The sequence below is a fragment of the Podarcis melisellensis genome (genome assembly GCF_964234715.1).
Source record: "Podarcis melisellensis genome assembly, chromosome: 17".
NCBI classification, from domain to species: domain Eukaryota; kingdom Metazoa; phylum Chordata; class Lepidosauria; order Squamata; family Lacertidae; genus Podarcis; species Podarcis melisellensis.
This window is the reverse complement of record NC_138534.1, coordinates 34,407,620-34,477,454: the sequence shown is the minus strand read 5'-3', so window position 1 is coordinate 34,477,454 and position 69,835 is coordinate 34,407,620. Positions and strand designations below refer to the sequence as shown.

Genomic DNA, 69,835 nt, shown 5'->3' with positions numbered 1-69,835 from the left:
GGGGGACCTACTGCCTGTCATGCAGCTGTTAAAAGCAAAGTCACATCCCCAGGAAACAAGGCGACAACTTCAGGAATGGTGAGAAAACAGCAGTGATCCCTGAGTTGCAGTTCCACTAGGAGCAGGTGGACCTAATTGCTTTTATAACCAATTAAGGTACACTTGTAAAGGTCTCCTTCAGCTCCGGAGGTTATTTATGGCTAGCAAACTCTAGAGAGATAGATGAATTACTTTGGGTATTTTTTTTCCAGCCAGAAACAGGTCAGCTCTGCAAAGGGACCAGTGATTAGCTAAAAGAAACTCTCCTTATAATTGGAAGCTGTGGAGTAGAATATTTCTGTGACTGTTTGCTTGTCTGAGGTTTCATATTATACCCTTAACACACATTTGAAGCATATTATTTCCTTCAGATAACTCTGGGTCCTGTAGTTAGTTAAAGGTTTGTGGGAATTGTAACTCATTGAGGGTGAACTACGGTTCCCAGGGGTTTTGAGGGGGGGGGAATATGCTTTAAAGTACATTGTGTATATCAGTTACACAAGAAAGCTCACATGGATGAACTGCAGTCAGTTTGTGAGTCAGGAAACTGAGAAAGCTCCCATACAATCAGGTACATCACAGTGCTGAAGCAACTGAAAAATAAATCTATAAATCCCAAGATACTTCCCTCCCCTATTTCTATTAAACTCTTAAAACCACAGGACCTCTGCTGTGGGTCTGAAGCTAGCAATCCATTATCCTTCAAAATAAATGAAGGCGGTTTATGTGGCTTTGTAATTCTGAAAACATATTCTACAAGTGCCATGGAAACATTAGCTTGTATAAGTGATTTTACATTATGCTGTGGTACCATAAGCTTTACAGAAGCAAGAATCACTAAGCTCAATCTGATTTTCTCTCAGTCAAGTAAGTGCAGAAGTGCAGACGGAAACCTTTCTCTTATAGCCTCAGGGGGCATCAACATCTGATAAGTCTGTAGGTGTTTCTTGGGCTGCTCGTGTGTGTGTGTTTTTAATAAGCATTTTCAGGCTTGTATACTTTACTGCAGGCATAGGCAAACTCGGCCCTCCAGATGTTTCGAGACTACAATTCCCATCATCCTTGACCACCGGTCCTGTTAGCTAGGGATAATGGGAGTTGTAGTCCCAAAACATCTGGAGGGCTGAGTTTGCCGATGCCGGCTTTAGTGTAACTAGGGAGACCCTGAGTATGCAGAAATCTCTCCGCTGTTTTTTGGTAGTCCCATTTCGCTTCCAAGCTCTGGATGGGGAACTTTTGGCACTCCAGATTTCGCTGAACTACAACTCCCATGACATCAGCTATGCTTCTGGGAAGAGTTGCTGTTCAGCAACACCTGGAGAGCCACAGGTTCCCCACACCTGTAATGTGCAATTAACCATGCAGTTGTGCCATTAGTGGAAAGTAGTGGGGCCTGTAACAAAATGTTGCAGTGTGGGGTGCTGCTGTCAAGGTCCAGGAGTCTGTATTTGTCCGTCCCTGACAGTCATCAACACAGTCCACCGGGCTCCCTTGGCATGCATTTACCTCCCTGGGCAGTTTGGAGCATGGTGTGCCTTCCCCTTAGGGTTTTCCTCCTGAATAATTGTACTTCTGCAAATCCTGGAGTTCACCCCAAGCCTGCTGATATTGTCCTCTTCTAGCTACATAAGGGCTGGAACTCAGAGATCACTTACAGTACCCATTTGTTTATTTCATAACATTTATTACCACTTGATTGTAAAAACAAAAAAACCACACACCCTCAAAGCAAATTAGATATGATGACAATTCTTTTGTAAGAATAAAATGTGTCTTCCTCAGATTTGAAACACAGGGCAAAGTAAGAAGTGGCCTCAAAATTTATTTGCATTTTATTATATAGCGTCCCTTCCTTATATTAACCTGCTGTTGCCTGGGAGTTGAAATTTCCTTCCGGTTGATTGTTGCTCTCAGAGTTCACACTTCACTTGCAATTCCCTTGCAGATCACTTTGCATCTGGGCCATTTCAACTTGGCCCCACATTCTCCCCCCACTAGCTGCCTCAGGAAGATTTTTAAAAAATGCTCCCATGATGCTTTGTCCATCTCCCAACATTTCACAGATGACAGTAGGGGTGTTCTTATGCATTTGTAAAATCTTATTCTCACACCACCTGTGAGATACCCCTTGTGGGATTGGGGTATGGGTTTGTTTTGTTCTTGTTCTTCTTATATATTTTGTGTTCTTATTTTGTATTTTGATGCTGCGAACCTTCCCGAGATCTTCAGATGAAGGGCAGTACAGTAGTACCTCAGGTTAAGTATTTACTTCATTCCAGAGGTCCGTTCTTAACCTGAAACTGTTCTTAACCTGAAGCACCACTTTAGCTAATGGGGCCTCCCGCTGCAGCCACACGATTTCTGTTCTCATCCTGAAGCAAAGTTCTTAACCTGAAGCACTATTTCTGGGTTAGCAGAGTCTGTAACCTGAAGCGTATGTAACCTGAGGTACCACTGTATACAAATTTAATAACAACAACAGTAACAACAGCAGCAACAATAATAATTACACTCACACATACATGATACGTTCCTTAATGGTTTCTTGCCTACTGTACTCATTTGTTGTGAAATAGGTAAAGGGACCCCTGACCGTTAGGTCCAGTCGTGGCCGACTCTGGGGTTGTGGCGCTCATCTTGCTTTATTGGTCGAGGGAGCTGGCGTACAGCTTCTGGGTCATGTGGCCAGCATGACTAAGCCGCTTCTGGGGAACCAGAGCAGCACACAGAAACGCCGTTTACCTTCCCGCTGGAGTGGTACCTATTTATCTACTTGCACTTTGACGTGCTTTCGAACTGCTAGGTTGGCAGGAGCAGGGACTGAGCAATGGGAGCTCACCCCATCGCGGGGATTCGAACCGCCAACCTTCTGATCGGCAAGCCCTAGGCTCTGTGCCTTAACCCACAGCGCCACCCGCATCCCTGTTGTGAAATAGGCATCATCTTCTAGCGAACACTCCAATAGCCCCCACTCACAGACTCAATTCCTAGAGGCCACAGGAAGGAGACCACAATCTGGAGAACTTCGCTGTGTGAGAGTGCGCGTGCACACACTAACGACAATTTTATAAAAAGATATTCCCCAAAGGCAAAACAGAGTCTGTGATTCATTAGAATCAAGATAATACAGACTCGGCTTAAGAGACAATACTTTCGTGATTGAATCTGTCAGATTGTGTACAAAGATGATTGTACCGTGTCATTGCAATGGACACATATATAATTAGTTCGGGAAGCGCTGCTAGCCTTTGTCTGCAGAGTCTATGGAATTAGGTACACGGTCATACTTCATGGATGACTTCTGCCAGCCATCTGCTAACCTGGTGGCCAGCCCAGCTGTGCTTGATGGGACAGATGAGAGCTGCACCCCAGAACATTTGCAGGCCAGCTGGCTGGGCAAAGGCTGCCTTATGTTCTGCTGGGTTGCATGGATGCTTGTTTTTATTATCTTTATGCATAAGTGAGGTATATAATAATAAATAATAATAATAACTTTTTATTTTAATAATAATAATAATAATAATAATAATAATAATAATAATAATAATCTTTATTGTCATTGTCCCCTTCGGGGACAACGAAATTATTTGGCTGCTCCATCCACCCAGGTAGGGCACTCCACACAAAATCAAAACAACTATAAAAACACTAATTAAAATAATATAGTATAATACAGCAAGGAAGATTAGATGACTTCAAAGTCCCGCCCTCCCCAGCCGAAGCCGGGCTCAGGGCAGCTAACAACAATAAAATAATACAACATTCTAAAATAATTGCATTATAAAATCAATTCAAATCAAATTGATGGCAACCATTGGGCTAGAGTTCTGTGAAGATTGCCAAAGGAGGGAGTCAGGCTGTGCCCTGGTCAAAGGCCTGGTGGAACAGCTCTGTGGAAAGATGTCAAGTCCCACAGGGCCCTAATCTCTTGTGACAGAGCGTTCCACCAGATCGGAGCCACAGCTGAAAAACCCTGGCTCTGGTTAAGGCCAGCCTAAACCCTCTGGCAGCTTAAACCTGATCCTGTACTCCACCGGGAGTCAGTGCAGCAATAATAATGGAGTAGTATGGAATGTTACAGGACATGTTGTGGTCTTTATGGGGTAGTTTGTCCACCGTTGGTCCCCATCCTGCACCCAGCTCTCATCCATGGCTCCTAGAAACTGTCAGCATATGACAGTCCACACCCTAGGAAATGGTTTTGACTGGACAGCTAAACCAGGTGAGGGAAGCCAATGGATCTCAAACCCTCCATGAGTTAGGGACTTGGCCTGCATTCGAAGACAAGCACTGATGTATTGAGCGGACATGACCAATAGTGGGTCCAGCGGTCAAGAAGGCAGTTTCTGCACGTGCCACAGAGGGAAGTGAGAGGCAGGTGGGGATTGTCAACCTGGAAAGGTAGCCCACCTAGGAGAAGGAAAACTCTGATCTTAAACGTCCATTGCCTTTGGAGATATCTTCGGGAGAAGCCAAGGCTAAGGAGTAAACCCTACACAAATCCTGAGTGGAGTCCCTAAGATGGTTGGATGGCACCTTGTACATCTCCTTCCAGCAATATATTGCTCTGCTTTCCTTTGGACCATATCAGTGAAGCCCGGGACCTCCATACACACTGCTCAGGCTTGCACCCCAGAGAGGTCACTTTGGTGCCGCTAACACAACAGTTTGACTTCACCCCTGGAGGCATACTCCATTGTCCCCAGAGACAAACCAGCAACAGATGTGGCTAAAATCCCGGTGGCTGAGCCCACGAGCCTGCCCCTTTATATACACCTAGAGTAGGCTAGAAGTAAGCAGCTTTCTCTCCAGGCTGCTTCAACAAGCCGTGTCCCTATGTGGTCCTTGGCCACCAAATGCTTCATTCTTCCTCTGGCCTGGCCTGCACAATATAATCCCTGCTTAAAATGATTTTTTTAATTACCGTATTTTTTGCTCTATAAGACTCGCTTTCTCCCTCCTAAAAAGTAAGGGGAAATGTGTGTGCATCTTATGGAGAGAATGCAGGATGCGCAGCTATCCCAGAAGCCAGAACAGCAAGAGGGATTGCTGCTTTCACTGCACAGTGATCCCTCTTGCTGTTCTGGCTTCTGAGATTCAGAATATTTTTTTTTCTTGTTTTCCTCCTCCAAAAACTAGGTGCGTCTTGTGGTCTGGTGCGTCTTATAGAGCGAAAAATACGGTATTCAGGAAGCTCACCTGTGTGTAGTGTTCCTGCACCATATGTCAGTTTAAATCATTAATTTGGGGCACTTCCAGTTTGCTGCTATTCTGGAGTAGGATTCAATTTAGATTGTGCCACAAACCTACTTTGCCTCCCTCCCACACAAAAAACCTCCAGACTTTATTTTTGCAAGAAGGAAAGTGACTAGAAAGGATGGAGGGGGGGATTGTTTTGATGCAACATTATCTAACTTATTTGCAAACAAATTAGGATGAACTCTCAATAAACAGGTCATCTGGAAATGCCATTAGTTCAATAGGGTGTGAACTGAGCTTTCTTTCATTTTATGCCATTCAAAGGTGCAATTCCCCACCCATCTCACATTCTCTGCAGAAAATGAAGAACCCGGGAGAATCTGGGCGGGCTGGTCAATCAACTCCTGTGCATTAATTACACCTAATTTCTAAAGTTACCCCAGAAAATAAGGTGTGACTGATTAAAATACCTGAGCTTAGACCACAGTCTTTGTTTGTTGGAACACTTTGCCATGCATAATCTTGTTTTTCAAAGTTCAGCTGCAACCCAGACCCTGCTGCTTTAAAAGCAGATGTATTTGGAACGGAACTCACAATCTGCATAGCCGTCTTCTAAGAAAAATGAGTTGCAGCTGAATTTATCCTCTGCGTCACTCACCGCTGCAAATACTTGGGCTTGAACCGACATTTTCAGTCTGAAAAGGAGTCTGAAGAACTTAGGAAAATAGTATTGACAAGAGATGAAGCTCCAGGACTTCTTGACAAGTTAAAAATTAACAAATCTCTGGCTCTGAATCTCTGGACAAGTGGTCTTTAAAAGCTTAAACATGAACTTGCTGATCCAACAAATATAGGGGCTACTCTCTGCGATAAACCCAAATGCTTTGCTCCCGTTACCCTGGACACATAACTTCCTCCTCCTAGAATGGTGTGTGTGTGTGTGTGTGTGTGTCAGTTCAGTGTCAGCTGCTTGCCAATTTATTTTAGGAGGAGGTCAAACAGACTGCGTAAGAGCTTCGGCACTGTGCCTCTGGTACAATGGCCTCGCTACATTAGTGTCACCGTGATCCGCTGGCACAGGGAGATTTTGGTTCTGATCAGGGGTGGACTTTGTTCATCTTTCGTAATATGGCACCATGTACAAGGCCGAAATTCGGCGTCCCCAAATGCACCTTCTCGATTATGGCTGTTCTCAATTTTGAGCCCCCTCAGCTCAGTGCCCTGTGCAGGGGAGCTGCCCACACCGCCCTAAACCCGACACTGTTCTGATCCTATGCTGCAACAAGACAGTTCACCCAGAGGATAGGATTGCACCATGAGTCATCTTAAAACTCTCTAATGGTGGGCAAGGGTGACTGGAACTGGAACTGGAAGCAAAAGAGGGTTATATTTAAAAAAACAAAATTCTGAAGGTACCCAGACATATATGGTTGTAAATAAAAATAAAATCAAGAAATGGACTGACAAGGGCCTGTGAGCTTCCAGGATGCTCAGAATGTTGACTCATAGAATGTTAGGTTTTTTTTTAAAAGGTGACTTTTCATTCCTTGCACTAGAATCTCAGGGCTCAGCAAACTTTTTCAGCAGGGAGCCAGTCCACTGTCCTTCAGACCTTGTGGGGGGCCAGACTAGATTTTGAAAAATAATAATAATAATGAACGAATTCCTATGCCCCACAAATAACTCAGAGGTGGATTTTAAATAAAAGGACACATTCTACCCGTGTAAAAACAGGCTGATTCCCGGACCATCCGTGAGCTGGATTTAGAAGGTGTTTGGGCCTGATCTGGCCCCCAGGCCTTAGTTTGCCTACCCATGCACTAGATGAAGAGGGATCCAGGAAGGAGTGGGGATACACTGCAACTTTCCATTTAAAGTCTTAGAATTCATAGAATCAAAGTGTTGGAAGGGACCCCAAAGATCACTTAAGTCTCTGCAATGAAGGAATGCGCAGTTGTCCCATAAGGGGATCGAACCTGCAACCTTGTCGTTATCAGCACCCCGCTCTAACCAACTGAGCTTTTGTCTCTCCTGTACTTCTGAATACCAGCCAGAGCCTAGAATGCTGGACTACATAAGCCTTTGGCCTGAACTCATGGGAGGGTGGGCAGGCAGGCAGACAGGTGGGAGAACAGCAACAACATGAGATAATAAAGAAGCACTTGGGAGTTTTTGTTACAAGAAATTAGCAAATAAAACTAACAAGGTATCTATGTAAGTGAATGCAAAGATACTAAGAAACACAAGTTTAGGAAAGAAAAAGGCCCGTTCAATAATGACATGCAGAAATATTGTGCAATTTCCAGGAATTGAGAGATTACAGGAAGAAGAAGAAGAGTTTGGATTTGATATCCTGCTTTATCACTACCCGAAGGAGTCTCAAAGCGGCTAACATTCTCCTTTCCCTTCCTCCCCCACAACAAACACTCTGTGAGGTGAGTGGGGCTGAGAGACTTCAAATAAGTGGGACTAGCCCAAGGTCACCCAGCAGCTGCATCTGGAGGAGCAGGGAAGCGAACCCGGTTCACCAGATTACAAGTCCACCGCTCTTAACCACTACATCACACTGGCTTCCTTTCCACTGAAAAGCACTAGTTTGTCATAGGACAGCTATGAAATTCTTAAAATTGTAATGACTGGAGGTGCAGGAAACAATGGCAGATTTGAGGTGTTTCTACTCATTTTCTGACACCTGGGTGCCAGCCATCTCTCTGAGGGCCTTGCCCTTAAAAAACTAAAGTCCTTCTTGCTAGAAAACTAAGGCACCAACGTGAAAGGTTTAGCACAGTCCCCTCCCTGATATGCTGGCTTACTGTGTGCATGGAGCTTGAATGCTCATTACTTAACCGGGGACAACATTCAAAAAGATGCCCTCCGCCCTACAGTTGACAGTACTAAAACCGAGAACACGACTGCCTCGGTCTACCCACCTCGTTCAGAGCAATGTGCACATTTGCACGTGCTTGTCTCGAACCCAGAACAAGCAGCCAGCAACCCATACACACGAGAGGATTTAGCGCCAGATCTGCCTGACACTCTGATACTCAAAGTCACCGCCAGGGGGCGCGCCAGATAAGCCGGGCGAACGCGTGTACATGAAGAGCGCATGAATAGGTTGTGTGAACGCAGCCTTCCCTGCACCAAATCCTCCAAAGTCTGTCCAAGAAAGGTGTTAAATTATTTTTGTATGCCACAACTGCTGCTAGTATTTTGGTAGCTAAAAAGTGGAAAACCCAAGAATTTCCAACGATAGAAGAATGGCAGATGAAGATGATGGATTTTTCGGAGCTAGCCAACCTAACCGCAAGAGTCCGTGTTCAGAAGGAGGAGGAATATCAGGAAGAGTGGATTAAATTTAATGATTATTTAGTTAAATATGTTAAGTTAAATTAACTGAAAACAGCTTGCAGATACTTAATTGCCTGAGGATTTTATTTCAGTTAAGTGATGAATTAATATGTTTAATTTCATAATGTGAAGATCTAAGGATGTTAATGTTTAAGTTAAATTTTATAAGAACTGTGATTTGGAAAACCGTTAAAAGGACATGTAATGAAATTCAACCGAGGGGAAGCGAGGAAGTCACTTAACAATGATAATAAGTGTAATTTTTAATAAGGCTATGATTTGTGTGTGTTTGTCTTATGTATTTATTTGTTTGTTTATAATGTTGTGAAAACTAATAAAAAAATGGGGGGGGGAATCCTCCAAAGTCAGCCATCCGGCTTAGGGAGGTTCAAGGTGGGTTTGCTTTCAGGGTGAGCGAGGCGGAGGGGTCTCCTCGCAGCCTCCAGGAGACGTAGCAAAGCAAGGGCTCCAAGTCGGGGGTTGCCCGCCGCCACATTACCTCCGGGGGGAGGAGGAGGAGCTCCCCAACGGGAGCCACCGCCCCTCCGCCGCGGGGAAAGGCGGAGTCCCAGCCTGACATCACAATTCCCCTCCCCTCCGCGCCGGGCAGGACAGCAGGCAGGCAGGCAGGCGGCTGCGGAGCGCCTGGGCGCCTTTGTAGCGGTGCCGTCGCTTCCCCGGCCTGCCGAGCGCGCCGCGATGCTGCGCCCTCGGATGCCGCGCTCGGAGCAGCACTGACGGCGCGCACCATGAAGGAGCTGCCCGGCGCCTCGCTGCAGAAGGCTTGCCGCCTGCTGGTCATCTTCTGCGTCCTCCACCTCCTGGCCGTCGTCTTCTACTGCTTGGCCGGCAGCACGCTCAGCTTCCAGTGGAGCCTGGAAGCGGCGGCGCCCCGCGGCCCGGCGCCCTCTCGGAAGGACCCCGCGGCCCCGGCGCCCAATGCCTCCAAGCCGGACGCCTCTTGCCCCGAGACTTCTCCGCATCTGGGTAAGTCCCGGGCTCGGCCGGCCTCTCGCTCTCCAGCTGGCGTCCTCGTGTTCCCCCCACCCACCCTCTCCATCGCCAGCCCCGACGGCCCTTTGCACACCACGCTGCCGTCGCGGGTCCCCCCTCCATCTCCTTCGCCTCTCTCCTCCTGAACCCCACGCGCTTCCCCGGCTCTTCCTCCCAGCCCCCCGTTTTCTCCCCCCACCCTTTCCTGTTCCTGCTTCCTCGACGGCCCGTCCTTCTTTCCGAAACCTCTTCTCAACCCGGGCGCGGATTCGCGTGCACCTCTCCTTTCCCTTTTATACTATCCCTTTTTTCTTTCCTTTGGATTAAACGTAGCGGAACTTTCCCCAGGATAATAGACAGCTAGCGCGTTGGGTTCGCAAGATTCTTCCCTAGTATGACTTGGTACGCAAACTGGGCAATGGCTTGGTCTCAACCGTCTGAAAACGGCGAGCAAGCTTTTGAGTTCTCCAGAGTTCTTCCTCGGGCTAAATAGTACATGAAACGCGGTGTGTGGGTGTGCCGAGGAACACAATGCCCCATAGCTTTGGTATCCCTTGTAAAATGGGTGAAGAGCGGCATCTTTTACCCCATAAAGTCTGTCTGTGCTCTTATTTGGAAGGGGGGCCCAGCGGAGCTAAGCGGGAGCTCTGCGTAAATACGCACAGGATCGGACTGCGTGGCTGCTTAGCGCCATTGCTCACTTGCGCGCAGGGAACTTCCTTTGAGTTCAGTGGGACTTGGGCTGAAGTAAGCGTGCTTCGAAATGATCATAACTTCCTCTTCTGCTACAGCCACCCCTTTCCTCCCTCAAAGCTCCCCCCCACCTTTCCGGAGTCGCTCTTTGATAGCTCTAAATCTGTCTTGCTGAAGTGCAACTTTACAGCTCCACAGTGCAACTTCTGACAATGTTTGTGAGAGGAATATAAGTGGATGAATCACATGTGCCACGTTGCTGAAGTCAAACATGTTCTCTCCCCTTATTGAAGGAGAGGTGTCGCTGGTTTAACTTTTTTAATTTTATGTGTGGACAGCTTTCTGGACCCGCCACAGAACCCTGTGAGCAACCTCCATTTCTGTATTGTTCTGGATCTTTCCCGCTGGAAAGAGAGCGAACCTCTTTAGCAAGTGTGCCAAAAGTGGTCCAGCGTATGGCATATTGCCACGCTAGTGTGCGCTGCTATAATATCCCCCTGCCTTTCGTCTGCTGAACCAGGAACCAGCAGAAATGCAGGCCTCAGTCTGCTCCGTAGCTGGGCCAGTGGGCATGGCAATACCTCCATGTTAATGCAGTTTGCTTTGTTCATTATTAATTTTGCAGATTTATAAACTGCCTCCCTGAAGTTGTGTACAGTAATTTTATAACCTAGTCATATTTTCTTTCTACCATTGTAGCCTCCTCCTCCTCGGAATAGTTTGTTAGACATCATTTAGGAGCCAAACAACTCAGGGGACATGCTAGCCCAGTGGATATGTTTCCTTTGAATAAATGATCCCTACGCAGCAGCAACAGGAACTATGATTCTGTAATGTTCTTGCTCTCACCTACCTACATTTCTGCATTCAGTTTTAATCTTAAGTGTGATTGCCACACCCTAGCATCACTATGCATGCCATGGGTGAGCATGCTGGTGTCTCAGGAAAAACAAGTCAGAAGCTTCTCGGAATTGCCAGAGTTAGGTTTGCAGTTTTGGGGGTACGTGTCCAAATGGTATTTGTTCCAGTTCTAATATCAAGGGCTGTCTTAAGCATACGTGGCACCGGGGTGCAAAGATCCACCCTGCACCTCCCCCCAGGTTGCCCAGTCCCAGGCGCGCAGGAGGGCGGAGCCAGCCAGCTGCCTCAGTGTCTGACTGGCTCAGTTGCCCCCAAACTCATGACACAGAGCCGCCCGCTGTGGCGCTCCGACCGAGGGGCAGGCTCTTCCCCAGACTCAACTCTTGGGCCCTGGACTCTCAGCCTGGCACCCCTGAGAGCCCGGCGCCTGGGTGCCCTGCACCCCTAGCGCCTATGGGTAAGACGGCCCTGCTAATATCTTTAACATCCACGTTGCTGTTTCTACTTATATTCACTTCTGTGGAATATTTCCCTAATCATCATGCATGTGCCCTGGATGTTCCTTTAGCTCAAGGGTGGCAAACCAGTTTTGGTTTGGGTCCTGCATTCACCCTCCTCAGCTGAGCTGTACAGATCAGCTTAAAAGGAGCTATTACAGCTCCCTGCTCATCAAATGAATGATCTGATTGCTAGAGGGCGGAAGATTTGCTTTCTTATCAGGTCACTGAGCTAGGCCATGGGCATGGGTAAAGGGTAAAGGGACCCCTGAACTTTAGGTCCAATCGTGACTGACTCTGGGGTTGCGGCGCTCATCTCGCTTTACTGGCCGAGGGAGCGGGCGTACAGCTTCCAGGTCATGTGGCCAGCATGGCTAAGCCGCTTCTGGAGAACCAGAGCAGCGCATGGAAACGCCGTTTACCTCCCCGCCGGAGCAGTACCTATCTATCTACTTGCACTTTGATGTGCTTTCGAACTGCTAGGTTGGCAGGGACTGAGCAACGGGAGCTCACCCCATCGTGGGGATTCAAATCGCCGACCTTCTGATCAGCAAGTCCTAGGCTCTGTGGTTTAACCCGCAGCACCACCCATGTCCCAGCCATGGGCATAGCCAGGATTTATTGGGGGGCAAGCTTTATGTTGGGTGGGGCAGAACTGTGTTATCTGTGATGCAATTGGTCAGTTAAGTATTTTTATTGATTTGCTTGATTTGGGGGGGGCAGCTGCCCCCTGGCTTCACCCATGACCTTGGCTGATACGTTTGAACTTTTCTGCTCAACCTACTTAATCCCCCCCCCTTTTGCTGCTACAAAAACCAGTGGAGTCCCAGAGCAGGCTTCCTCAACCTCGGCCCTCCAGATGTTTGGAGACTACAGTTCCCATCATCCCTTCCCACTGGTCCTGCTAGCTAGGGATCATGGGAGTTGTAGGCCAGAAACATCTGGTGGGCCAAGGTTAAGGAAGCCTGTCCTAGAGGGTCTGGGGGGGGGAATGGATTGCTCTCTCTGTGGGGCTCATTGGGCCCCCTGGCTATTTAAGCAGTCATTTTGTAAGTTTTTCAGATATTGTCCATGCTGAATATTTGTCCCCGTACCCCAACCCCAGAAACTGTGTTTTTCCTTAGCAAGTGCTTGAATTTGTTTCCTCGCCTTTCTTAGAGTTACTTTTTTTCTTAATGTCCCATGTACAGTTACAATATGAATAGGATAGATACTGTGTGAGAAAATGTATATAATACAAATAGGATAGAAACACTGTTTTAAAAAGAGAGAGAGAGGAGGAAATGTATACAGTGGTACCTCAGGTTACATATGCTTCAGGTTACATATGCTTCAGGTTACAGACTCCGCTAACCCAGAAATAGTACCTCGGGTTAAGAACTTTGCTTCAGGATGAGAACAGAAATTGAGCTCCAGTGGCGCAGCAGCAGGAAGCCCCATTAGCTAAAGTGGTGCTTCAGGTTAAGAACAGTTTCAGGTTAAGAACGGACCTCCGGAATGAATTAAGTTATTAACCCGAGGTACCACTGTACATTAAAAGAAACAAGAGCCCCATGCCAGATTCTAGATTTTCTCAACCCATTTCAAATAGGTTTTAGGCCTGGTTTTGGCACAGAAACTGCTTTCGCCGCCTGTATATGATCTCTATCAGGAGAGGGACTGGGGAAATGTGTCTCTGTTAATTCTCCTTGACCTCTCGGCAGCTTTCAATACCATCGACCATGGCATTCCTCTGGAGCAGCTGTCCGAGTTAGCGGTGGGTGACCCCCAGAGGATGTTGCCTGGGGAGTCTTCAGTGGGGTTCCTCAGGGTTCAGTTTTATCCCCTGTGCTATTTAACATCTATACGAAACTGCTGAGTGGGGTTATCTGGAGGTTTGGAGTACGTTGTCAGCAATATGCCGATGACACACAGCTCTGCTTCTCCTTTATGTCTGGAGAAGTGCTGGACCAGTGTCTTGCCTCAATAGTGGATTGGATGAGAGCCGACAAACTGAAGCTCAGTCCGGATAAAACTGAGGCACTGTTAGTGGGTGGATCGCTAGACCAGATGGCTGGGAGTTGGCCTGCTCCTGATGGGGTTACACTTCCTCTGAAGGAGCAGATACATCGCTTGGGGGATACTCCTTTGCTGTCACTTGATGCTCAGATGGCCTCAGTGGCGCTGAGCACCTTCCATCAGGTTGGCTGGTAGCCCAGCCATGCCCCTATCTGGACAGAGATAGCCCAACTACTGTTGTCTATGCTCTGGTAACCTCTAGGTTAGATTACTGCAGTGCGTTCTACATAGGGCTGCCTCTGAATATGGTTCGGAAACTCCAGCCAGCGGCCAGGTTTATCGCTGGAGCAAAAAGTTTTGAGCATAGTTTTGTTCTGACACTTTTGCAGGTCTTTTCATGGCTCAAGATGCAGCAGCTGTGACTTTGTAAGCCTTGGCTGAACCTGATTCGCCCTAAAGGAATATTCTTTTCTCTCACCCTCTTTTGAAAATGTGTTGGGAGGATTCCAAAGAACCCAAGTTGTTTGTTTAGACACTGCATGGAGCTCAAGTGCAATCTATGAAGTTTGGCATGCCTTCCGTCTTCCCATCGCAGCCAACGTCCTGAATTATCAACAGTCTGGGTTACTTAAAGGACTGCTGTTATCGAGCCTGCCCAGACTCTGAAGATCTACACTGGAGATCAACACCTTGGCATTACCAGCACTATGCTCTGTTAGGCTTTTGATAGTGCTATAAAATGGCTGTTTAAATGGTTCTGCGCAGTATCTGTACTTACATCTATTTTGAGCTTCTTTGTGGAGCAGGGTTCTTTAAAAAAGCAGATTATAAGTCCTTTAAATAAATACAATGCATCTGGAAGCTCTAAATGAATGTTTTGGAGTTTGTTGACAAGATTGGCAATATTCTCTTTTCATTTTCTCTCTTACATAGTGTGTTAATAGTTGATAGGTTTTATCACTCTCCCGCTTAGGTAGAAGTACTGTTGTTTATTGTAGCTCATGGCCATTAGCGTTTCTTTTATATAAATTAAGTCCAACCAAGCTCTAGTTCTCTCTAACTTAGCTTATATTTCAAAATCTAAATTAGTTTTATATGTGAACTCAAATATTTTATTCATTTTGGTCAGTTTTAAAAAAATCTTTATCTCCCCCCCCCCAATAATTGGGAGAATAGCTATATAATTAAACCACAAATATACATGCTCTAACGTGTCCAGTCAAATTCACCTATGAAACTGATTGCAGATCTTTTTTATTGTTTTACTTTCCTTGTTTTATATTAGTATTTTAGAATATAAAAGTGTTCCGTTTACATTGGAGGAGACCAGTTTTTATTGTATTTGCATATTCTGCTATTACTTGGGGCCTTATCTCTGTGTTGTGCATCATAGCAACAGTAAATGAAACCACTCAGACCTTATCTACTGTAGTAACCCTGAGGGAATATGCACTAAAAGTGCAACTCTTTACCTTGAGATTGTAAAAACGCAACTTGTTTGAGAAACGTAAGTAGCAGTTCCCATTTATTGGGAACAGATCAATGTTAATCCATTCATGGAAAGTTCAAGGGAACAAGGCTTTCCTAACACGGTGACTAAACATGCAACACTGTTGGCATCAGACACAGGGCCCTAGCTCAGTGGTAAAACCACTGGCTGGGATGCAGAATGTCTCCTGAAACTCTGGAAAGCTGATGTCAGTCAGTGTAAACAATATTGAAGCAGACCTAACTTCCTAATTTTCAAAGATTAGAAACACTGCCATTAATTTGGCATTTATTGATGTGGAAAGTGGGGTGGGGCAGTGTTAGAAACTGGAATATATGAGCTAGGCAAGGTTGCAGCCACCAAAACGGAATGTATACTTGCCATTTTGGGGCAAGACGGCTCTAAAATCTTATTTTTCAAATGATGGACTGACTGTGATTGATTATCAGTTAAACATCTGGCTAGTTCAAGTGAGAACCTTGAGCTAGGTTAAGAACTTGGGAGAACTTTGAGAAGAAAAGTCACTTGATCCAGGGACAGTCCACATATATATATTGACCTATTATGCCTACCTCTTTCTCCTAATGGTGACACGGACCATTCATGATGTAAGAATATTCTGCACAATTTGTGAGCTGGGCAGTGGGATGGGGTGTGTGAACACAAGATACAATAATTAGGTATAACGTTGTCCACTGCTTCTGCTCAGGCCATGCGAAAAAGCATTTTGTTTCCAGAAATTCATTCCAGTACGCTGGCTGAGACCCTGCCTGCCTGCACACTGTCTCACCAGGGTGGTACATGCATAGTAGAGCGTTCCATTTATTGGTAGTTAATGCCACATGCTTCATCTACATGGGCTTGTCCTGGTTTTTCTTCATGCTAAGAATGCAACAGAATGCGGAAAATAACTACAAACTAGAAGAACAAATTACAGTCATAGCTTGGAAGTTGCACGGAATCTGTTCCGGAAGTCCGTTCGACTTCCAAAACATTCAAAACCAAAGCACAGCTTATGATTGGCTACAGAAAGCTCCTGCAGCCAATCGGAAGCCCTGTCAGACGTTTGGCTTCCAAAAATAGTTCGCAAATCGAAACAGTCACCCCCAGGTTTGCGACGTTTGGGAGCCAAAACGTTTGGAAACTAAGCTGTTTGACTTCCAAGGTACGACTGTACTGCAATGCATCCCTCTCACTTGGGCAGACTTGCTTCTGTTCAGGGTGCCAGCCAGACTGACATGCTGTCCTCCAGAAAAGTATAAAGTAGGGTGGAGGGTTAAACAAAGTAAGTTGCTTTTTCCCTCCCCAAGATTTCCCAGTTCCCATACCCAGTGGACACTCCAACATTCTGCAGTTTCTGGAGTCTATGGAGCACACTTAATCCTTGCTGGTGATGTAAACAAAATATGCTCCTTTTTCCTTATGGGGTATCCAAGAGCCTGTATAGAGTCCTTAAGTGGGTTCCCTATCAATAAGAGAAAATAACCAGAGATTAGGGACGCTGGTGGCGCTGTGGGTTAAACCACAGAGCCTAGGACTTGCCCATCAGAAGGTCGGCAGTTCGAATCCCCACAACGGAGTGAGCTCCCGTTGCTCAGTCCCTGCTCCTGCCAACCTAGCAGTTCGAAAGCACATCAAAGTGCAAGTAGATAAATAGGTACCGCTCCGGCGGGAAGGTAAACGGTGTTTCCGTGCGCTGCTCTGGTTCACCAGAAGTGGCTTAGTCATGCTGGCCACATGACCCGGAAGCTGTACACTGGCTCCCTCGGCCAGTAAAGCGAGATGAGTGCCGCAACCCCAGAGTCATCCGCGACCGGACCTAATGGTCAGGGGTCCCTTTACCTTTTTAACCAGAGAATATTGAGAAGCAAAGCAGCTAGTAAGCCTGATCTTTATTAAACTGTTGCAACAGGGTGCTCACTGCCCCCCTCCCCACACAGGAGGGAGGAGGAACCCAGAACAAAGGTGTGCAAGCCCTTATATAGACTTTTGAAATTGCCCACCCTGTAGCTCAAGACCTCCCCCAAAAGCACCATACATACATCACAGAAGGAGGCGGTCTACAACAGAAATCCTGTCTGCCAGAATACCTGATAATGGCCAGTGATTGCTTACTTGGGCAGCCTGGCCATTCTTTGGTGATGGTAAATACTTTAATTCCTGAACCCAGATCACAGGCTCCCCCTATTCATACACAAAGATGCCCTAAAGACAGGTAAGCAAAAGACAATGGAGAGGTTTTTCCATTTCCTTCCTCCTTGCAGAGAAACATTTGAGGTCAATTTCGAAGAGTCAAAATGGTTTCAGGATTGTTCTCCTGTACTATTTCAGACACCTGGTTTACATACTTTGTAAATTTATGGACATTTAATTTATATATTTGAGACCATAAATTCTTATAACACTGGGCTCTCAGGTTCCCCTCTCTCCATTAAACCATTTTTTATTTTAAAAACACAAGCATACCTTTGGAGACCCTGGAGTATGTAGAAGCAGCTTGTCTTATTTGTAACCGCTTTTTTGCCTCCAAACGGTAAGCATTTGACTGTCTGAGCTTGCTGTAAGTTACAGTATGCAATCCCCGTTCCTATCCTCCCTGTTATTATAAGCTTTGTGTGTTTGCCTGTGTGTCTGTATTTATGTGTGCTTGTTTATACTTGCATTAAACATGTATGATGATAGATGGATGCCCAATGTGTACCGTATTTTTCGCTCTATAAGACGCACCAGACCACAAGACGCACCTAGTTTTGGGAGGAGGAAAACAAGAAAAAAAATATTCTGAATCTCAGAAGCCAGAACAGCAAGAGGGATCGTTGCACAGTGAAAGCAGCAATCCCTCTTGCTGTTCTGGCTTCTGGGATAGCTGCGCAGCCTGCATTCGCTCCATAAGATGCACACACATTTCCCCTTACTTTTTAGGAGGGGAAAAGTGAGTCTTATAGAGCAAAAAATACGGTATATCTTTTCCACTACTTTAAGTTGCACACAATGAGAACCATTGTTTAGCCCATTTTTTAATGCAATAATGGTCTGGTTTTGCTACATGTCTTGCTGGAAGGGGTTAATATGGGTGAAGTTACTAGGTCCAGAGCTAAAGATGCAGCCACAGTGATCTTGGCTTTGCCTTTTGTGTGTTCATGTGGAGATTAGTGCCTTTGCTGTTAGCTGTCTTCTTGGAAGGAGGCCAGAGAGAAGGTCTTTGTTTTCTTTCACGTCACATTTATGTAGATTGTGTTTCTGTTCCTGTTGTACATTTACTTTGAGCTTGATGATGCTGGTTTTCTACTGTTTTTGTGTGTCCCCAACGGTGGTTTATCCATAATCCGTTTATGCAATAACGAAGGTAATCATTAGCAATTCCCCTTGTCCTTTCCAGTATTGCTTCCTTTCAGTCTAGAAATGCAAAAAAAAATACTGAAATGTATTCCTGAAATGGCACCTCCGTCCAAAGAAAGGAGTGCCTTCTAAACCCGGCTCACAGACGCCGTCCAGGAATCAGCGGGTTTTTACATGAGTAGAATGTGTCCTTTTATTTAAAATGCATCTCTGGGTTATTTGTGCGGCATAGGAATTCGTTCATTCCCCCCCTCAAAATATAGTCTGCCCCCCCACCAAGGTCTGAGGGACAGTGGACCGGCCTCCTGCTGAAAAAGTTTGCTGACCCCTATACTAAATGATAGTCATAAAGTTCCTTGTTTCAGTGTTGCAGGTTTGGGGCTCACAACATTGTGCTATATCTGTGTATATATAGCAAACAACTTTTGTGTGTCTGTGGTGTGTGTGTATGTGTGTGTGTGTGTGTGTGTGTGTGTGTATATAATTATATTCTCTAAAGGAATATAATGCAGTTATTGAGATAATTCCTTTTCCAATGCAATGTGGCTTTCCTTGACTCCTAGCTTTCCATAACTTGCTTTGCTGAGCTGCTGCTGACTGAACTCAGATACTATCGTAACTGAAATGCAGCACTGGAGTTTGTTGTTTTGACCTTGTGTTGTTGAGGAGACTAAATATATCCGCTGCCCGATAAGGACACACAGTATGGAAATTTCAGACGGGAGGCAGGCTCAGGCCTGCACAACTTGTGAACCACTAAGCCAAACACAGCCCACAAATCACATATGTAGACACCCCCTCCCATGCTGTTGCCCCTACCCACCCCCCTAAAAGGATATACCAAGAGCTCTGGCCAAAAGTTTAAATACAAGGAATAATTCCTACTCGAGAGTTGAAAAGAAAAACGTGTATATTCTGCTAAGAATCACAGTTTTAAACTAATAGTAAATTTAAACACAACGTATAAGTATGACAGTTTTAAAATAATAGTAAATTTCAACACAATGTTTAAGTATAGAAATAATGTTGTTTCAAATATGCAGTGATATAGTATAAAGGTACATAAAATACCAGTACACAACAATAGTTTCATACAAGTCTCAATGGCAGTCAAAAAGAATCCATATTATATAAAATCAGAATAAAGAATCAAATAGGGCCAAAGAGAAGTATCCGGAGTATGAATCAGATGTACGACTCAGTAGTGGTGACCAGGACAGGGCCCTGTTTCGGAGTAAGCGCCTTCTTCAGCTCGATTTTTTAAGGAATATAAATCTGTTGGAAGTTTGTATCATTCAATTCTTTGATGTTTCTTTTTCCAACATACGTCTTAGATAAATGAATCCAAATTTTCTGGCGTTTCTCTGTGCGTTCCCCCAGCAGTGATTATTCAGAGATTCTGTGCTTCTGCACATGGAGGTTCCATCTAGCTATCATGAATATTAGCCATGAATTTGCCTTGTTTAAAACCAATGATGTGGTTGCAGCAAATTCAATATGTTAATGATTTTTCCTTGGGTGGTCCCATGTTCCAGTACAGTGGTACCTCAGGTTACAGACGCTTCAGGTTACAGACTCCGCTAACCCAGAAGTAGTACCTCGGGTTAAGAACTTTGCTTCAGGATGAGAACAGAAATCGTGCGGCGGCAGCGGGAGGCCCCGTTAGCTAAAGCGGTGCTTCAGGTTAAGAACAGTTTCAGGTTAAGAATGGACCTTCCACTGTACAGTGGAACCTTGGTTCTCGAACGTAATCCATTTTGGAAGTCCATTCAATTCTCGAAAGGTTAGAAAACCAAGGCATGGCTTCCGATTGGTGCAGGTACCCCAGAAACAATAGCTGGCAGTTGCATCGGACATTCGGCTTCTGAAAAATGTTCAAAAACCGGAACACTTACTTGCAGGTTTTTGGCGTTCGGGAGCTCATTTGTTCATCAACTAAGCCGTTCAGGAACCAAGGTTCCACTGTATTATATAAGAGGGACAAAATTCACTTTTGCTGCTACTGTCACGTTTCCTAGTTGTCTTCTCTCCCCCACCTGAAAAGCCCCCAATATTCTAGCTTTTCTTTATGCCGGAATGGCCCAGGCTCTTACCTGTCCTTTTATTGATTTAGGCATACTTTTGTTTTAAGAATTTTAATATTGATTATATTGCCTAAAATAATTTTGTGCGCTTCTTTGACCATCTACATAGCACAGTCCTATTCAGAAGCAAGTCCTGTTGAGTTTAGTGGCATTTATGGCTAGTTGAGTGTGATTAGGATTGTGGTCAAAGATGTTATTAGTCAATTTAGTGGAAAGCTGGAACAAATAAATCAGGTACCATAGTATCAGAAAGTGTACATGTAACTACCCTAATTCTTTAGTCACTTTTAAGGGAGTGGACTGAGGCTCTGTACATTCTCCATTTGCTCTGCAACCAATGCTCTCCCAGTGCTGGAATGGGAAGTAGCATATGCACAGTTAGCCACAATTCATATCTACCCTGTATGAAATACTCCATTTTGGTGGATGTGAGTGGCGCTGTGGTCTAAACCACCAAGCTTCTTGGGCTTGACGTAAGGTCAGAGGTTTGAATCTGCACAACGGGGTTCGCTCTCATTGCTCTGTCCCAGCTCCTCCCAACCTAGCAGTTTGAAAGCATACCAGTGTGAGTAGATAAATAGGTACCACTGTGGCGGGAAGGTAAACAGCGTTTTCGTGCCCTCTGGATTCCATCACGGTGTCCTGTTGCGCCAGAAGTGGTTTAGTCATGCTGGCCACATGGCCCGGAAAGCTGCCTGTGGACAAACGCTGGTTCCCTCGGCCTGAAAGCAGAGATGAGCGCCGCAACCGCATAGTCAAATTTGACTGGACTTAACTGTCCAGGGGTCCTTTTCCTTTGCCTACTCCATTTTGGTGCATTCCCCCCCCCCAAAAAAATGAGTTTTTAACCAAATTGAGAAATCTGTCCTGCAATTATATTTAGTGTGGCTTCAGACATGCGCTAGTTATGTTGGAAGACGGAGGGTAGTTTTTTCCTGCATTTCTGCTAGGCACATGAACACAGATGTACCCGTGAAGAGTGTGAATACTGGAAACATGCTCAGATGCACTCCAGTATTTAGCAACATTGTTTGTGTGCGCAGAGCTGAGCCTGACCTTTAACATAGACAGTGTATGCTCCAGTCTGCTCTAATTGAAGAGTGCGCCTCTTGAATGACTCTCATCCATGTCTGTCGTCATTCACTAGTTTTTCCAGAATCGTGGCCATGGGCGTTTGGTTGCAGAAGGGACTGTATTTATAACGTGGATAAAAGTCCTCTTGTGAAATAGTTGAAGCTGTTGAAAATCTGCTCCGTTGCAAAAACTGGGGAAAACTCCCAAATTAAGCAAGCCCGCTATCTTGGCTTTTCCTGTTCCCAGTCTTCTCAGCGCTTTATATCTTGGCACATTCTAAGATTACCTTGATTTGTAGATGATTAATTATATTGCATAAGAGCAACTGTGCAGGAGTGTCTTGTTCTCCATATTATGTACTGTATGCTGTGTCAGAGTGTCCCAGGAAGGCAAACTTTGGAAGAATTATCCCACAGAGAGGGGATGCAGTTTGATGTGGTGTTCACTATTAATCATATTTGTCGCAGATTGGAGTGTGGACAAATGTAACATTCTCTGAGTGATTTTCCTCTGTGCTCTTTTACTGTCCCGGTGGTTCTAGCCCAAATCTGGCTTTGAAAGCTGGAAGCCAGACATAATAAAAGAGGCTAGGGGTGTTTCCAGGCTATCGCTATGTTCACATACCAGCAAATTCAGGTGGCACAAATATTGAGGATTGGAAGGTCTTGTGCCACAAACCAGTGTTCGAAATTAGCCAGGTGCCAGGCGCATTTTGCGACCAAGTGCCGGGGCACCAGGATGATGCCTGATACCTCCACCATCAAGTGACTTTTCTTCTTTAAGCTCTTCACCTAGCTCAAGGTAGTCGTCTGAACTGGCCAGATGTTTAACTTGAGAATCGATCACAGCCAGTCCAACGAGACATTCCATTTTGGTGAGTCTAACCTTGGTTTAAGAAGCCATTTGGTGCTAATAATAATAATAATAATAATAATAATTTATTATTTATACCCCGCCCATCTGGCTGGGCTTCCCCAGCCACTCTTGGCGGCTTCGAAAAGAATATTAAAATACTGTGATACATCAAACATTAAAAGCTTCCCTAAACAGGGCTGCCTTCAGATGTCTTCTAAAAGTCTGGTAGTTGTTGTTCTCTTTGACATCTGGTGGGAGGGCGTTCCACAGGGAGGGCGCCACTACCGAGAAGGCCCTCTGCCTGGTTCCCTGTAACTTGGCTTCTCGCAATGAGGGAACTGCCAGAAGGCCCTCGGTGCTGGACCTCAGTGTCCAGGTAGAATGATGGGGGTGGAGATGCTCCTTCAGATATACTGGACTGAGGCCGTTTAGGGCTTTAAAGGTCAGCACCAACACTTTGAATTGTGCTCGGAAACGTACTGGGAGCCAATGTAGGTCTTTCAAGACCGGTGTTATATGGTCTCAGCGGCCGCCCCCAGTCACCAGTCTGGCTGCTGCGTTCTGGATTAGTTGTAGTTTCCGGGTCACCTTCAAAGGTAGCCCCACGTAGAGCGCATTGCAGTAGTCCAAGCGGGAGATAACCAGAGCATGCACCACTCTGGCGAGACAGTCTGCGGGCAGATAGGGTCTCAGCCTATGTACCAGATGGAGCTGATAAACAGCTGCCCTGGACACAGAATTGATCTGTGCCTCCATGGACAGCTGTGAGTCCAGAATGACTCCCAGGCTGCGCACCTGGTCCTTCAGGGCCACAGTTACCCCATTCAGGACCAGGGAATCCTCCACACCCGCCCGCCTCCTGTCCCCCAGAAACAGTACTTCTGTCTTGTCAGGATTCAATCTCATTCTGTTAGCCGCCATCCATCCATGCTTAGATCTGAGTTTCTGACACTGCTGGCTCAGTATAGGGGATCTTTCTGGTTTTCCCCACCTCTTCTGCCCTGCTGCCCCTCCCAGGCCAAACACAGTAGATATCTGTTTATTATACACAGTAAAAGATTAGGCAACTTTCACCCCACCCTGTGTATCAAGTCACTTTTTTTATTACGATCAGTGACCAGCACAGCCTATGTATATTTATCTAGAGACTTGGAAATGATTGAAAAAAGAACCGGGAAGTAAGATATAGAGGGAAATCTCAGCACGATGAAAGTTGGCTTCAGTGTCGTGTATGCCAAGCTCACATATGGGTTTTCCACACCTCCATGTTCAAAATTTCCTGCTCCTTGCCCTTATCTGTACTTGTTTGCTTTTATCTGCCCAGCTAGAATGATTCTGTGATGCCTGGTTTTATTAAACTGGCAGGCATGTTAGTGCATTGTCCTTCATAGTTCCTTAAGATATGAAAGGAAATGATCAAGCTCACCCTGCCAAGAAGCAGATTTATTTTATTTTTTTAAGGTGGGCAGACTGTCTTTACTCATATCCAAGCAGAATCAGAAGCTTTCTACCAGGCCTACCCTATGGGAACGTGTGCCCCCTCTTTTGTGAGTGACCCATTACCTCCGTCCTAAATGCACACGTGTGGTTCACGATCTGTCCTTCCAGTGAGCACTCAGGGCTGATTTCCTTAAGAATGGATGAGTTTGATCTTCTTGCAGTCCACGGGACTCTCAAGAGTCTCCTCCAGCACCAGAATTCAAAAGCATCGATTCTTCAACGATCAGCCTTCTTTATGGTCCAGCTCTCACTTCCATCACTAAGTCTACCACTAGTGCATCTAATTTTCCTTAAGAAGGTTGAATACGCCTGGTGTCTCCTTCTACACGAGTCTATTCCAGTATCCTGAGCTGGTTATGTTATTTTGAAAGGCTGCTGGATTCCCCCTGTTTGTGTTAAAAGCGTCCATTGGAGCCAGGCAAGTTCGTTGGCAGCTTACAATACCAGAAACCCATTTTGCTTTAGAATTCTGGTAAAGGGGTTTTAGGAGTTGTATTTTCGGTGGCTGAGCTAAACCCCAAAGAGGTTTCGTTTTGCATGTGGTTAGTACCTAAAGTTTAAAACACACCCACACCCACACACCCTAGAAGTGAAAATGTTCAAGACTGTTTAAGAATGACTGTATACATTGCTGCCTTGTATCTTCAGCATCTGTGTATTGGTACTAGATAGAAATGGGTGGATGACGGTTAGGCAAAGTGATCATGCCAAGTTGACTTCTATTTTAAGAATGCTTTTGAATCGGGCCAGCATGCCTTCTGGTCTGGCACTCTGTTCTCACAGTGGCCAACCAGATGACTACGGGAAGCCTGAAAGCAGGATTTTATCATGCCACACCCCACATTTCATCCATACTTGGTCTCCTACCTGACCAGTCCCAGACTCAGCAAAGTTGTTGCCTTGGGCGCCTTCAGACTATGATCAATAGGTCATTTGCAGTGCATCAACTCATTTCCATTTGACTCCTCTTCTTCCTGAGCTGTTTCTGTTGTAGCTGTGAACTGCTGTGTAATGTTAAGAATTCCTGGTTGTGTTTGCTTGTTTTCCTCTCCCCTCCTCCTTCATTTTTCCTTTTGTGCCATGTCTTCCAAACTGTAACCCTCCGAGCAGGAACCGTCTATAGATACAACTATTAGCTGCTTATAAAACCGTGCTAAAGAAATGTAGTACCCTATGAGGCTTTATACACAGCAGATGTCAAATGTTCGTATTTTTGACGTACGATGAGTCAACTTACAATGCACGATCAGTTTGGAGATAAGCAGGCATTCAATATAAGAGGCACGCCAATGAAAGCAAAGCTCAGTCAGGCTGGAACTGCCAAGTTCCACATAGAAATCTGTTTAAAACAGATTCCTCCTCACAGTGTTAACTACACTGTAGTCTTGCTGTCTTAGCATTGATCATCAGGGCTTGAGCTGCATCAAGGCCTCAGAAGTATTTGACTGTGCCTGAATATAAAGAAGTGGTACAATATTACCTGCAGCCAATCAGAAGCTGTGCTTTGGTTTTTGAATGTTTCGGAAGTTAAACAGACTTCAGGAACGGATTCTATTCCATGGTACGACTGTATTCAGATTAAGCTGTGTGGTAACATCTACAAAGGGGACTGGTAACTTGTATCCACCCATGGCTTGGATGAGAGACCTTTGTGACCCAAGTACAGATGGCGACCATTTCTCATGGGGGTTCTGTTTGCGCCCCCTGCGTGTTATACGGGGCGAGTATAAGTGCCCCGCCCCATTCCCTGCCCCCATTTTGCCTTCTTCCGGGTCCAGAAGAAAGCAATTGCGCATCAATTGAAGGCGCCTAAAATGGTTGCCATTTCTGAATCATCAGGCTAAAGCTTCTCTAATACATTGTCCTCCACAAATGTATCCAGAATAAAATTCTGGACTCCTGTTCTTTAGGAGACTTTTTGCAAACCTATTGCTTCTTTAACAAGGCGCCAACGATCTCGCACCATTGTCTTGTCTGACTTGTCTTGTGGTTTTTCCCTCCCTCGCAGTTGGCCCTTTGCGTGTGGAGTTTTCGCTGACTGTGGATTTGAAGAAAGTGGCAGACGACAACCCAGAAGTCAGGGAAGGAGGACGCTACACACCAAAGGAATGCAGAGCGCTTCAGAAAGTGGCGCTTATCATCCCGTTCAGAAATCGAGATGAACACTTGAAATACTGGCTGTATTATCTTCATCCAATCCTTCAAAGGCAGCAGCTTGATTATGGTATATATGTAATTAACCAGGTAAGAGATTTCCAGATTCCAAATAGCCTATTGAGTTTGCATGTGCATGTTGTCACTTTCTTTCAGACATGTTGTGGACTTTTTGCTGAGTGAATTGCTAAAAACGGTTTTGCGGTGTGTAATGCCTCATGGTTGGTTTAACTCTGCTAGCAACAGGAGTGTTGTGGAATTGTGCAAAATTGTGTGGAAACAAAGAAAGTTTAGGAAAGGTTTTCCTCACCCTTGTTGTGGTATTATAATATGCTCAGCTAAAGATTCTGATGGTTAAGGGTTCCTTCGTATAATACATTTTACAACACTTAGACTTGGTCATGGTATATGAGCTCCTGGGGAGCATTTCCTTCCTTCATATAGAAAATAAAATCTATACAAAACTAATTTAGCTTCCCTTCAACTTCTATCCCCTCCTTTCTGTGGTTATTTATTTTATATCTTTTTATTACTGCATATCCGATTCAAATATATTTACACATTTTCCCTTATCTTCCCCCTAAACAATAAATATAACAAAAAGGGGGGGGGAGGGTGGATTAAGAGAAGTTAGCTCATATTAACATACATGAAAAATAACCATAAATATATCTATATTAATTTAAACAGATAGATCTATGCAGTCCAAATAAGTATCCACACAAAGTTGACATTTATCAGAAATGTGTTCAAATTATCATTTATATTCCAACCTTTTTCAAAAGACCTCAGGGCTATGTACAACATTAAGAACACATTTTGTAGAGCCTAATAATAAAAACATAACACAAAGCATAACAATAGACAGCATGATAATAAAATAATGTAGCAAGGTGAGTGTGTATCCTTCCGATTTTTATATTTCTGTTTGCTAGATCTGAGCTGTTTAGGGTCATTGGGCTGACAGAGCCTCTTTGTACCTTGATGCTAAAACAATAGCAATAGTTTGTTGGTACAGTGAGAGAAGCCTATAGCCTCCCTTGGCTACAAGTTGCCCAGACTGAGGGGATGGCTGTGGATCTGTGAACTGTCTGTGTCCAGGGCAGCTGTCTACCAGCTCCATCTGGTACACCGGCTGAGACTGCAGACTGTCTCTGGTTATCTCTCGTTTGGACTACTGCAGTGTGCTCTATGTGGGGCTACCTTTGAAGGTGGCTCAGAAACTACAACTAATCCAGAATGCGGCAGCTAGACTGGTGACCGGAAGTGGCCACTGGGACCATATAATACCTGTCCTAAAGAATCTTCACTGGTTCCCGGTACATTTCTGAGCACAATTCAAAGTGTTGGTGCTGACCTTTAAAGCCCTAAATGGCTTTAGGGCATCTCCACCCCCATCACTCAGCCTGGACACCAAGGTCCTTCTCCAAGGGTCTTCTGCTGGTTCCCTCACTGCAAGAAGTGAGGTCATAGGGAACTAGCCAGAAGGCCTTCTTGGTAGTGGCGCCAGTCCTGTGGAACGCCCTCCCATCAGATGTCAAGGAGATGAAGAACTACATTACTTTTAGAAGGCATCTGAAGGCAGCCCTCTATTGAGAAGTTTTTAATGCTTGATGTTTTGCTATGTTTTTATATATGCTGTAAGTCACCCAGAATAGCTGGGGAAACCCAGCCAGATGGGTGGTGTATAAATTATTATTATTATCATCATCAACAACAACATCCTTATTTATAGGACTTGTAGCACTGGATTGGTCATTTTTGTGTCACCTGAGGTCCCAAGCCAAAGGATTTGGGAGTTGTACAACGATTGCAGTTGGGACTGCCTGCAGTTCCCTTCTCTAGCCAGCAGTCTTGGTTGATTTTTGAGGTACTGCAGAACTTTTAACTGATAGGCTTGTATTATAATGGACTATACTTAGTTCTGTTGCATTGACTGAATATCTATGACATTTAGTTGCATTTTGTTGTACTTGGAATGAGTTTACACATTATACTGAAAATTTTAGTTGCCTCCTCTAGTTATTATCACACAGGGTTTTTGCTTGCCTGCTCACAGTTATTTCTTAATGTCTTCTTTGTACTGAACTTTGGGGAAGCAGAATGCACCTGGGTTTTTTGGTGTGATTTTTTTTTTTTAGCTTTCTTAATCTTCGTGAGCCAAATTGATGCTTTTTTCATGTGCCAGTTTCATAGGGTATGTACATCTGCATAACACAACCATCTCATACTTTTTCCACAGAATAACAAATAGTTCCAGATTCGGGGCACTTTTTTTTAGCAGTTTAAGCAGGTTTCGTTTGAATGAGATTTCAATAAAGCAGTTATGAAATTACACTGATGACCTGGGGGCAGGTTGTTTGTTAGCTTAAGAGACAAACTTCATTGTTGCCATCAAACATATAATGTGTGTTTCCCCATTTGGCTCCCAAAACAACAGGCAGGAATGTTCCCTTGCAAAGTAGAATAGCCTGTTTTTAATATTGGTTTATGGCATCTCATCTTCCCTCTTGCTTTATTGCTCAGGGATGGGACCCGATTTCTCAGCAATGGTTATGTTCTGGGATTGCCTATCAGTTTCAGCGCTTGGCTGTGTTGGGGGAATCCAGGACACCCTTGGTTCTTTTCTTGGGATGTTGGCAGGACAGATGATGGTCAGTGGTACATGGAACTTCTCTGCTCAGTACCACTGACTAGTGCAGTGTTTTTCAACCACTGTTCCGTGGTTGTTGAAAACTGAGATGTTGCCTGGTGTGCCGTGGGAAAAATTGAAAAGTTTGAAAGATTTAAAAAAATAAATGTCAAATTTTCGACCACTAGGCGGGCGCCGGACTGTGTCCACCCTATTTTCCATCCGTCCTGGGTGGGGATCAGATCGGATGGGATCGGATGAGAGCGGACAGGCGGTCCGCTCTCATCCGATTCCCCATAGAGAGCAGCGGGGCTCTGACATCTCCCTCTCCGCACACAGTGCGGAGACGGAGCTGTCATCCGCCGGCTCAGCGGGGATCAGTGGATCGATCCCCGCTGAGCAGTGAACGGTCCGCAACGTTTTTGTTTGCCATTAAAGATAAAAATATTAAACATTTTCTAATGGTGGTGTGCCTCGTGATTTTTTTCATGAAACAAGTGTGCCTTTGCCCAAAAAAGGTTGAAAAACACTGGACTAGTGGAGGGGTCCAAAATGGTGGCTTAATTTTTCAAGACATGCTTCTGGAGGTCATGCGGTTTGAGTATCACTGGGACATACATCTGACTCTTTGCCATCTGATACCTACTGCGAATGTCTTAAGAAGGAAAATGCTTATCACAATTTGTTCAGTTAAACTTCTGTCTTGTCCTTTAACATTTTTGTTTGCTTCAATCAGTATAGGTTGGGATGTGAGGCTATTTAATTGTGTTTCCTTGTGGCTGAATGAAGGTTTCTAGTTCTTTTGCTAAGGAGTTATTTGTGCAGACATAGAGATAAGTTTCTATGGGTAAGTTCATGGCACCCTGATCCAAAATATGCTTGAGCTGGAAAGAAATTCCGTTGACTTTCACAGAGCTTACTTACAAAGGTTATTAGCGTTCAGGGCTCTGATGACATTCTGCAAAAAAAGGGCTATATAGTTTGGAAAGAAAAACAGGGGATGGCGGATAGCAGTAAGCATACACAGGCTAGGTGTGTACAAAGTATAATTGTGTCGCTGCTTTCCCCCATTATGCTGCAGAAATTATACCGAAGTTACTGAGCATCATGACCTAATTTGTCAATGAAGCATTCAGTTTAGTTAACTTCCTTAAAGCAGTGTTAGTTTTGTGTGCATCAAGCAACATTGACAATGAGCCTAAATTATCCAGATGGTATTTTTCTTGGGTTATGAGGAGCTTTTAAAACCTGCTAAGAAAACGTTCTTATTTCTTTGCTCTCTTGACAAATGCTTTCTCTCTCTCTTTTTTTTTTCCTCCCTTGTCTGTCCTTCCTTTGCATCCATCCATTCTTCTTTCTCTTCTCCCTTCCTTCTAGGGGGGAAAATCTTACCTTTCTCTTGTTAAACCTGTCCTATAGCAAAGCAATCGCTGAAGCAAGGAGAGTTTGTATGTGAGCGATTGATTCTTACTCCATCTGCGTCCTTCTGTACTCTGCATCTGGTAGGAAAAAGGAAGGAAGGAAAGAATGCTGAACACCCTACTGCTTCAATGGTAACGTCCCACCTCTTAACTTTCGGTGCAATGCAAATTCAAACTTGAATCTACTGCAGGTTTACCATTGACTTTTGGAACCTCTGAAATGCATTAAATTGGGCTGAATACTGAAATGGAGATGGGTGGAGGTGGGGGGGGATGTGATGTGAGAATATGTAAAATGGAAGTTGGGCTGCTGGAGCCAGTGGAAAAAACTGGATGCTAATTGACCCCTCTCTAGTACGCAACTTGGCTCACTCTTCTTAAACCATGGTCATGCTGGCCACATGATCCAGAAAAACTGTCTGCGGACAAACGTTGGCTCCCTCAGCTAGTAAAGCAAGATGAGCGCCGCAACCCCAGAGTCGTTCTCGACTGGACTTAACTGTCAGGCGTCCTTTACCTTTTACTTACTTGCTATGCAGTCACCTGCTCTCTGTTTGTTGCACAGTATTCTGGCTGAGATTATTGCTCAGTGGACACTCAGCAGCCTGGTTTGCACGGCATACTAAGCTATGGTTTATAAACCATGGTTTAGTTAACCATAGCTCAAAATGGTCCAAACGGAGCCATGCAACTTAAGTATAGGTTACAAATTATGGTTAGCAGGCGCTTGTTAAAGAAGATTTGCAGTCAGTTGATAAAAGTTGGCTTACATTAACTTTACCTTATAATTAAGCTATAAAACAGGCCTGTTCTACAGCACAGAGATTTGCTTTTGGGCTCCATCTCGCTTTGAAATTGCATTGACTTGTCTGACAAGGAACTCTTGTGGGCCTGCCAGGAAACTCCTCTGCATTATAGGGTTTACATAGCACTTACACCACCGGCCAAGACCTCTGCATGCATTTGAGTGTGTTGTCGAGCAGACTCAACAACCTCCTGAGGCAAATAGTTGCAAACAGTAACCTGTTTTTCAGGGACGCTCCACCATAATAGATAGTCTTCTCACTGGACAAGCCTTGGTGAACTTCTGAGAACATCGGAGAGCCCTGGAACACAGAGCGAAAAGCATTAAGCTACATTTATAGAAAGAACAGAGCAGCTATTTACTGGTTAACTTAAGAAATCTGCGTCTGCTGTTGCAACTTCCTAATGCGATAATAAATGAGAGATTTAATTAGCAAGGACATGAACTCTCTCCTGCAAAACAGAGGCAGGATGGGAAGCCTCTAACTTCTGAGCTCTGCCAACCTCAAGGAAGTAGCAACGTCCAAGTCTGAACTGAACTCGCCAAGCTTCCAACGCCAATCTTACGCTCTTCATTCTTTGTTAGATAATATTTGTGCAGGATAATTAATGCGCGCCAGCTGTTGCACATGTTGCAATTTTGGAGCAAAGAGCTCTGTGTGGGATTGGCTGACTTAGGAGAGCCAACGGGATTTTTGTCTGCCCAGACTTGACAGAAACCTACAGCTGCTGCTCTAGGCAGAAGTCCAGCTGGCTCTCTGAACCAACTGGTAATTTGAGGCCTCTTATTTGAGGAGCGCAGTGGAGGTGTGTTGGGTATCCTCAAAATGGTGTCTGTACAGTAACTCGTAAAAGTCAGCTTTGCTGATTTCTAGTGATATATAATATATAGTGACATAAAACGCCGAGGGCTTGTCCACACTCTCACTTGTCCTGTGCTTTAGAAAGGTCCAAGTGATTTTCCATTTGTCCCTTGCTAACCACACCATCCCCACTGGAAAAACCCACAATTTAGCGTGAAATTGGAGCAAGCGTCAATCCGGAGAAAACCTGATTGACGTTTGTTCTCTTTCAGCTGTTGTTGGCATCCTTTTGTTTCAAGTGACAGAGGAGTCTGCCGTGTGGGGCAAAATCAAGCCGCAGGAGAATAACAGCGCCGGCTGAGGCTGGCAATGTGTAGCTGCTACCTCCCACGTTGTTTTTGCTGGTTTAGCAGCACTGAAGCACGGAGCCAGTGTGGTGTAGTGGTTAAGCGCAGTGGACTCGTAATCTGGTGAACCGGGTTCGATTCCCCGCTCCTCCACATGCAGCTGCTGGGTGACCTTGGGCCAGTCACACTTCTCTGGAGTCTCTCAGCCCCACTCACCTCACAGGGTGTTTGTTGTGGGGGAGGAAGGGAAAGGAGAATGTTGGCCACTTTGAGACTCCTTCGGGTAGTGATAAAGCGGGATATCAAATCCAAATTCTCTCTCTCTGGGGCACAAGCCTGGGCAGCGTGTGTGGTGTTCCTGGGCTGCCCAGATAACAAGACCCTGTTCTCGGACCCACTGACATGGTCCAAAGGAAAGCAGGGCAATACGTTTGGCACCAGCTTGGCTGCAGGAGTTGCTGGAAGGAGGCATACAAGGTGCCATCCAACCATCTTAGGGACTCCCTCGCCTGGCTTAGCCGGCCAGTCGAATCCGTTTCCCAGGGTGTGTTTGCTGTCACATGCTGACAGCTTTTAGGAGCCACAGGTGAGAGCTGAGTGCAGGTTGGGGACCAAAGGTGGACTAACTACCCCTGAAGGAGCACAATGTGTCCCCCACCAGAGGTACCACCCCTCCCCTAAAACCCCATACAAGTTTTCCTGTGCGAAAGCAGCGGGGCAAGCAAAGTTGTGGATGAGACTTTAAACAATTAAGAACTAGGAGACCCTTCTTCAGAGGCAGTGTAGAGATTGTGAATTTTAATCTTTGAAGGCAGGATGCTTAGCTAAGTCTTCTTTTTGCTAGTTGATTATTTTAATCATTCAAATAACTATTTATACCCTGCTTTTTAGCCCTGAAAAGTGTCTTCCTAGTTAGCAAACGACGAGGGAGTGCTGATAATACAAATTCTCTTAACTTGCGCCGAGCAAAAAAAAATAGAGATGTTTACTTGGGGCTGGAATTTGTGTGTTGACTTCAGTATTGTAATATATAAATAGAAAATGCGCTGGGAAGATGTAATAACAGAAATAAATGCCATCCTAGTTCATTAAGGAGCTCAAATTAGGTCTGCTTTCTGTCTTCTCGGGAGAGAACTCGGGGGTGATGTCAAAATGTTGAGTTGTGTTCATGTTGGGGGTAGCTAAATTAATGATAGCCCAATACTGGAAGGAAGCTGTTGGTTTGAGTAAAACTAAATGGTGTAATTAAGTGTGGCATTTGTTATTAATGGAAAATTTAAGAGTCCCCTCTCAATCTCTGTGTGCATATTTTGTTATTAAGACTCAGGAAAAAGCAAGAGACAAAAAACACCCACATTTTTTCTGACTTTCCCTTCCCCCTGTGGGTTTGGTCCTTCCATCTCTCTAGGGGTTAAGGGGCTGTTTGAAAGGGCTGGTTACCTAGCACATACCACTGGGCTTGACAGTTTTCCAAAACTCTGGGACAAGTTCTTCCTTTGTGTCCCCGCAGATGGAAGATAGAAATGTGATTTCTTTGTTGTTACCCCTATTTCCCACCCCCACCTCCCCAGGTCTACCAGTCTTTCTTCGACCAGGATTTTAATCTTTTTCTCCCTCTGCCTTTTCCTTGCCTTGTTAAATTTGCAAAATAAGAAGAATAAGAATGACTAGAGACTCTGCAAGCTGTACATTGGTTCCAGATGAACTGTTTTTCCCCCCTAAGAAGGCATGTTTCACCATACTCTGCTGCTGGCCAAACTAGATATTCTGTGGGTTTGGGAAGCTGGATCTCTGCCAAACCTCTAAAAAGCAGTGGGGGGAGTGCAATTTTGGAGGGAAGAAAATAGGTGGGGGCAGGATCCACCCAGTCTCTCTCGGAGGTCCAGAGAGGCCTAGGCCACTTCCAGCTTTTGAGAAACACACAGAAACAAAATAAGGCACCAAAAAAAGAGTGGGAGGTTTGGACACATTCAGCATAGCCTACGTTTGTGCCATCAGAACTGATCTGTTTCTATTTATTTCCCTACGTAAGCGAGCTTTTAAGTGTTTAATGCTTTATTACGTTTTTATATATGGTGGAAGCTGCCCAGAGTGGCTGGGGCAACCAGTGGGGTACAAATAAATTATTATTATTATTAATTACTGCTGACATTTACAAACTGTCACAGTTCTTTAACAAACTATATCTGTTAACAAAAAAATAATAATCATATATTTTACCAAATATATGGAGGAGAGTTAAGTGGCTGGCACAGCTGCAACAGTCCCAGATATGTTGTCAAAAGGTAGCAGATGATGAAACCGGAAAAATAAGTAAATCTTTCCTATGTAAATCTTCTCTTGCCCAGCTGAATGCCAGCTTTGACCTGCTTTTAATATTTACATCTTCTTGAACTGTTTCCAAGGGTTCAGTTTGTCTATGTTACATACATGGCAGGTGGATCAGCTGACCCAAAACCACCTGACCAAACGTGGATGGACTGCAAATGTATTTTGATTCTGCAGCCCACAGCAGAAGTTGTGTGTGCTGTGCAAACACTGTGCAAACTGCTGTCTTGTCTTGAAAATAGTTTTAAGATAGAGTTTTATTTTCTCGGTTCAAATCTCTCTCCTTACGTTCTGTTTCACTTCGTCAGGTTTCAGCGCTGTGTCCAACCCCACTTCTCCATTTCTTGTTGCATATGAACTAGCAGATATTCTGTTTCCTAATTTGTTTTCTGTGTTGATTTTGCCTCAGGAAAGAGCCTGTCACAAAGCAGCAAGCAAGTTACCCCAGAACATTTAAAACCAAGTATTTTGCACTTTTGAAAAAAGGAAATAGTTCAAATTCTGACCCAAGAAACTGAACCCTGCGACCTGTATACATTATGCAGATTTAGTAGATTTTCATACTTTCAGGTTTCCCCCTACCTTATCCCCCAAGCTCAGAGCCTTTGTTTAAAAAACAAAAACCTGTACTTCGTAGAAGTACTGTGGGTGCCAGCAAAAAATGGCAGCAAAAAAGAGGTGACAGTACTCTCTATTGGTGAGTGCCATGACCAACCCCCCGCCCTGCTTATCTGTATAATGCTTATTTAGGAAAAAAGGAAAATTGGAAGTGCAGACATACATTTACATACACGTGTATGTAATTACACACACAAAATTACAACATGGTAAAAAACAGGACGCGGGTGGTGCTGTGGGTAAAACCTCAGCGCCTAGGGCTTGCTGATTGCATGGTCGGCGGTTCAAATCCCCGCAGCGGGGTGAGCTCCTGTCTTTTGGTCCCAGCTCCTGCCCACCTAGCAGTTCGAAAGCACCCCTAAGTGCAAATAGATAAATAGGTACTGCTTTATAGCGGGAAGGGAAACGGCGTTTCCGTGTGCTGCGCTGGCGCCGGCTCTCCAGAGCAGCTTTGTCACACTGGCCACGTGACCCGGAAGTGTCTCCGGACAGCGCTGGCCCCCGGCCTCTTAAGTGAGATGGGCGCACAACCCTAGAGTCAGACACGACTGGCCCGTACGGGCAGGGGTACCTTTACCTTTAAAAAACAATGTATTGAAGAGTATTTCACCTTACATTTCAGTGAATGTATTTGTGGTTCAGAATAGCTTTTGGTTTTTTTACAGTAAAATCCTCTGTATGAGTTCCGTTGAGCTTACTTTCTCAAAAATTTGTGTTTAGGGCTGCAGCTTGGAATTTTGGTAGCTTTTCATCCAGCCATTTAGTTGACATTCTACAGGAGCTTAATGGTTCTCTAAATATCTTTAGGACCTTGAACCCACCCAAACCTGTCTCTGGCAAGAATTTAACCTTGTTGCATTATAACCTTGTTGCATTTAAATAAATTATAAAGGTGTCAGTTCATTAAAGCATACTCAAGATATGGAAATGTACAGAAGTGAGAGTTGGTTGTCTCTGGTGAGATGGCTTCTTCTTAAGTACATGTGAAAAGGAGGAGGATGTACATGAAAGGCTTTTATTTCCGAATCCTTCGCTTAAGGCACTTGGCTTGTGATATCCTTCCTGCAATTTTTTCCCTGTGGTTATTTATTGCCCTGGGGAAAAGAGGTGGGGGGAGTTGGAACTAACACAATTCATTCAAAGAGGGGATTAACCACGAGAAAACAATGCCAGGGAATCTGTTAGACAATCTTGGTTTGTTATGTTTAAATTTCCCTAAAAGGAAGCGCAGTCAGCATTAATAAATATTTTTAATAGTGCATTTCCAATATACAGAGAGCTTCATATACACTTAGGCAGGTGCTTATGAACAGGCAAAGCTGCAATAGGGGCATCATTAAATCCACCTAATGAGTTCTTGGTTTGTTAGTTATTTTTTGTTGATTTTCAAGATGATTATATAAAACCAAACCTATCTGCTGTTACATTGGTGTAGGCGAGCACCTCATACAGTATCGTTGTATATTATATAACTAAAGGGATGTGAGACAATTGCCAAATTGTCTGTGTGCATGGTCTATGATATCAATATAGATTTGGCTATTTCTGGCAAAGAGATGTACATATTTTGATCCATGGTAAATTGAATAAAGTCCCACCATACTGCACGGAAATACGTATTGTGGTTTTCCTTTACCCTGTATCAATCGTAGATTGGACATTATCTTCTCTGAGATTACAACAGACCAAATGTTCTTATGCCAAAGTTGTATAGACAGGTTGTCTAACTCCTTCCTGTGCTGTACTCTTGAATTCAAGGATGAGATGAGATTTTACCAGAGGTAAAGGTGGTTAGCTGCCCACCTTAGTGGGGAAAGAGGAGAGGGCCATACTGGGATACTACTTTGGGCAGCAACCAAGTCATCTTTGTGTTTAGTTCTTCCACAATCTACATCATTTTGTTAACCCTTTTTATTTTTGTGGCCATTCAGCAAGGGAGCTGGGGACACGGAGACCCCCGGCAGCAGGCAGGGCAGGAATCCATGTACCTGGGGCTACACACATACCCCGGTCCTCCCCACGCTCCAACCCTGTAGTAATCTACTAAATGGACCAATGTTCTGATTCATGATAAGGGACATACTTCCTGTGTCCTATGAAGTTATCTTAAAGGTTTTGGTAGGACCTGCTGTCTCCCACTGTGTACATTTTAACATAATAATCCTCATCCAGCATATCATAACTGTTGTATTTTATCCCGTAAATCACTTCTTGTGGGGGGTGGGACACCGACACAACTAACATGTAGTACAGCGGTACCTCGGGTTAAGTACTTAATTCGTTCCAGAGGTTCGTTCTTAACCTGAAACTGTTCTTAACCTGAAGCACCACTTTAGCTAATGGGGCCTCCTGCTGCCGCCACACAATTTCTGTTCTCATCCTGGAGCAAAGTTCTTAACCCAAGGTACTATTTCTGGGTTAGCGGAGTCTGTAACCTGAAGGGTATGTAACCTGAAGCGTATGTAACCCGAGGTACCACTGTACTGTAGTAACAAATCTCTCCCCTCCCTTCTCTGTGTGGTAACCAGGCAGAAGGTTGTCCTCTCAAAAATGGCTAATTATTTCTGAACTGAATGTTACTCTGCTGCTACAATTAAAAATCCTGTTCTGGAGAGTGTACATTTACATAGGCTTTAAAGAGGGTAAAGACCTAGCAATACAACTGTACTGTCACAAAAGAGAGTTTTGCAAGATTGTCACGATAAGCCTTAAAGGAGAAAGAGCACCTGTCGTCTCTTCAGTAGGGCTTCTCCTGTCTTGCAGCACTTTCTAATGCTAACCTTGAATGCTGGCATGAATTGTGGTTTCAGTGTTATCTGCATTGTTATCAGTGTTTTTCTGCATGGAACGCCTGTTTGCTTGATATGAGGTAAACATAAATTATTAGCTGAGCACACCCACACCCAGCAGGTGTTTATTTGGAAGCTGTGAGAAGTCATGGAAGCTGTGGTTCTACATTTGTCCTGCTGTTAGGATCTTGGATGGGTGAATGCTTGAGGGGTCATTATTACAAAGCTTTTCTGTCCATAAAGGTTCAGTGCCATTTCACATAACCCAACTGGGATTGTTGCTTTCATGCGTCTGGACTTGAGCCATACCGATAGCAAACGGGTTGTGAGATTACGCCACTACGGTGAACAAGTGCAAACTTGCGGATAACACTTTGCTTTGTTAAATTCATCTCCTGCCCTTCTCCTTTCTGAAGACTTGAGAAGTAACAATGTCACAGGGGAAACTATAATATAGAATATTAAATTAATTTAGCAGTTACATAGAAATGAGAGAGGCAGTGTCAGGCTGGACAGACTTTAAGCTTGCAAGGTCTACGTTGCTTTTAGTTCAAACCATGAAGTCCACCCACTAGAGCCAAACACTGGCTTAAAGAAACAGCCAGCATGCACTTTGAATTAAGGAGCAAGGCACCTTGGGGTCATTTCAGCCCAGGATTTTCTTTTCATTACCAGAACTAAGCTCACAGGCCTTTACTCAAATATCCATTCACAGTCCCATCCCCCAGCTTTCTCCATTTCAGTAGTCCAATTTGGTGATGGAGTTGCTTTTGTTAATCAATGGGGAGCGAGAAATCCTTTGCGATCTACTGCAAATTACCCAGAGATCTACCAGTAGATCCTGTTTTACCTTTACCACTCAGAGAGCCACTGTTAATCAATGTGCTGAGCTAGATGGACCAAATGTTCTTACTCCCACACTAGGGAGCCAGTGTGGAATAGTGGTTAAGAGCGGTGGACTCGTGATCTGGTGAACTGGGTTCGATTCCCTGCTCCTCCACATGCAGCTGCTGGGTGACCTTGGGCTAGTCACACTTCTCTGAAGTCTCTCAGCCCCACTCACCTCACAGAGTGTTTGTTGTGGGGGAGGAAGGGAAAGGAGAATGTTAGCCGCTTGGAGACTCCTTCGGGTAGTGATAAAGCGGGATATCAAATCCAAACTCTTCTTCTACTTAGTAGGCAGCTATCTATGTGAGTAGTGGATAGAACATCAAATCCCACTTGGCCATGAGGTTTGCTCTCTCTTTGCCTTACCTACATCCACTATACAGTTGTTGGGGGCTAAAATGTGAGGCCCCTCTAAAATGTGGTCAATTAATCTCTGTTTAACCCTAGTAAGCTGAACACCAAGTCAGTCTCATAGCATTTATGAAAGCTATTCTGGCTTGGAATTTGCTAGGCATACATAATTTTTAGAACAGTTTTCTCTTCTACACTTTTGGAAGCAAAGCAATCCCCTAATATACTTCTGAAAGACTTGCTCATGAGAAACTTTTCTTGAATGAGCATCACATTTTAATTCTCCTTTCTTACAATTTGGCTTTTATGTTTCTATAGTAATCGAGAGCTGCTTTTTTGTGTGTGCAGTCGGCCCTAGCTGTTTTCCTGAAGGGTTAATTAAAATAAGAGAAACGTGTGGTTTCAGCCATGTCCTATATCCTCCTTAAATTGGCAAGGACACTTTTTGGTTTCGTTGATTCAAGGATTTAAGAATCCTGGAATTCTTGCCAAGTTTGTAAACAACTTCATTATATTTGAAAGTCAGAGCAGAGCAGATTACAATTTAGAAACTCTGAAAACAAACTGACAATACATTGTTGCAGAAACCATTTACTTATTAAAATAGCTATAAGAATAAGGTATATTTAAGAGCACCTTCTGGTATCTTTTACTCCCTTGTATTGCATTAAAAAAACAGTATGAATTACATGAAAATTAGGGAACTCCCAAAATACAGCAGCAGCATCCTGTCCCAATCTTTTAAAAACAAAAAACAGGTTTTCCCTTGTATTTCCTCTTATCAGTCTCCACAGGCCCTCTTGCTTATTACTTTGGTTCCAAGAATAATATCCCAGAATGAAACTGAGAACTCAGCGGCCTTTCTCTCCCACTTCACTTCCTACGGAGAGAAGGTTTACTAGCTACCTTCTAATCTAGAAGATGCCATGTTTTATTTTGAATGTGGGATCTCGTCAAGTACACAACTAATCCTAAATCAAGGACCTCAGGGAGGTACCACTCCACATAACACCATTTATTGTGCTCCTCAGGAGGAGTAACTCTTTTACACACCTACATAAATATAGTAATAAGAAGCACAGCTGCATCAGATGTTCAGTATTTGTATTGAGTGAGATCCAAATTGCCTCCAATATCTTCCTCCTCTTCTATAGGACTAAACCCTTTTTATACACGTTAGGTACCACTTCTAACCTATCACTTACTGGGAGGAAATAAGTCCTTATCAATTTCCTATACAGTGGTACCTTGGTTGAAGAACAGTCCTGTTTATGAACGATTCGGTTTTCAAATTCAGCAAAACCGGAAGTAGTGTCTTGGTTTTCAAACTCGGTCTAAGAACAGAATCTGAACGTTGGAAGGGCACCGGCAGCGGGAGGCCTCATTAGGGAAAGCACACCTCGGTTTAAGAACGGTTTCGGTTTAAGAACAGACTTCCAGAACGGATTAAGTTCGTAAACCAAGGTGTCACTGTATTAGTACAGTGGTACCTCGGTTGTCGAACAGAATCGATTCCACAAGACCGTTCAACTTCTGAAACATTCGACAGCTGCAAAGGGCAGTTGGCGAAGTCAATGGAGAAAAAGAAAAAAACGCAGTGGAAGCCATTCAACTTCCGAGGCCATTCAAAAATGGAAGCTATTACTTCCGGGTTTTCGGTGTTCAGGTTCCAAGACGTTCAAAAACCGAGGTACCACTGTATAACTGTAGCTCAGCAGCCAACCAGCTCCCTAACAGACTGGTTTCAAGTACAGTCCTTCATGTTACCTAATTTTGTGCAAAGGAGGGGTCTGTGTGTGGCCTGCCCGTAAGAAAGCAATAAGTCAGAGCATGTCAAGTGATATTTCCAGGCTCCTACAGAACCTTCTGGGTTAGGGTTGTTCAGTGGATCACAAACCATGGCGGGAGACAAAAATGGGGTGACCTGTGAACTTCAGGGAGAAGTCAAGGCCTTGAATAAGGAAAATAAGTTTCTTATTGACATTTTTAAAAATCATAAATCTTTTCTGAAGCTGATGTCTCTCACACACACTCCATATCCCACAAATGAGATTGGGATCTGGTGGAATCAGCTGGCTGATACATTTTTTGGCGTCACTGGGACGTACCAAAATGTAAGTGGTTTATAAGCAAGGTTCTGGAGTGAGTGGTTGCAGACCAGACAAGGTTTAGGCTTGGTTTGGGCACAGAAACTGCTTGGTCACCCTGTATGATGTCCTCCGTCAAGAGAGAGACAAGGGGAACATGTCCCTGTTAATTCTTCTTGACCTCTCAGTGGCTTTTGATATCCTTCTGGAGCGACTGTCCAGTTAGTGCAGAATTCAGCGGCCAAGTCACAGAAGCAAGATGGTTTGAGCATATTACACCGATCCTGGTCCAACTGCACTGGCTACCAATCAGTTTCCGGGCCCAATTCAATGTACTGGTTTTGACCTATAAAACCTTAAATGGGTCAGGACCGCAATTCCTCAAGGACTGCCTTTTTCCATACAAACCTACCCGGACCCTGAGATCATCTTCTGAGGGCCTTCATTGTGTGTCTCCTCCTCAAGAGGTCCAGAGGGTGGCAACACAATAACAGGCCTTCTCTGTGGAAGAGGATATTTTAGGATGTTGGAAAGCTGTGATATTCCTTACAATGATAGGGACTTGGTGCATATGATTTCAGCCTCCCCAATGTTTCAAGAGAGGTCTGTGTGGAATGCAAAACAAGCAAGACCCTGGAAAAAGCATGCTTCTTTTGGGTTGAACCAGCTGATTTTATAATTTTAAGCTAAACTGAACAGAAAAACATGGTGAATGAAACGTTTGAGAGAACTTTGCCACCCGCATGTCCACATTACTGCTTGTGAAGGGCTAGGCCTATAATGAATAGTAAATGTTAACCAGCTTTTATTGTCTGTGCGTAATAGCCCTTCTTTTTCTTCCATTAGGGTGGAGAAGCAACATTTAACCGTGCAAAGCTTCTGAACATAGGCTTCACAGAAGCTTTGAAAGAATACGATTATGACTGCTTTGTATTCAGCGATGTTGACCTAATCCCTATGGATGACAGAAATATATACAAGTGTTACAGTCAACCTAGGCACCTCTCTGTGTCGATGGATAAATTTGGATTCCGGTAAGAGATCAATTGCTAACATTTATTCGACGCTAGCAAAAAATCACATAATAATAGCATGGCTGTTAATATCAAGAGTGGATTAATGTTAGCAACCTGTATCCATGTCGGCTTGCTCACTCTGCACTTGGATTACTTATGTTCCAAAGTGGTCTACTTCCCTCTTCTCTGGAATTGCTCTACTCTCAAATCTGTGATCTGTTTGCCTAAAGTTTATTTTTATTTGTTTCTTTAGATATTTTAATTACTGTTCTTCAGCCAAGAGGCTCTCAGAACAGTTTATATAAAAAATAATGATGTGTTTTTAAAACAACAACAGTAAAACCATTTGCCTTGTGGGAAGCAAGGTCTGAGGTCCATTTTAGATGTAATGGGGAAGCCTTGTTTCCCGTAATATGAATGAGCTGCTGTTTTCCTGCACTCACTTCTCCTCTGGCACTTGACAGAGAAAAGGGAAAGGGGGTAGAGGCAAGATCATCATGGCCTGAACATGTAACAGGAAATTATGGTTTATTGTCATGGCTGAATTAGGCCTGAAAATGCTTGCAGGTTATGTATGCAATTTCATTAGGAACAAGTTTTGGCAGTGGCGTAGCGTGGGTTGTCAGCACCCGGGGCAAGGCAAGTAATTTGCGCCCCCTAACCCGTGGATTTGCGCCCCCTAACCCGTGGATTTGTGCCCCCTAACCCTAACCCCCAGATGTTGCGCCCGGTGCGGCCAGTCCCCCCTGCGCCCCCCACGCTACACCACTGAGTTTTGGAGATATCAAATGGGCTGTTGCTATATTGGAGGGAAGATGATTGCCTGAAAAGTGAAGTCTTGAGGTGTGTAATGTGCTAAGTACAAAAAAAAAGAATTCTGATAACTATGCAGTTATTACATTCTGCTGTATTTCTGATAGGGCAGAAAATGAAAACCAGTTGCCTTCATTTAGTCCAATAACAGGCCAACTTACCTGGGGTGGGGGAAGGGTTTGAGTGAATTCTGAGCTTACTACATCCTGATCTTTAGAAACATAGATTATTCTCTATTAAGACATTTGGGATTTTGTGTGTGTGTTGAAGCACATATTTCTATGGCATTTATTGATGCTACATTTTATAATTGCTTTAATGGAAACCACCCAGAGTGGCCGGGACAACCCAGTCAGATGGGCAGGGTACAGATAATAAAATACTTGTTGTTGTTACTGTTCTTATTAATGCAATTATTAATACTTTAACTTACAATCGCAACTAGACGAGCAATCCTAACGTCTTGGTGATAGCAAAAGCTATTTTTTTTAATGACTTGCTTTTCTCTCTTTTAGCTTGCCTTACAATCAGTATTTTGGAGGAGTGTCTGCTTTGAGCAAGGAGCAGTTCCAAAAAATCAATGGCTTCCCCAATAATTATTGGGGCTGGGGTGGTGAAGATGATGACATTTATAACAGGTAAGGCTCCTGCGTCTCCCAATTACATTGGTGCCTCGCAAGACGAAATTAATTCGTTCTGCAAGTTTTTTCTTCTTGCGAGTTTTTCGTCTTCCGAAGCACGGTTTCCCATAGGAATGCATTGAAAATCAATTAATGCGTTCCTATGGAGACCGCCTGCCAGGCTGGCGGTGCGGAGAAGGGCTTTTCTCCCCACCTCAAGCCTTCAGGACAGGTATGGGAACAGAAGGGAAGGCGAGCAGCGCTTCTCCTCTGTTCCCGGGGCTTGCGGTGGGAGGAGGGTTTTTCCTCCCCATGCCAACATTCAGAACAGCATTCTGAAAGTTGGCGGTGGGAAGGAAAACCCTCCTCCCACCGCAAGTCTTCAGGACAGCCATCCGAAGGCTGGCGTGGGGAGAAGGTCTCTCCGCCCCACCGCCAGCATTCGGAGCAGCCTTCCGAAGGCTGCCGGTGGGGCGGAGAGACCTCCTCCCGTCGCCAGCCTTCGGAGGAGGTCCGAGGACAGTGGGGAAGACACGCTGCGCTTCCCCGCTGTCCCGGAGATTTCCCTATGGGCTTTCGTCTTGCGAAGGAAGCCCATAGGGAAATTCGTTTTGCGAAGCGCCGCCAAAATGGAAAACCCTTTCGTCTAGCGGGTTTTCCATCTTGCGAGGCGTTCGTCTTGCGGGGCACCACTGTAATATAGATTTCTTTCACTGTTTAGAGAAGGAGGAGGAGAGAGGGATTGCTCATCTGGCAAACCGAAATGTTTGAATAAGCAGGACATTCGTCATAGCGTGACATTGAATCCCATTTCTTGTGTGCACTTACTATAGAAGGCGCTTCTTAACATCCCATAGTTGACCAAGAAAGTGGCTGCTTAGAAGCATGTGCCAGAAATCCCGCTGGCTATGTAACCTGTCCCCAGCTGCCACACCTGCCTTCCTGGCTGTGACATTAGCAAACAGCTTAACTTGTTTGTATTTCAGCTTGAACTCCAGACATTAGCCTGCAGTGTCTGGTATCCAAAGAGGGCCAGGGAATGGAGCTCCTCCATTGTTTCCCTTTTCTTCCTGGCTCGCTGTCAAACGGAGCTGGCAGAAAGCAGGAGATCCTGGGACAGTCTGGTGCTCTACGCTGCGCTGGGGTCACTGTTCTCCTTGTCTCTTTAGCGCTGCTCACTAATCTGCAGAGCAAACAAGAGTCTGTCTTCCCACTGTCAGGGTCAAGCCTTTGGCAGCCAAGTGTTTCCATTCAGGCTCTGTAGTTTGAATGGATCCAAACTACAAGAAAGAAGATTCCACCTAAACATTCGGAAGAACTTCCTGACAGTAAGAGCTGTTCGACAGTGGAATTTGCTGCCAAGGAGTGTGGTGGAGTCTCCTTCTTTGGAGGTCTTTAAGCAGAGGCTTGACAGCCATATGTCAGGAGTGCTCTGATGGTGTTTCCTGCTTGGCAGGGGGTTGGACTCAATGGCCCTTGTGGTCTCTTCCAACTCTATGATTCTATGAAAGCTTGCTTCCTCTTCACTAGTACTGTAGGGAAGTATGTTGTTGGTCTTTGGAAGTTCCAGGAAGTCTTTACATAGTAAGGCCAGGATGTTCACGTCTTCAGAAGAGTAGAAAAAGTGGGGAGTATGGATTGCAGGCACAACAGTATGGGAATTTATTTATTTTTTTAAGATATAATTTTTTATTAGGTTTTTTTTAACATATCATTTTCAACAGCAGTTAAACATACTTTTACATCTTATTCAAATTTTTGACTTCCATCCATCCTGCCTGAAAATTTCCCAATCTAATCTCTCAGTATGCATTTCTTATCTTCCCTATTACATTTCAAACTCATAACCAATATCTCTTATCTTTTTCTACTTTGTAACACTTGGTATATTTCTCCTTACAAAACTTCTTGTAGTCCTACTAGCAGAATTTGTTGGTTACAGTTGCTCTTCAAATAATTCATATACTTCTTCCAATCTTCTGTAAATCTCTGGTTCCGCAGGTTTCGAATCCTTCCTGTCATTTTGTCCAATTCTGCATAGTTCATTAATTTCGTCTGCCATTAAGATGCCTAAGTCTTAAATGCTTTTTAAAAAAATGTAGATGGTGTTTTAAGAATACTGTCAAAGGAAATGAATTCACTGTTTCGTTTTCTCAAAATAAAGGCACTGGGGCTCTGGGAACCCTGGCCAGACTTCCTACTCTTTTAATTCTAAGTGTGCTGAGCACAGGATGTTGGAACTGTCAGAAGCCAAAGGAAATCTGAGCATGCTCAGAAGTATCCTTATTGTATATTTTCATTTCATTTAAAGAACGGGCGTTCCAGTAATGGCAGAGGGCCGTGATGCTAAACGTTAAGCCAAATGTTAACTCTGTTAAAAGTTAAAAGCAGAGTTACAAGACCAAGAGTACCTCTTTTCCCATTTCCACTGTTGCTCAGAAACCTGCTTTTCAGCCCTCAAGCCCTTTATTGTAGGCTGAAGACATGTTTTCAGCTACTTCTTATTTCAGTGCTCCTTAAGGGTGAGCCGTTCTTGACATGAGATGGTAAACAGCTCTTGACAATTATTTATTTAGTTAGTGCCACTTCTACCCTCCTCACGCCCATAGCTGGAAAACACAATGTAAGCACAAACGTTGGGGAATTGGGAAAAGTCGTCCAACAAAACTAAAAGTCAAATGAAATGGGTTGTATGGACTAAAAGCCAGGCTGAACTGTAAGAGTTGGGGGGCAGGCATGGAGGCTTCTAGGCAACCCAGAGCAAAAGCATCCCGACTCTTGCTTAAAGGAAGAAAGCCCCCAATTCCTTTTGGAAACGGTTCCATAGTTGAACTGTTTTTACCACTTCCTAAACTGCAGCGCACAAACGAAACACAGTGCCCCGGACGGTGACTGTGTACACACATCCGAAGCACACTTTGCCTCGCAAAGAATTCTGGGCACTGTGTTTTGTGAAGGGTTTCTGGGAACTTTGACTCTCTGAGGAGTAAACTACAGTACCCAGAATTCTTTGGGGGGGAGTACAGTGGTACCTCTGGATGCGAACAGGATCCGTTCCAAAGCCTTGTTCGCATCCAGAAGCGAATGCAACCCACGTCCGCACTTCGGCGCATGCGCGGGTCGCGATTCGTCGCTTCTGCACATGCGCATGACATCATTTTGACCGTCTGCGCATGCGCGAATGGCGAAACCCAGAAATAACGCACTCCGTTACTTCCGGGTCGCCGCAGCGCGCAACCCAAAGATAGTTACCCCCAAGCTTCAACCCGAGGTATGACTGTACTTCAAATGTGTTTTAAAGGTATAGTGTCTACACAGGCAGTGTCTGACTAATGTGGAATAAACAGTAATACTGCTTATGACTTGGAAAACACAGTTTTGTTAACGTGGCAGGAGCCTTTAGTGTGTGTGTGGCAACATAACTCTATACCTACCAGAAGGAGATGATAGCCACAACATTTCTGCAACAGATATCAAGGCCCTACTTCCTAGGCACAACAATTCTCAAACTCATACAGAGTAGGAATATAAAGCAGGGCCTGGCTAGGGAGAGGCAGTTTCTGAAATCCATGGGGCCTGGTCTGGGAAGAGCTTTGAGAACATAAAGGACATAACATTATGGAGCAGGGGACAGGCAGAGAACAGTTTGTTGAACAAAAATGGTTGGGGAAGCCTTCCAAGAGTCTTGGCACTTAATCTGTATTTCCTGATGGTGCAGCTGCCAAATATCTCTTGGATTACTAATTATGGCTGGGGAAAGTTACATTAGAATTTGCATTTTTAAGAAGATATTGACTTCTTTCTGGATCAGCCTTCAGCCCAATACAGTGAGGTAGTGCCATCAGAATTCACAGGGATTGAACCATCATGTAGACAGAGTAAACACTGATCTATATATCTCATTTGTATATCTATATATACTTGTGAAAGTGACTTACCTAGGGGTATTGCATTAATTACTGTGGTATAGATAATAATGAGATAAGTGTACTATAAACTTAAAGCGAAATAAGTGATAACATTATTTCCCTTTCATTTGAAAAACTACTTTCAGCTGGACTTATGTTTTGTTCCATGGGCATCTTTAAGGCAGGGATGAGGAAACTGTGGCCATTTGTATGATGTTGGACTTTATAGTACTCTTGACTCCAGCCATACTGGCTATACCAGGGGTCTTCAACAACACCTGGAGGACCATGGGCTTCCAATCCCACCCCTGGTTTAAAGCATGGCTGTGCTTTTATATAACAACAGCCTCTCTATTTGTGTGCCTTTTGCAGGATTGTTTTCAAAGGCATGAGAATCTCCCGCCCAGATGCTGCAATTGGGAAATGCCGGATGATTCGCCATTCGAGAGACAACAAAAATGAGCCCAACCCACAGAGGTAGGTCCTTCTTCATTGCGTTCTGTACAAACATCTTCAAACGGTGGTATTGGGTGGCAGCCAGTGGTCTCTCTCATGCTGCTAGCGGGCTTTATGATCTAGCAAGGCTTCCTTCAGTGGGAGGTGATTTCCTCCCATTTTCCCCCTTGCAAGCTCCCCTACTGTTCAGGAAGTTCCTTCAAAGCAGACCTTGGAGGCTCACAGGGGGCAGGAATTCACATGCACACCAAAAAAATGCCTACCTTGATTTCTGAAAATGGTAGCCGTGACTGGGTGAAAGGAGCTTTCCATCAGCATGAAGGACACCCTTGGATACAACACGTCCACATTTTGCTGGCTCTCCATTTCTTTAATTTAAATATCTAACAGTGGAGAGACTTGTATGGCCTGCTCATATTTATAATTGGTTGCTGGGGAAAGGAAGGTGGGGGGCTGTCTTTTTACAACGGAAAGAGTGTACAGGTGAGGGGTACGTAACCCTGCCATTCTCCACCTTCCTCTGCTCAGCAGTTCAAATATTTTCCTCTCTAGTCCAGCTCCACCTCAGCATCGGAGCTGAGCTTGGAAGAGAAAGATGCTTGAAGTGATAGTTCACAAGGAAGTAATTGGCGCTGAGGGTTCTGTTGTCCACCTGCACACACTTTTTATGTAAGAAAGTGAAACTCCTCCTCCTCTTTTAGATGTGAATGAAGCAGGCACACGGATGGAAAAGCAAGAGATTGTTTTATGCCCCTTTCCATCGCTGAGTCCTAACTCTTCCTTGTGAAACTTGAAAGCTTGCGCCGCACCTTGAAACTATTAGCTGGTTCAATAATATATCATCTCCTAGATTTCTGTGTGATATCAGCACAAATGTTTATGTTAGGTTTGAGCATTTGGGACATAAAATATTTTGTTCGCTTCGTATTAGCCCGAATACCCTTTCGAGGAGGCAAAAGAAGGTTCAATTTGCAAATGGAGATTTCCCAACAGCGAATCTCTCTTGTTCTTGCAGGTTCAACAAAATTGCTCACACAAAGGAGACGATGAACTCTGATGGCTTAAACACTCTGAAATACACAGTAGAAAGAACTGAGAAATTCCCATTGTATACAAAAATCACAGTGGATATAGGATCACCAAAAAGCTAGCATGCCAGAGGTGCAACAGAAGACTTGGAGAACCCTAAACAGGGGCTGCTCATCCTATCATAATTTTATCCCTGCTGTTTTATTACAATCAACATGGAAAAAAAGGATGCCTTATTTTGCCATTCTGAGGCCTTTCCGTTGGATGGACAATTAAGAATTTTAATCTCAAAACTTTTGCTATGTGTGTCTCTCTTTTAAAGTTCAGAACTCTTTGTAGCAGTTCGTAAATATGTCAAATTTTTCAGGGAATAGTAGTGACATATGGGCAAAATCCACTGGGAAGTTTTGCTGTGCTAGCCCCATAAGAAGGTCTGAAAGCTGCCTGAAGGCACCATCCATCCATTCATGTGGTGCCTCGGTGGGGCTTGCGCAAGAGAGTTGCATCGTGGACGGTGCCCATTGCGTACTGCAATGTTCTCCACTATAAATAGCAGTAGCACAAACTTGGGAAATACTTCTGCTTTAAAATGGATGGTGTATTATGCAATTATGGGCCATTTCCCCCCATTCAATTTTAAAATTGGGTAATGTTGATGAAAATTCAGTGCTTGTGGTTACCGTGTGAAGGACTGGAAAATGCTGCTAAAATTGCTTTTGAGTTTACCTTTTTTGATACAGCTCCCCATTCTTGCAGACAGGATTGTTCTTGTCTTCATAGGTATTGAAACACCTAAAAAGAAAAAAGAGGGAAGAGAAATAGGATTATCAAAAAAAGAGGGGGGGCTTTGATTCTGTTCTGCTGGCAGAGGGAATTTTAATATCTTGGGTCTCTTTTTCCTGAAAAGTGTCTTTGCGCGACAAAATATTTAGGCTCTGACTCTGAGAGCAAAGTTCTCAACCCAGTTACCTGTTTGACGTGGGTTTCTGTCCACCACAGGGGAAAAGCACAGTGAACTGGACTGCACAGTATTTGTTTGAATCCAAATGGATCTTTCTAGCCTCCTTGAAGTTGATCTTGAAGTCCTCCTTCTGTCTTGGGGCAAACTGAATGGTTAGAGAGATCGCAAGTTCAAATACAGAGATCATGCAATGCTTTCTCCCTGCGGTGAGGGAAAGAGGTAGAGGGGCAGAATGCAAGCCTGAGACTTGGGGCCAAACATGAGATGTGGCCCATGGACACACAAAAAGCATTCCACGTGCATTTTGCCCTGTTAAAAATCAACTTGCTTACCTGAGTCAGTCCATCTGTGTCTTAGTTACAGATAGGTAGCCGTGTTGGTCTGCCATAGTCAAAACAAAAAAAATTCCTTCCAGTAGCACCTTAAAGACCAACTAAGTTAGTTCTTGGTATGAGCTTTCGTGTGCATGCACACTTCTTGAAGAAAGCACACGAAAGCTCATACCAAGAACTAACTTAGTTGGTCTTTAAGGTGCTACTGGAAGGAATTTTTTTTGTTTCATCTGTGTCTTGTTAGCATTCCTCTTGTGAGCACACTCAGCCTCTTGATCACTGGCAAACTACTGCCACACTTGAATGAATGGGCCAGGTATTGCTCAAGGTAGTGCTTCACAAAGCCTGAGGAGCACTGCCTTGTGTATTGGAAGGTCAGGCAACATTCACTGTGCTTCCCAGTTTGCGGTATGGGCTTGCCTCTAGAAGCACGCAAAGTAGCAGTGTGTGCAGCGCAGCCAAAGATTTCGTAAGCCAACGGAGCCCATTTCCATGGCAGCGGCACCTATGCAAATAGGTAGGATTTCAGGGTAAGGCGCAGCAATAGATAGACTAAGGACCTGGGGTTCACTAAATAAACAGAAACTCTATATGAAAGCACCTTATTAAGCAGTGAGTAGGAATTTGCCACTCTTCCGGGGGGGGGGGGTTGGCTGCACTATGCAGCTTGGGCCTAGGCTGCCTCTATAGTCTGTAGCAGTGGATAAACCATTGACTTGTGATGTAACTCCCTCACTTGAGGTCAGCGGGCCTACAAAGCGTCATTGTCAATGATGCCTGTAAGTCCTTGACATTGGGGGGTTTGGAATGACTTGCATAAGTACCATTTCTTGATTGCCTTATGCCTGTATGCTGAATTTCATATTCCTTTTTTTACTGTTACAATGCAATCTGTTTCTCACTGAGGAATGGCAAAAGGTCTGTAATTCTGGGTTCATAAGGTAGTCTCTTTTTTTAAAAAAAATATTTTGTCAGATACGTTTACTATTCTAAGGACTAAATATTGTATAAATGTCAAACAAAAAAAATTTTTTTTCCTTGCAGTGTTGTATGTTAAAACGTGAAATTCGCTGTTTTTATTTTTGCAACATGTTATTGAAAAGTTTGCAGGGGGTTGTATATAAAACCTAATAGCATGTTAACACCATCAATGCAAGCTGCAGGCAAAGTCACATTTAAACCAGACTAAAAAGGGGGTTTGTGCACTTTGATTTGTATAAACCATCCTTGTCATGCTGGTGTGCTCCTTAAAAAAGTGGCCTTTTTAGTATATTGCTTGAGGAGATAAAGACATCTCCTAAAATATTTGTGTGAATACTCAAAATATCTGTCTGGATGCCTTTGAAACTCAGGTCCTGTTTGGATGTTGTGTTTTCTCCCTGCCGTCTCTGTACTGTCTGTGTGGAGAGGTGACATGATTGCAGTGCTGTTAGGTTACAAAATTTAGAATCATCGGCTCATAGAGTCGGGAGCGAACTAGATACTTCTTCCAGAATGTCAGAATCTGTGTTTATAGCATCAGGCGTGCTCAAAACCATTCACAGGACCTTCTTAGGACTCCATAAATGAATGAGGATGGGCTTTAACTTTAGCTTTCTGCTGCACAGCCTCCTATTTCTGTGGAGGCACATAAGTCAATTCACCTCATTTTATGCCTTGTATATAGGAGCATAAACAAGGCAGAGACTTGCGACACCTTATAAAGACCAACAATTTTTATTATGCCAATAAGCTTCTTGTGGAGAGCTTCATCAGATGCATGAAGTATAATTCTGAACTGCCAAACAGTTTCCACGTTCCTCAGCAATCTCCCAGTATCTCCTCGGGCGACAGCAGCAGTCGCCGCTAGAATACTCACTGTTCCTCACGTCCAACCTAGTTTTAAAAGGATGGGGCACTTAACCTGCTTTCTTGCCCTCTTGTAACCTTTGGACTTTTCCACTCCACTTCCTCAGCTGTGTTGCCAAAGGAAAGCTACCCACAAATCGTCTAGTCCTAGACAAACTGAGATGGAGATCTGCTGCTGTCACTATAAGTTCTGCTGCTGGGCAAAGAAAATATGCTGGTGGAATTCTCTTCTGCAAAGCCAACTTGCCTGTGCTTGGAGACAGATCCTGTGTTCTGCAGTCATCCACCACGCTTCTCCTTCTTGCACTGAGGCTATTCAGCCATGTGAGGAACAGCAACCATAGTTTGCTGGCTGTGGCTGATGGGAGATGTAGTCCAAAATACCTGGAAGGAAAATATTATGGACTTCTCTCCTCCCTCACCCCAAATCTCCATGGCTTCTCTCTCACTCTGTAAATCACAAAAAGAAGTGAATATCTAAACCAGGCAACCTTGCCTTTACTCAAGAGCAGGATCCCCCTGATCATTTGAGAGAATCTTTTTTAAAGATTAAATTTCTCTGAGGGGATCTCATGCGTAGTCATTAATTTCTCTTCACAGTGGGAAGAGTTGAGGAAAGGAGGGTACAACCCTGTTCTGTGGAGAATGTTGTTCAAACAGGTCCTGAGTTTCCTAACTTGAAGAGGTTTTGACTTACTCTAATTGGATAATTAAGGGGGAGGGAGGAATACAAAGAATTGAGCCCTTTTTTTATTTAGCTGGTAATGTGTGTGTGTGTGTGTCTTTCATTCATGCATGCATGTTGGGTTTAACTTCTTTATTTATTTCAACATACTGAGCCAAATACTTCGCCTTTTACTATTGGGTGTGTGGGAAGAGGGCAGAACAACTATATCTCTGTAATTGGAAGTGTATGTCTTCCTCTCGTTTTAAATATGCTCACTTGTGTTTGGACTGCAAACACTCTGGGATGTGCCTTAATTGAGAAGTAACCAGGGATTTATTATTTTTTTAAGTCAATCAAATGTTAGGTGCATTTTGAACCAATGGGTCTGTTCGGGTATTTCTTATAGTGGGTATACATCTTGCTATAGTAATTGACTTGGGTTGTTCTACAACCCTTTCACCTAAGTATTTGGGGAGGAATCCATACTGTGCTGTATATTTGCATGGAGCTTTTTCCCTGAACCCTGATAGCAAGCAGCCCCAGAAGAAATGAGTGGGCTGGGGTCAGTTAGGGAAGCAAGAGTATTGAATGCACACACTAGCACCACAGTCTAGCTCAGACATACTTTTCCCTTGCAGTGGTGGGTCAGTGCACCCATATATACCCAAGACATTTGCATCCGCACCATACATTCAAAGCACCATTATACTACATGGAACAGACGGGGAGAACCCCAAGAACTGTATCAGAGAATTGTAGAGAGTTGAAAGAGACTCCGAGGATAATTTTGTCCAACCCCCAGCTCTCCCATACGGGGATTGAACCTGCAACCTTGGCGTCATCAGAACCACGCTCTAACCAAACTGAACTATCCAGGCTGACTGTAGTTCAAGGGTTTAGGGAAACTAGCTCTGTGAGGCTAGCACCCTTGACAAAGCTACAGTTCCCAGTCCATGTCTATTAAAGAGGTATGATACTATTTTAAATGTATGGTGTGAATGTGGTATAGTTTATGAGGAAGAAATAATTCACTTTCCAAGTAATATGTGAACAGCCCTTGGAACCCAGCTGTAGGCTTCAGTATGGTGGGTTGTCTTTTTAAAGAACAGTTATGGAGAATAGTGCCTCCCTATTATTTTAATGTATCCAGTAGTTAAGGAAACTAAAAAACAACAACAACCAGCCTGTGCCTATTGTTGAAATAACCAGTCTTTTAGCTCTGCGAGAGCTACTGAGATGCCCACCCTCCAGAAATAAAATTGCTCTTTCTGGAAATTTCTAGTCTTTCTTCCTCAGAAATCCGGTATGTAGGTTACATATTGCAAGCTGGAGACACAATAGTTTTTAAGAGACTTAAATATTAAGCACATAAGAAGGATCGTGCTGGATCAGGCCAGTGCAGTATCCTGTTCTCACAGGATACGTGTGGTGGGAAACTAAAGCATGTTGTTTGCGAAACACTTCGCTTCCCACAGCGGATGCACATATTCCTTTTGTCCCACTGTTCTACCTGCTCAGGTCAGTTTTTTGGGGGTTTGGGGGGTGATAGAGGCACACACACCAAAAAAAATTAAACCATGGTAAAATTGGGCAGAGCATACACACACCCCTTTCACACCGCCTTTAACTCTCAGAATCAATTGCCATCTCTCTATGGCTTCACTGGACTTTGGAAGGCATTAAAAAACCCTCTCCAAATCTGGTCCAGGATGTCGTTAGGGCGAGTGGGCACATTCGTACTATGCAAGCAACTTTTAAGTTGCACATCATAAATAGCTTTGCTGTGTGTTTTTGTCTATTTGTGTGAAGATCGGGGGTGTGTGTCATAGAAACCACATTGAATTACCTGAGAATACGTTTTAGCGCTCTCAGCTTCAACGGTTTTGACAAAAGTGCCTTTAAAATATGTTCATAGCAAGGGGGGGCGTGTGGCAGGGGGAGGAATTGCTCCACAGAGCAGCATTTGATAAATTAGCATTGCTGTGGCTTGGTGACTTATTTTTTTGCAAGAAACTACATTAAAGACATTGTAAACAATAAAAGTTGGTGTTTTTAATTTGACGGAATGTTTCTGCTCTTATATTTCCAATCCTTTGGTGGTTCTTCTCCCTTAGCTCCCAATCCACATATGTTAAAACATAAACTTGTTTTTAAAATTATGGAGCTTCAGAGAACATGGGGCCACGGTCAGGCATTGTTACTCAGAAGTGAATCTCTGTTGGGAAACCAGTGATTGCCATTCCAGGATTAGCAGTTCCCATTTAAATGAAGCCCTCTACCGAAATTAAGGGAAACTATTGTAATAATATTTTTTTATTAGGTTTCAGTTGCAATCCAATAATAGCCTCATTATAACAACATCAGTTTATTGTACAGTTATTAATACCAATAGTTCAAATACTGAATTACATAATTAGATAAAGTGCCCCCCCCACGTGCTAGAGTTAATGAATTGAAATTAAGGAAAACTCTTGTTGCCATTGCAGTATGACTTTCTGTCACCACCTGCAGAGGTCCGGGGTCATGTGTTGAGGAATCCATGTTGCAACTCCTTTCCCTCCCCAGCGTTGGGGCACCATTTTGGATTTTTTTTAAAAGGTAAGAGAAGATTTAACATGTTCAAAGGCCAACTCTTTAATTTTTTGAGATGAAAAATGGCCAAAAATTAGTGTGCGGTGAGACCATTGCTTGTTCATTCTTTCTGTCTGGTAAAAAGTAAAAATGTAAAGGGCCCCTGGACAGTTAAGTCCAGTCAAAGGCGACAAGGGAGTTGCGGCGCTCATTTTGCTTTTCAGGCCAAGGGAGCTGGTGTTTGTCCACAGACAGCTTTCAGGGTCATGCGGCCAGCATGACTAAACCGCTTCTGGCACACGGAACACCATGATGGAAACCAGAGCGCATGGAAGCGCAGTTTACCTTCCCGCCACAGCGATACTTAATTATCTACTTGCACTGGTGTGCTTTCGAACTGCTAGGTTGGCAGGAGCTGGGACAGAGCAACGGGAGCTCACTCTTGTCAGGGGGATTCGAACCGCTGACCTTCTGATCAGCAAGCCCAAGAGGCTCGGTGGTTTAGACCACAGCGCCACCCATGTCTATCTGGTACAGTAAGATGGTCCACAAAGGATGGTCAACTCTCTCTTCCACTCTCTAACCTCTCCTCTCATAGAATCATAGACTTGGAAGGTTTATCTAGTCCAACTCTCTGCAGTGACCACATCGTCCATGACCGCTGACCGTGCAAGCTCTGCTTAAAAACCTCCAAGGAAGGAGAGTCCCCAACCTCCCAAGGGAGTCCGTTCCACTGCCTTAATAGCTCTTACTGTCAGAACTTCCTAATGTTTAGCCGAAGTCATGGGCCACATTCCCTTGAGAAAAATCTGTTCAGGTGTTCCTGGGTCTGAGAAGGCTGGTGGCTCCTCTCTGTGGGTGTTCAAATGCTTCACCTGTGCCTTCTGTGCGTTTATATCACCCAGCTGTGATAACTGTTCAGCTCCAGGTTCCTAACATTAATTAACTAGGCCTGCTTTGTTGTGAATTTGAATGGAGCTCCTGGCCTCCGCAAATCTTGACTTAGAATCATAGAATCCTAGAGTTGGAAGAGACCACAAGGGCCATCGAGTCCAACCCCCTGCCAAGCAGGAAACACCATCAGAGCACTCCTGACATATGGTTGTCAAGCCTCTGCTTAAAGACCTCCAAAGAAGGAGACTCCACCACACTCCTTGGCAGCAAATTCCACTGTCAAACAGCTCTTACTGTCAGGAAGTTCTTCCTAATGTTTAGGTGCAATCTTCTTTCTTGTAGTTTGGATCCATTGCTCCGTGTCCGCTTCTCTGGAGCAGCAGAAAACAACCTTTCTCCCTCCTCTATGTGACATCCTTTTATATATTTGAACATGGCTATCATATCACCCCTTAACCTCCTCTTCTCCAGGCTAAACATGCCCAGCTCCCTTAGCCATTCCTCATAAGGCATCGTTTCCAGGCCTTTGACCATTTTGGTTGCCCTCCTCTGGACACGTTCCAGTTTGTCAGTGTCCTTCTTGAACTGTGGTGCCCAGACTTCATACACAATACATATTTAAAGCACCGTATTTCCTCCCCACAAGGTTTCGTGAGAACTAGAGTTCCTTAAGAGTGCTGGCAATTGTAGCTCTGTGAAGTGTAGACTGCAGTTCCCAGAATTACTCTTTTTAGGAAGGAAGTAATGAGATTTAAAGTGCTTTAAATATGGGGTGCCTATGCAGTGGCGGAGAGCAGACGGGGGCGGGGCTGGCGCGCGTCCTGGGGGTGTGGTGTGCCACCTGCGGGGGCATGGTGCCCATCGTGGGTGGGGGGACAGCCGCGATGGCACCCCACCAGGATCGTGCTCCGGGGGCGGTGCGCTCCCCCCACACTCCTCTTCCTCCGCCACTGTGCCTATGCAGCCCTTATTATTGCAACCTCCACCTTCAGAATATTTCACCCCACGCCCTAGGACTAGAAACCTGCCTTAACTTTTAAAAAATGATTATTCTTTGCAAGTGAAATCAAGTATCAACTTTTTCAGAACTTGTACAGAATTGTGGGCATATGTGCAGCTCTGGCTATAAACCAGCAGCATGGGAGAGCACTGAAAAGGATGAGTTATACGAAAACATCTTTCATGCGGTTAATGGTAGCGTTGATAGAATTCTAAAGCAAAAATGCATCGGAAGAGCTATTCAGGCCCTAGCACTAAGGGTATGGGATCTCCTGTTTGTAAGGACCATGTTTTTCAGATTATACTGAACCACAGGCCCAGGCAGCAGAAGCCAGGACTTCCTTCTCCAGAAGTGCTGCTAGATGAGCAAAGAATACATTTTGAAAATGGGCTGCAGGCCTGTGGCCTGTGCCACTACCGCATTGCTGAAGGGGAAGAACAGAACTTTCCCACAATATCCCGCAATTTTGTCCTGAGAGGGGGAATTCCTTCCATCCTAACCACCAATATAGCAAGTACTTAAGATTTTGAGGATAAAACCAAGTACCAGAAGATTGCAATATGGTCCTCAGCTGTGTATTACCTACTGTAACAAAGCGAGACACACATATTTAGTAAGCAAAGCTGAGCACATTTTTCCCTCTTCAAAGGTTTCCATGACACTGAATGGTCTTTTGGGAGCCTGCCTAAACACAGGAACTTTCATCCTCAGTAAGACCACAGGTCCCTCTATAACTCAGCATTCTTTCCAACTGTGGCCAGCCAGAGGTTTCTGGGCATCTTTCAAACCCAAACATGGAGCCAGCATCCTTGGCCCGTTAGACAGACTTTGAAGAGGAAGGCTTCATTTCGCTATCATGTTTAGTAGCAAGCCTAAGTAAGAATCAGCATACAGATTTGAATCCAAAATTCCAGGTACCAACTCCTGCACTACTCACTACACCCATGAAGAGGCAAGCAGTTGCATTCTGCCTGAAATACAGCTTTGGAACAGTCCTTGAGGGCATCTCCACATGCAGCAAAAAGCGACAACATTCTCGTTGGTTTTACTGCATGCAAATTCAGTGGGAAGCTGTGGTCACATACAGATTCCCAGCCTGCAGCCTTCAGTATGTTGCTGTATCTACTGCACAAAATATGCCAAATGGCTTCTGGAATGCATAGCACTGTTAGCCAGTTGAAGAATTGTTGGTTCATTAACCTATGAACTATTAATCGACCATAGGAGCCAACTCCTAGGGCTGAGGGCCTTTGGGTCCCCCAATAAAATATTTGAGGGGCATTGCCATGGGCATTGTGTGATCGATTATGCGCATGCACACGCACAAATTATTTTATTCCTCCCTGTAACTGGCTGATGGCATTCAAATAAAATGTGCCAAAAGCTCAGTTTGTGTCTGTTCTAGGAACTGGAGAAATGTGATGGATACGCCAAAAGTTACTTTATTTTAAAAAATTTCTATAATGTTATTCATTTTTTAAAACCCCACTGAACTTTAATTAAAAAAAAGGTAAACAAAAAGGTACTTATTAGTAAGAAAAGCCATCTTTAATATTTCCCTGTTCTTTCCCTGTTAAAATAGGGCACTTAGAAACATATAGCCAAAGGCAGTTTAAAATGGGTCCATTAAGTCTCAGCCCAATCAAATAAGATTTGCCATTGTTTGATTAAAGCATCCAGTAAACTTGTCAGTGAAGCCAGTTATAGCTTGCGGCTCTAGGAATAAGTACAGTATGAGACTCTTACACAGAGCAGGAGATAAAGCGGTTTAGAGGAACATGGTCAATGACGCAAGAGCCAGGGAGCAGTCTGCACAAACAAGAAGAACTTTGTTTGCCTAGTTGCACATAATGTTTGCAAATGTCAGGAACTGTCACTTGTGGACTTCCAAATGAGAACATATGGAGCAAAGTCTTGGCTGTAAAGAAGAAGTTTTTCTACCGTGCAACTGGGCAGAAAATTATTAGGATTATTGCCAGCCACTTAAATATCTGACTTAATGACTTGAAATCTATTAGGTTTGGCAGAGACACGGAGATCTGGATCCAAGAAGTAAATCAGAGCATATTAGTGGCAGATAAAAGAATGTTTCTGGTTATTTGTGGCATAATCAGACAGTGATCCTTGTCACAAGTTATGTCCATGGAATCCTGCACGCAGTACCTCTTCTATAAGATCAGGAGGAACTTTTGCAAGCGGAAGTATATTAGTAGTAGTACTAGTAGTAGTAGACCACCCAATACCGCTAGATCTCAGGGTGGTTCATATTTTTCTGTGACAATAACCAGATTTCAATAATGTGGTTGCAAATTTGAAGCCATTGGCTTGAGTCCTGCCCTCCAGAGCAGGAGAAAACAAACTTGTTTCCTCTTCCATGTGACAACCTTTTGAGGTATTTGAAGATGGCGATCAATATCTCCTCTCAGCCTCCTCTTTTCCAGGCTAAACATATCCAGCTCCTTCAACAGTTCCTCATAAGGCTTGGTTTCCAGATTCTTGATCGTCTTGGTTGCCCTCCTCTGCACGCGTTCCGGCTTGTCAACATCCTTCTTAAATTGTGGCACCCTGAACTGGACACAGTATTCCAACTTTGGTCTGACCAAGGCAAAATAGAGTGGTACTATTACTTCCCTTAATCTGTACGCTTCTGTTGATGCAACCTAGAACAGCATTAGCTTTTTTTGCTGCTGCATCACACTGTTGACTCATGTTAAGCTTGACCCATAGATCCTTTTCACACATACTGGTAGAAACCAGGTGTCCCTCATCCTCTATTTGTGCATCTGGTTCTTCCTGCGTAAGTACAGAAGCTGCAGTAATCCAGGTAAGGGAAGCTTTCGCAGCAGCAAAAGAACACAGCATTACTTGTTGGGGCCGCCTTGCCCCTAGGGGTGGAGAGAGACCAGCAGCAAAGCTTTGCAGATACCCCACTCTCGCCAAGAGTCCTGGCATAAGGAGGTGTTGCCAGTGCACAGCTTTGCACCCCAGTGGCTTGGCAAGGCTTTGCAAGGCCTTTTCTTTAAGGGAAGGAAAAGGGAGACTCAACCAGGTCTTCTCCTTCAGGAAAAGCCCTTGCTATTGGAAGACACAAGATTTACCCACCCGGGAAGAATGGCAGATGAAGTTGATGGACTATATGGAACTGGCGGAAATGACTGGCAGAATCCGAGACCAGGGAGAAGAGTTGGTGGAAGAAGACTGGGAAAAAAATTAAAGATTATTTACAGAAATACTGTAAAATCAATGAATGTTTGAAAAATGTTGGAATGAAGTTATATGGCTTTAGCAGAGATGTTATAAGGAATTAAGTACAAATAGATTGTTAATGCATTAAAGGGAAAAATAAGGTTAGAAGGGTGATGGTGGGGCATTTTGCCTCAGGTGCCAAAACATCTCAGGCCATCCCTGCTCATGCGGACCCAACCCACAACCTGTCCCAGGCCATTCCCACAGCTTTTACGATACAGTACGATACGATAATCTTTATTGTCATTGTCCCATACATAGAATCATAGAATCATAGAATGATAGAGTTGGAAGAGACCACAAGGGCCATCGAGTCCAACCCCCTGCCAAGCAGGAAACACCATCAGAGCACTCCTGACATATGGTTGTCAAGCCTCTGCTTAAAGACCTCCAAAGAAGGAGACTCCACCACACTCCTTGGCAGCAAATTCCACTGTCGAACAGCTCTTACTGTCAGGAAGTTCTTCCTAATGTTTAGGTGGAATCTTCTTTCTTGTAGTTTGGATCCATTGCTCCGTGTCCGCTTCTCTGGAGCAGCAGAAAACAACCTTTCTCCCTCCTCTATGTGACATCCTTTTATATATTTGAACATGGCTATCATATCACCCCTTAACCTCCTCTTCTCCAGGCTAAACATGCCCAGCTCCCTTAGCCGTTCCTCATAAGGCATCGTTTCCAGGCCTTTGACAGAACAATGAAATTGAAAAAAATCTACATCTAATTGTAGAGCTTTGACGACACTGGCGTGACTGGAATAACTCTAACAGCGAATGACTAGTAAGTAAAGGAGATAAAATACGTGATTCCAGAATTTATCTGATACTTACCAAAGGAGTGGAGGGAAGTCTAAGGCTCGGTGGAGCTTAAAACAACTATGTAATATATGTATGATTCATGGACTGGATATGACACATGTAATTTATGTATTATACTTTGTATTTGTTTATATGTATATATAATGATAAACCAATAAAAACTCATTTGGGGAAAAAAAGAAAAGATCTACATCCAAAACCAACAAGCCTGCTGTCCCAGCTATCCTAACCTGGTTAGCCCCCTAAAAACTCTGGTACCCCATAATTAAATACAATATACTCCCATAGAGACTACCTTACACTGCGTTTAGAACCAAAATCGCATTTGAATAGAAACTGTTTCTCAGGCGGCTAGTCCTAGTCTTTATAACCCTGTACCTTCTTCCAGAAGGCAGAAGCTGAAAGAGATCATTTCCGGGGTGCGCACTATCCTGCACTATCTCTGCAGCTTTCTTATGGCACCTGGAAGCATAGATTTGATCCAAGGTGGGAAGAGTGCACCCAATTATTCTCTCCGCAGTCTTTACAACCCTGGTGATGCTGAATTATCTTGTTGAGATGCAGCTAGATGGCTGAGATGCAGAAACGCAGAGGGGACGCTGCTCTGGACTCCCAGAGAAGAGCCATTGGAACAATGGGCCCTAGTTAGTCAGGTCCATTGGGTCTACTCTATGACTAATCAAATGTCTACTAAAGCCTATCCCCTGCTCCGTCAAAGTCCAACAGTATATGCTATTGTCAGACTGGCTTAGTTGTTCACAGACTAAGATGAAGATTGCTGCTGCTTCTACACCAGTTGTAGAAGTTCAGGCAGAAATACAGTTGTACCTTGGTTCTCAAACGCCTTGGTACACGTATGTTTTGGTTCCCAAACGCCAAAAACCTGGAAGTAAGTGTTCTGGTTTTCGAATGTTCTTTAGAAGCTGAACGTCCGACGTGGCTTCCAGTTGAGTGCAGGGAGTTCCTCCAGCCAATCAGAAACCACGCCTTGGTTTTCGAACACTTCTGGGAGTCGAACGGACTCCCGGAACGGATTAAGTTTGACAACCAAGGTACCACTGTACTCACAATCATGTACCATCCGAACAAAGAGTCTCAGCAATTTTCTGAATTCAAGTAAAGAGCTTATCAAATACCAGGACTGGGGGCAAACTTTGGACCGTAGAAGAGTGGGTGCTTTGAAGCAAAGGGATATTTATGTAACTTTTGCAAGTATAACAGAATGTGCTTGGTTCAGCTGACATGACATGCCTGTCCTTGCTCTTGACTGCTGAACCTGCAGACAGAGGCAACACACCCCCAGGGCTTACCTCAGTGAGAACCAGATTAAGCCAGGCATTTGACAGCTCTGTAATTAAAGTGAGATTAAAAGTGGACTGTGCAATACCAGCCAAATCAAAGTTTTCCTATGAAGCAGGGCTGGGAAACCCCATCTCACAGGCTGCAGCTGGATTTTGTCCAGGCTTCAAGGTCCCCACCTGACCAACTGAGGGGACGAAGGGCTTTGATATTGTACTAAGTGTGCAACTCCTTCTACTGCAGCCAGTGGCGTAGCGTGGGTTGTCAGCACCCGGGGCAAGGCAAGTAATTTGCACCCCCTAGCCCGTGGATTTGCGCCCCCTAACCCGTGGATTTGCGCACCCTAACCCTAACCCCCAGATGTTGCGCCCGGTGCAGCCGCCCCCCCCCCTGCACCCCCACGCTACGCCACTGACTGCAGCAAGATGTGTTGCACCGAGATCAAAGCGGAGGAGAAAATGTCCTTGTGGAGAAGAAGACTCTTCTTGCAAATATTGAATCTCAGACAGCCACTTTAATGTTTATTGGTACTGTTTTTACAAATTGTTACACAATGCTTCCCCGCCCCGCCCCACCCCGCCCCGCCCCCGCCATGATATGGCAGTACAGAAATACATTTATAAATAATTAAGGTGCAAAAGGGTTATCCATTCATTTTGCAACTGCATAAATGCTATTTTGCCGGGGCGCAATTGCATTTTGAAGTTTGTTGCTCCAAATAGCTATAAGACTCAGTGTGTAATTAAAGATGAGCGTTAGTTCTGCTGAACTTTTTTTGCATTCTGCACAGTCAGGACAGATAAAGGGTGTTGGAGAGTTTTCCACAAACATTGGGCTAAAATCTATGGCGAAAGTAGAAGATGAAATGAGCAGACTTACTGGTAAAGTATATGACTCTGTTTCCATGGAAAATCACTTGTGTGTTAAAGATGTGTTATTATGTATGTGCCTGGCCCACCAAGTATAGGACTTTTCAACTTCTGTAACTTGCCAGTTAAGGTGTATAAACGAAGCATATTTTGTACGAGTTGACTTTTCATACTTTATTCTGCTTCCATAATTTTAGTTCCCACCATTCTTACTTTGCCCATTTTAGGGACTCAGTATCTTGCCGCCCTCTGGAGCTAGCCAGCTCTGACTGCCAAATAATTCCTCCAAGTCTGTGAAAACTCAGACATCGTAAGCAGAACAAAATCTGTAAACGTAACGAAGATATTTTAATTAGCATAACTTAATTGGCAAGCCACAGAACTTGCTTGGAACTAAATGTTGTTATCATTCAGTCACTGAATTCACTCATGTCCAAATAATATAATTGCCAGTTTGTGATTCTAAAATTTTCAGTTCAGTGAGGTGAAGGAGCCTGGGGGAGGAGGTGGGAAGATCAGTGGGTAGAGACAGCAACAGTTTGAAGTGGTCATGGGTGGATCCTTGTGAGTTTTCCATCATGAGGCACAGCCTAATGGATTATTGGGTGGAGAGGCAGAGCCTTCCATCAGGAATGGGAGCCAGCAGCAGGTCAGCAATAAATCACATGACATCAGTGCATGTGGCCCTGTGGTGTAAACCACTGAGACGCTTGGGCTTGCCGATTGGAAAGTCAGTGGTTCAAATCCGCGCACCGGAGTGAGCTCCCAATGCTCTGTCTCAGCTCCTGCCAACCTAGCAGTTTGAAAGCACACCAGTGCAAGCAGATAAATAGGTACCGCTGTGGTGGGAAGGTAAACGGCGTTTCCATATGCTCTGGTTTTCTTCATGGTGTTCCGTTGCGCCAGAAGCAGTTTAGTCCTGCTGGCCACATGACCCAGAAAGCTGTCTGTGGACAAACACTGGCTCCATCAGCCTGAAAGCGAGATGAGCGCCACAATCCCATATTCGCCTTTGACTGGACTTAACCGTCCAGGAGTCCTTTACCTTTTTTTTTAAAAAAAAAAACCTTTTAGCTCTTTATTCAAGGAAACAAGACCTGCTCAGGAGGCCAGGCCTAGTGAGCACAGCAACTTTCCCCGGTTGATCTTGCCTCTAAGAAGCCGTTGTGGCGACTGAAGTTCTGTCTTCCTACAGTTCCCTAAGCCTCCTCCTCTCTCAGGTCCTTCCCAAGCAATCTGAGACTCTGTCAACAGGCCTGTCTTTGTTCCTTCCTCTTTGTGCCTCTTCTGGTCTGGGAGACGGGGGGGGGGACCAGGAAGGGGGAAGACCCCTAGCTTCTCAGTCCTCCTCCTCCCCAGCCCCTGCTTCTGCCCATGGGGTACCGGTAATTTTTTTTTTTTTGCGGGGGAGCCTTTTGTTGAGGAGCAAGCCTCTTGTGGGGGGCCGAACCTCAGTTAGCTATGTATTTTTATTTATTTTCATTGATTTGGGGGGGCACCTGCCCCTCCCTGGCTATTCCCATGCTTCTGCCTCGGATTCTGGACTGCTCTCTGTCCCAGCATCTTCTTGCTCACTAAAGCCTGTTACCTCTTCACTTTCAGACACCTCCTCCTCCCAGTCATCTCCCTCTGACCAGTCATCCCACCACCAATCCCTGGGCTCTGAGCCTTCTTCCCCTCGGGGTTCCCCAGTTGGTGCCTCCCTCCACTCTACTACATTCAGCCAGTCTAGGCAAATCAGGGGCTGGAGTTAGGACTGCAAGGATCTGCCAGTTTCAGTTCTTTCAGTTTCTCTTTCTTCCAGTCCATTCTCCACATTTCATTGGCATTTTACTGCAAATTTATCCTATCAAACCCATTTTTGTATGCAGGTTTAACACGTGTACCCAGTTTTGCAAGCTATTTCCCCTTATCAAAAGCATTTGTGTATGTTATTTTCAGGAACATCTTCATTTTAATGCACCCTTTCCTCTAACAGATGTATATTTTGTAAATGTTGTTTAATTGGAAAGCCGCATTATCAAAGGGTAACGGTGTCTTGGTTCATGGATTGTTTCAGAAAGTGTGAAGTTGATGCATTCACCTTTAAATGGAAACCAAAATGCATTTATCCCATGCCCCTAGCTGGGATTATGCGGGAAGGAGAATCCTCTGGTGCAAAAATATGTGTGTTGTGGCACAAAGGACTTCATACTGAATCGGAGACAGCAACGCCTGATGGCTGGCAACTCTTCAAAACAAAAGTATTCGGGGAACAACATTGCACATTATTGGGCAAGCCACACATGCCATCAAACCTACCTTTCTGGGCATACACCTACCTCTGCTTTTTGTCCCCAAGTAATAATAATCATCATCATAAATTATTATTTATACCCCACCCATCTGGCTGGGCTTCCCCAGCCACTCTGGGCGGCTTCCAAAAAATATTAAAATACTGTAATACATCAAACATTAAAAGCTTCCCTAAACAGGGCTGCCTTCAGATGTCTTCTAAAAGTCTGGTAGCTGTTTTTCTCTTTGACAACTGGTGGGAGGGTGTTCCACAGGGAGGGCGCCACTACCAAGAAGGCCCTCTGCCTGGTTCCCTGTAACTTGGCTTCTCGCAGTGAGGGAACCGCCAGAAGGCCCTCGGTGTCCAGGCAGAACGATGGGGATGGAGATGCTCCTTCAGATATACTGGACCGAGGCCATTTAAAAGTCTTCCCTTTGAGATTGTGATTGAGGGAACGCAAATCACCAAGCTAAGGCAGCCCTGTTGCAGCCTGGCTTAGGATCGAAACCATACAAAATCACTGAGTTTCCTGTATAGGAAAGCTATTTGTACTAGAAGCACCCCTCCCTCTCCCCTGAGATTACTGTTCTGATCACTGTGAGCTCTCCAAAACACACCTGCCTTTCTGGTTTCTCAAAGACCTGCAACAGGGATCTGCACTGGGGTTTAGTTCAGTTCTCATATTTAACCCTCTGGTCAGCAGCTACTGTATTTTTTCACCCCCATGTATAAGACAACCCCTATTTTTTTAACCCATAATTAATAAATCAATATTTTAAATATTGAGCAGCACAACTTTGGTAGCACAAAGTTGATAGCCATGGGAAGAAAAGTAGTGGCTTTTTTAATATTAAAAAAACCCCGGGGTATTCACCATCCATGTGTAAGATGACCCCCGATTTTTAAGTAAATGTTTTTAGCAAAAAAAACCATACACGGAAAAATAAGGCAATTTTTAACAAGAGCAATTTTTAGTTGGCCAAGGGCTGAAGGACCATCCATGTTTACTCTGCTGTCACTCCCACTGTAAGGCACAGGGCACACTGATAAACTGTGAAAGAACTGCAAGTGTCTCACAAAAACAGATCAATGAAAAGTTCCAAAGCTCACACACCCCACAGAGGAGGCTGCCTGCTGTATCTCAATATGAGCCACTGCTCTTCCCTTTACTCCTTTGACTCGGCCTCTGTTAGCCGTGGAGACAATTCTGCTACATCTCTTTACTGGATGTGAGCAGAGAATTCAATCGCTCTTGCCTCGATACAGATAGAATTCCCTGAACTCAGAATACTGCCTGTTACGTCTCTGCATGAGTCCCTGCTGTGGCCTCGCCTTCTTTGAATCAGCCTCTCTTAGCAGCAGGGGCGATTCCGTTGCATTTGAGCACCGGATGTGAGTCATTCAGTCGTTCTTGATGCAGATAAGTTACTTGAGTAGGGCCAGAGGAGGCAGAAGCAGTACAAAAAGTGGCTGGTGTAACACAGATGACTCATACGGCGGGTTGCAATGTAGATGTCAAGAGGTTTCTACACCTACACCCACCTCTCTCTGTCCACGTAAGCTAGTTGCATGCTCACAGCTTGAGGGCATATTCCACCCAGCAAACGCAAGCATGGAGGTCACTAAACTGGGGCAGTGAGGGGGTGTGACCTAGGGCAGAGTTCTGAATAAGTCCCAGCAATAGAGCCCTGGAGGGACACACACAGCCTCCAAGTCCATAATAATAATAATAATAATAATAATAATAATAATAATAATAATAATAATAATTTATTATTTATACACCTCCCATCTGGCTGGGTTTCCCCAGCCACTCTGGGCGGCTTCCAACAAAATATTAAAATACACTAATGCATCAAACATTAAAAGCTTCCCCAAACAGGGCTGCCTTCAGATGTCTTCTAAAAGTCAAGTAGTTGTTCTCTTTGACACCTGGTGGGAGGGTGTTCCACAGGAAATATACATTGCTGGGGATCACTGTCTGGAGAGGACAGTAGAGGCTGGTCCACCTGGGTCCAATATAACGTACCGGCTCCCTTACTGTTTATACTTTTCACTTCACCATTTCTCAACTGGTTGAATTTTCCCGCAGGTGTGGAATCTAACTAGCAATTCCACGTAACACTCAAAGCAAAAAGCAAACAAACACACACTTGGTTGTTGTCCTCCGGCAATTGAATTCCTTTGATGTTACATTATTTGCTTTGGAAAGCTGTAATTCCCTTTTAGTCATTGTTGCTAACAAAGGAGGTGTTTGCCTGTTGTCTTAACCTTTGCTCCCCCATATAACACATGTAAGCTAAGGACCACTGCATACAGAATAGTTAAAGGATTATGACAAACAAAGGATTATGACAAACAAAATGCGGTCTGTTAAAAGCAATCCTTTGTTGTGGTTCATCACAACTGCTGAATAAAAAAAGGCCCCCCCTCACATTTTCATTGGTGTGTTGTTGTGCAATTGTGGCTTGCAACAAAAATGCAGAACTGAAGCTCCAATGGATTGAGAGTACCTGTGTTGGTGCTCTCTCTCTCTCTCTCTGAAAGATTAGTTTACTTACAAAATCTTCAAAGAGCTGGTTCATGTGCATTTCTTTACATCAGAAAAGTTTCGCAGGCAGTAAAACTTAGTTAAATAAAGTTGGCCCTGCAGGGGGAGGCCTTCCCTGAGTGGACTCCATGGCTTGCCGGTGTCACGGCTGCTAATTTTCTTGCCTGCATCTGTACCACTTGCCCAGAAAGAAGGGACAATATAGCAATATAACATTGTTCACAAACAGGGGCTGCTGGTTTTTCAAGAGGGCCCTTGTAGTTCCCATGCTGATCATCCTTTTAAAATAATGAACATGACTCCCTGGTTGAGATAAAGTTGCCCCTCATCTTTCAGCACTGCAGCAATGCATCTCTCCCAATTAGGGCTACGATTTACCATATTTTTTGCTCTATAAGACTCACTTTTTCCCTCCTAAAAAGTAAGGGGAAATGTGTGTGCGTCTTATGGAGCGAATGCAGGCTGCACAGCTATCCCAGAAGCCAGAACAACAAGAGGGATCACTGCTTTCACTGCGCAGCGATCCCTCTTGCTGTTCTGGCTTCTGAGATTCAGAATAATTTTTTTCTTGTTTTCCTCCTCCAAAAACGAGGTGCGTCTTGTGGTCTGGTGTGTCTTATAGAGCGAAAAATACGGTATATTTCATAAGAAGAAAATCTATTCTTTTTTTAAAAAAAACAAGAAACAATACAAAAAGCACACCGTCAGTGCTAACTACTGTAGCAGAACTTAAAAACGAAACAAAAACCCCAATAAAACGACGAAGTGGAAATCCCCCAAACACAGTTTGCCACCTGTTTTGCAGGCTATGCCTTTATCAGCAGCTTCAACCTTAGCAAGTAACCAAAGGATGGAGAACCCTCCAGATGTCATTGAACTCCCCTCAGCCCTGGCCATTGTCTAAGGATGACAGGAACGGAAGCCCAGCCACATCTGGGGGGGCCACAGGTTTCCCGCCCCTGAAATAAACCTTTCCCACTATTTTATTCCCATATCAAGAACAGCCATGCCTGTTTCATTTCTGTGTGCCAAGCTCCTGTTAAAAAGCATAGGAGCAGAAGAGGGTGGTCAGATGTAAAAAGCTGGGATTTCAAACAGGTGAACCTTGCATGACAAGCAACACCTGTTTAAATTCCCTTTTCTACACCAATTATTAAATGTTCAGAAGCCCTGTCATTCATAGATAGATAGATGATAGATAGATATAGATGATAGATGATAGATGATAGATAGATAGATAGATAGATAGATAGATAGATAGATAGATAGATAGATAGATAGATGATAGATAGATAGATGATAGATGATAGATAGATGATAGATAGATAGATGATTGATAGATGATAGATAGATAGATAGATGATAGATAGATAGATAGATAGATAGATAGATAGATAGATAGATATAGATAGATAGATAGATAGATAGATAGATAGATAGATAGATAGATAGATAGATGATAGATGATAGATTA

At 44.3% G+C, this 69,835-nt stretch overlaps 1 protein-coding gene across 1 annotated transcript; it reads left to right on the top strand.

Annotated features, from left to right (window-relative positions):
* Positions 1-9,214: 9,214 nt before the first annotated feature.
* On the top strand, positions 9,215-49,326 carry B4GALT1 (beta-1,4-galactosyltransferase 1). Its single transcript, XM_081894854.1, has 6 exons — positions 9,215-9,573; positions 25,978-26,213; positions 42,038-42,225; positions 43,536-43,658; positions 47,921-48,025; positions 49,020-49,326. The coding sequence occupies exons 1-6, from the start codon at positions 9,336-9,338 to the stop codon at positions 49,153-49,155; spliced, it is 1,026 nt and encodes a 341-aa protein (XP_081750980.1). The 5' UTR covers positions 9,215-9,335; the 3' UTR covers positions 49,156-49,326.
* Positions 49,327-69,835: the final 20,509 nt, after the last annotated feature.

What these genes read in the sequence shown, in the direction of transcription:
- B4GALT1 (XM_081894854.1), top strand. Translation starts at nt 9,336, where the DNA reads ATGAAGGAGCTGCCCGGCGCCTCGCTGCAGAAGGCTTGCCGCCTGCTG. An exon ending in GTATATATGTAATTAACCAG is followed by an intron (nt 26,214 to 42,037) that starts GTAAGAGATTTC and finishes TTCTTCCATTAG; the next exon opens with GGTGGAGAAGCAACATTTAA. An exon ending in ATGGATAAATTTGGATTCCG is followed by an intron (nt 42,226 to 43,535) that starts GTAAGAGATCAA and finishes TCTCTCTTTTAG; the next exon opens with CTTGCCTTACAATCAGTATT.